The 72,089-nt window shown below is 31.6% G+C and overlaps 7 protein-coding genes across 7 annotated transcripts in view; 6 read left to right on the top strand and 1 right to left on the bottom strand.

The window, feature by feature from the left end:
- Positions 1–5,582: 5,582 nt before the first annotated feature.
- Positions 5,583–6,392, top strand: TRIADDRAFT_8076 (uncharacterized protein; the record flags this gene model as incomplete). Its single annotated transcript, XM_002108090.1, has 4 exons — positions 5,583–5,635; positions 5,759–5,846; positions 6,102–6,159; positions 6,334–6,392. Coding segments are annotated over 4 exons (258 nt in total), but the record flags the coding sequence as incomplete, so codon positions are not given.
- Positions 6,393–8,563: 2,171 nt separating this feature from the next.
- Positions 8,564–16,505, bottom strand: TRIADDRAFT_52286 (uncharacterized protein; the record flags this gene model as incomplete). Its single annotated transcript, XM_002108828.1, has 30 exons — positions 8,564–8,636; positions 10,417–10,475; positions 10,587–10,629; positions 10,709–10,779; positions 10,854–10,943; positions 11,014–11,064; positions 11,217–11,276; positions 11,362–11,470; positions 11,555–11,595; positions 11,728–11,786; positions 11,837–11,957; positions 12,040–12,095; positions 12,315–12,347; positions 12,434–12,468; positions 12,603–12,664; positions 12,760–12,813; positions 12,923–12,988; positions 13,064–13,143; positions 13,231–13,333; positions 13,444–13,565; positions 13,643–13,755; positions 13,848–13,954; positions 14,041–14,101; positions 14,239–14,345; positions 14,481–14,617; positions 14,726–14,831; positions 15,082–15,159; positions 15,904–15,996; positions 16,217–16,268; positions 16,495–16,505. The coding sequence occupies 30 exons, from the start codon at positions 16,503–16,505 to the stop codon at positions 8,564–8,566; spliced, it is 2,253 nt and encodes a 750-aa protein (XP_002108864.1).
- Positions 16,506–19,149: 2,644 nt separating this feature from the next.
- TRIADDRAFT_52287 (uncharacterized protein) lies at positions 19,150–26,621 on the top strand (the record flags this gene model as incomplete). The annotated part of the gene is made up of 32 exons (XM_002108091.1): positions 19,150–19,160; positions 20,453–20,501; positions 20,677–20,769; positions 21,034–21,069; positions 21,161–21,266; positions 21,356–21,492; positions 21,567–21,679; positions 21,763–21,814; positions 21,925–22,025; positions 22,129–22,241; positions 22,332–22,453; positions 22,540–22,642; positions 22,716–22,795; positions 22,888–22,953; positions 23,028–23,081; positions 23,309–23,370; positions 23,533–23,567; positions 23,697–23,741; positions 23,816–23,874; positions 23,953–24,055; positions 24,376–24,397; positions 24,480–24,588; positions 24,704–24,763; positions 24,855–24,905; positions 25,000–25,089; positions 25,173–25,358; positions 25,432–25,520; positions 25,611–25,701; positions 25,777–25,952; positions 26,062–26,116; positions 26,244–26,305; positions 26,564–26,621. The coding sequence occupies 32 exons, from the start codon at positions 19,150–19,152 to the stop codon at positions 26,619–26,621; spliced, it is 2,589 nt and encodes an 862-aa protein (XP_002108127.1).
- A 2,114-nt stretch (positions 26,622–28,735) lies between these two features.
- Positions 28,736–32,759, top strand: TRIADDRAFT_52288 (uncharacterized protein; the record flags this gene model as incomplete). Its single annotated transcript, XM_002108092.1, has 15 exons — positions 28,736–28,851; positions 29,278–29,317; positions 29,785–29,838; positions 30,012–30,059; positions 30,529–30,606; positions 30,755–30,857; positions 30,935–31,009; positions 31,124–31,150; positions 31,583–31,661; positions 31,757–31,844; positions 31,950–32,008; positions 32,125–32,194; positions 32,302–32,421; positions 32,527–32,545; positions 32,656–32,759. 15 exons carry the CDS (start codon positions 28,736–28,738, stop codon positions 32,757–32,759), a joined length of 1,080 nt encoding a protein of 359 aa, XP_002108128.1.
- A 7,746-nt stretch (positions 32,760–40,505) lies between these two features.
- On the top strand, positions 40,506–42,509 carry TRIADDRAFT_18823 (uncharacterized protein; the record flags this gene model as incomplete). Its single annotated transcript, XM_002108093.1, has 4 exons — positions 40,506–40,712; positions 40,911–41,165; positions 41,235–41,457; positions 42,130–42,509. Coding segments are annotated over 4 exons (1,065 nt in total), but the record flags the coding sequence as incomplete, so codon positions are not given.
- Positions 42,510–57,997: 15,488 nt separating this feature from the next.
- On the top strand, positions 57,998–59,406 carry TRIADDRAFT_18262 (uncharacterized protein; the record flags this gene model as incomplete). The annotated part of the gene is made up of 4 exons (XM_002108094.1): positions 57,998–58,201; positions 58,344–58,590; positions 58,666–58,893; positions 59,021–59,406. Coding segments are annotated over 4 exons (1,065 nt in total), but the record flags the coding sequence as incomplete, so codon positions are not given.
- Positions 59,407–71,723: 12,317 nt separating this feature from the next.
- TRIADDRAFT_18943 (uncharacterized protein) overlaps positions 71,724–72,089 on the top strand; it is a gene marked incomplete at both ends in the record, with an annotated part of 4,315 nt that continues 3,949 nt past the window's right edge. The window contains one exon of the mRNA XM_002108095.1: positions 71,724–71,972. Coding sequence (XP_002108131.1) covers positions 71,724–71,972 — 249 coding nt within the window. The remainder of the gene's footprint in view (positions 71,973–72,089) is intronic.

Consider the following 72,089-nt stretch of genomic DNA (forward strand, 5'->3'; position numbering starts at 1 on the left):
TGAATTAACTGATGTCTCTTGGGGATAAGAATGGCTATTGTTGCATTTAATTATGCATTAGCTAGCTAATTGATGTCCCTTGGGACTAGAAGAAATTGCAATTACCCTTATTTACGCAATAGCTAAGTACTGTAGCTGATATATATCAGAAGTGATTGAGATAGATAGTGGAGTTGATAGATTATGGTTTCTACTAGCTTAATAATTTTATTTTGAAGCTAATGGCTTTTATTTAACCTTAAATTGATACTTAGTGATAGGTCGTTTGCTGTCATGCTCTTGACCTATTGAGGAAAGTGTAGTAATTGTTTATTAAAAACTATGCTAATAATATCTAAATAATTATACATCTTGTCAATCAATCATTCGAAATAGAGAGGAATAGTACTTGTAGCTACAACTTGCATGTATAATGTCATTTATAAATAGTAAATTGCTATAATTAAATCTTAAATTGTTACCAAACGAGGGAGATCTTTATTTGACAGTAAATTAATATTTTAGAATGATTTGCAGCGGTCAGTATCTTCCAACTGATTTGTTATACTCCTATTCTATTAAGTGCTGCACTCTCTTTGTTGAGATTATACTCACTAACGCACTGCATACTGTCACGTTATTGAAATGTCTATCTATATATACAAGCTAGGGAAAAGTATGGGTTCCTTATCAACACTGCCAGTTAGATAATACACTCATCATGAATGGATGTCCCTTGGGAATAACAGCAACCATAAAACAAATTGCTGTTACTCCCTAGGGAATTACCTTTATTATCAAGAATTATTAACCAAGATGATGAAGTCCCTTGAGAATTGAATCGAGTTTTATCAGTAAAATGAATAAATTATTATAGCCACAACAACCAAAGCACCAGTTATGACAGATCCGAAGTAGGCCAATGCGATTTACCTTTTGAGACTAACTTTTAATCTTTATCGCTATATAACTTCGTGTTAAGCTATTGCCGAGCAGAGAACTTAAATTAGCTGCTTTTCATTAGTGTTGACATAATTACTGTCCCTTGGGAATAAAACTATTCTTTTGGAGGTCCCTTGGGAATAACCAATTCATCTTCCGGTTTCTATAACTACCAGTTTCGTCGTCCAGCTGTCCAGTGTCCACCTGAGTATACCCTTATGATATTATGCATACTAGTCAATTTGTAACAGTATCTATTAAGTAGCAGGAAAATAGATGAGAATAAATGTTACAGCAGTTTTCGGTGTATTAGAGTTGTACGAAGTTCTATAAATGATCGATTATGGTTCTTTTTGAATCATACTGGATGAAGACAAACTTCACAACGTCGAGCTACTTCTACTTTATTCCGACTAATACGATCAACGCTATGTTCTCGTGAAAGCTATAAAATCAATTATTAACGAGCTGCATTCGCAATAACGAGTCAATCGCAAAAGCTTAGTCGACCTAACCTATATAAGCAGAAATATACTGCGACACAAATACTTAATCTATATTACTGTTCAAGGTGCATTTGCACCCTGACAAATTCTTATAGTCCGTGTATGTGTCCAATTGTATAGTGCATGCTTATGTGTGTGCGTGTGATATATACAGGTTGTGATATCGCTCGAATCATAGTATTGCCTACGAATTATTTAGTATCTGTGGTGATTTTTATACGGGTTATTTTGTTTCAGTTAAGTCGCACTTTCTAGTGGGACTGAGTTTGTAAATGTAATTTGGTGCCAGAAATAATAATGCATCAAAGTGGATTATACGGTGCATAACAACTTATTATTGGGACCCTTTCCATGTAATCAGTTAAACTAGGTAGTTTTATGTGCTGGAGCTGAAGTAAATAATGCTTTAAATATCTAAAATTATGTAGAAGTTATTTTTATACTGCTGATATCGAAAATTTTCAATCTCCGATAAATTAGCGAAAGGTTTCACTACATTTTGAACGCTTTCAGAGTACTTTCTACTTTATGATCTATGACTTGCCCGCATGAATTAGCAATAAGTAACTAATATTAGCGATAGTTGCGTTTAATTTTAAAAAGTTGCTAAATTTCGTAAGGGATAGTCTGTTTCTATATCAAATGCAGTTGATATATATTTGCAATTTTGATTATTGTGAAACTGATAATTTTCTAAGCCTTTTGACCTATAATCGTCATCCAGTCTTAGTTTATGTATCTACTATAATCCAGGGACTATGAGTTGGAATTAAAATCATTCCAAAGTTATTATACCGTACAATATATTTTATACTGGCTGTTAATTTAAGCATTTCTAGCCAATTTTATATATATGAGTATGTTCCAGCGCTAATCCAGTATAGCTATAAGTACAGTTCTCTGAACTTTTAGCTAGTCTAACGTAATTTTTTCCCAACTTACGAAAGAAGTAAACTCAACAGCAGATATCCCACTATATCTTAAAGTTAGATATTACTTTTTGATAATTCAATTTATTTTAAAATCAACTTGTAATGGCTGTGGTATGGACTACGCTCATACCTGTATATTTTAGAAATTGTTATTGTCCGTAATACTTGGGCATTTTTTCTTTTAGAGGAGTTAATTTTGCAGTCCCATTTATTATTATAAATACTGATCTCAATCACCATGATCACCCACCATTCAATTTTATGATAAAATAATTATGAGTTATTCTCTATTCTAAAATTCTCGAAAGAGTTAAACTCACTAATTATTAAGTAATTGTATGTGATTTTTTTAAACTGCGAAACCTCACTTTATGTGTATTACTTAATTATTTAACTCGATTATTCACAGGCTTAATCTGATTTAATATGTACGTTTCTTATATCTCCTTCACCGTTAAATTATTCAATACGATAATAATGGATTCTTACACTCTTAATGAATTTAATTGATACAATTGATACCATTGATCTCTTTGTTAATGAAAAATATTTTTAAATTTAATAAAGTTAGTATTATCGCTTTTTTTAAATAATTTAACAAAGTTTTTAAGATATTGCCTGCATATTTGACTTACTAGTAAGGTGTATTGATAGATAATTACAATTATTTGTAGGGTCATATTGATTTATTATTCTTTTTCAATAGGCCATACAGGTAAAGGTAAAGACATTTACTCAATCTATGGAGTTGAGAATCAGGTAGAATTGTTCGGCCTTAAATTTTTATTATGTAATTGTATAACTTATTAACGATTGCTTTCCGTTGCTATATTAGATTGGTAGCATACCTCCATACAATCATCAACCAGTTGTTGATGTTAACCTTCATCAGAGTATACCAGCAGCAGCTAATCCAGAGAATGAAATCAACGTCTCTGAGGATTCCCAAATGTCTATGACTACATCAGCATTAAGTGCGGAGAGAGCAAGAAAAACTAAACGCAAAATGGCCGAACCAATAACTCCGCAGCAGGTACCTTGATAACAAAGATAAATTTGATAATACTCAAGTTAATGCATCTGTTTAGCAGATTATTTACGAATGATTTTGATAACTTGAGTCAAAATTGTTAATCCAATTTTATTACTTATAGATTTATCCAGATTCAGCAAATGATTCTATACCTCGTGTTGTGCCTAATCATGGTAGTAATTCATGTCCTGATCAATTCTTTCCTCGTAAGTTAATGGGATTAATTTGTCAACTAAAAATTAAATACCTTAGCTCTAATCATATACGTGCTTTGTTGGTCATACGTTTCATCTTTCTTTTAGACTCTGACAGTAGTAGCGAACTATGGCAAGCAAATCACGTACAACATCATAACCAGAATAATTTCCCTCCAACTGTTCCTACAAATCAGGACTCTATAACGCCTAGTCCGGTATATTGACATCAACAATCATGAAATAGTATAGTTAATCTTAAATTATATGTTGTGGTTATAAGAGCATTAAGCAATCTATTTTTTTAGCGGCTGTTTAGCTCTTATGCAGAAATTATTATATTATTATTTAATAAAGTTTATAAATTCTTTTACATTGAAATTGCGTAGCATTACAGCAACTTACCTTTGGACCACAACTCGATAACGTCAGAACAGATTAATTCAAATTACTCTGGAATTTCTAATTATCAACATCTTAATCAACATCAGCCTATGATAGTAAATAATACAGCCTTTGGATCTACACCTGGTCATGTTAATAGTCCAAGTGGGTATTTACTACAAACATATTTCTGATGCTTTAAATTTAGACGCTACAATTTTATTTTTCGGCTTTCTTTAGAAGCCCGAAGGTTAAGAAGTAATTATACATAGATTATTTGTAAAATTTTTTAATAAAATGCGCTGTTTTTTCTTAAAATTGCAAATTATTCAAAATTCAAGATTTACCCCATGCAGGCGCTAGCGGGGTATGTTTACTATTTAGACTTATTACATAATCACACTTAAATTGAAGTCATTCCATCAAATTTGAATATTGATTACTTTGACAATTTAAATACTATATTTCAGGTATATCAATCAGATAATGCCACTTCTACTTATTCTTCGACTCCATCAACTCCATTAACTACAGAAGCACCTATCACAGTTGACAGACAAATGTCAGGTATGGGATAATCAAGTAAATCAATTTACATTTAATTTTGGTTAGCATTACTTCGAAATTTGAATGATTAACGTAACATGATTATGATCAAATAAGGAACGCCTAATACTACAATGTCATCATGGCATCGTCCTCAAATCAATGGAACAACAAATCAATTTAACAATGTTATGACTGGAGTAAGATTTGTTTCTAAAATCAAAATCCTTGTTAATTATAATATTTCAGTCATTTGAGTCTACTGTCTTACAATAATAATATGTAAGTAGAGTACAATTTTATACACTTGCTAAGTTTGACATTGATGCAACGGAATTAGAAGTATTATGAAACAGTGATGACGTTATCGCTTGTTAGATATAATATAATAATTTCTACATTATAGCAACCGGTGAGAGTTAACGATCGCTTGGATGATGCCATCACGGTTTTAAGAAATCACGCAGAATTTAATGCTCCTAACTATCAAAGTCAACATAGCAGTGTTGTTTACAACTCTAATGCTTTCACTAGTATGCCCATAACTGTTAGTGAAACAAATACGATGGATACAATGGTAAACAAAATAGGGTAGATTCTAATGTAACATTCAATACATATTTTATTTATTACTGTCAATATGAATTCGTTCGTTCTTAGGTAACTCATGCGGTTGACGTTGGTGAATCATCAAGTAATCCAATTGATCGAAGTACTAGCTCGAGTACTCCACATACTTCAGGCAGCAGTAGTAAGTCTATTATTTGCTTTTTACACTTAAGATTATTTTAAGCATTGTCCATAATTTTACTTATCTGTATAATCTTAAGGAAGTTTGGTGATTCTTTTTTTTTATATTATTATTCTATTTAGCATCGACTTTGAGTATTGCAGTTGCATGCAATGAATTTGATGATCCATGTCTATTTAAATGCGTATGTAGCGTGCTAAATGTATGTTGTGTTTACAATATATTTGTGTAATAGGAAATTTAAAATTAAATAAGCGTGATAGGCAACAACGTCATAAGACTGAAGATGTAAAAGATGAAGGTGATGAATCTACAGAACGAATACAACGCGAACACGATAGAAGACACGCAAATAATGCTCGAGAGAGGTATGGTCTACATAAAATTAATTAATGCCGGAAATAAAGATGATCGATGGATTGATGTCGAATTGCTAACACTTATGGTTTCAATAGTTATTTAAATACTTCTCGAATTCATTTCTAATGTAGAATTCGTGTCAGAGATATTAACGAGGCATTTAAGGAGTTAGGGCGAATGTGTGTTATTCATGCACCATCAGAGAAGGCCCAAACTAAGGTAACAGACATATCCTACACGTTTTATGTTAGGTTAAATAATTAAATATTCGCAGTGACATGCTTAAGTTGATTTTAATACAAGCAATGTAAAATCTGAGATTCTAATGAAATAAATATTAAATATACGTATATATTTAAAAGAACCATAAAATAGATGGTATTACTATATCACCGTTAACCGTAACATCGTAATTGTCAGAATATTTCAAAATTGAAATCGTAACCTTACTTGAGTTTTTTATGACAATATTAGTTATCTATTTTACATCAATCGGTTCAAGTAATAACGCAGTTGGAAGCCCAAGTTCGAGGTAAATAGCATTATATTGCTGTGGTAGTGATACTAATAATTCTATATATGCGGTACCATTTGATTACGGATGAAGAAACAAATTACTATTATTTCAACTTCTGTTATTCAAAATCGGATTGATAATTTGTTTGTAAAGTGATATACTAATCATTGATTTTGGTATATATTTTAGAACGGAATCTCAACCCTAAAGCAGCTTGCTTAAAACATCGTGAAGAAGAGAAAGTGTCTAGCGATAGTTACAGTCCATCATTTAAGAACTGTAACGATGACGATAATGAACTAGATGATAAATTCTTTCTTAATCTAAATAAAGTAGGACATCGTGGTAGTACTGATGATGATGATGATGCTATTGATAGTATCAATGCAAGTTGTGGTGGCAATAATAGACACCATGTTAATCAATTATTTGGATCCAATTCAAATTGTCTAGCTAGTAACGATAATAACGATATTCCAAACGGAGATTTTAGCGAAATAACTAAGCGATCTGACAGTGGTACCAATATGTAAGATTTTGTATCGGTGATAGTATTAGCGAAATATTATCTGTTGTAGATTGATAATGAATATTAATGAGTAGATGTAATGTGCTTAGATAGGATGTTTAAGTAGCCCATTGGTGAATGAAGTAATGCTATCCAAAAAAATTAGCAGAAAGCAGTTATTTTCTCCAATTTAAATTTTAGATGTAGTGATTCTAAATGATCCTGATTAACTTCTATATAGCTACTATTTTAAAATGCTTAATGTTACATTTTTTAATAATGTTTGGCACTTCTACATTGATGTTGATCATGAATTGAGAATGTTTATAGAATTTTTCCCTTTTATTACTGCTGTGGTTCATGATTTGATATAATATACACACAATTTCAATGTCCATGTGTCGTATTTCAGTAGTGAAATCAGTTTTCAACATTATTGTTGTCTCGATTATCAAATTTTTAATTATTCGTTTATTAAAATTTGTATTAATAATAGATCATTGTTTTAACGATATCATTAACTAATCGTAGTTTCGGTATGAGAAATTGATTATTTTAGTTAGCGCTATTTGGTCTTTGGCGATATTCATAACAAGTAAATATGTTGTATGTGTTGAGAGAGGAATGGACGAATAGATAAATTACTAGATTTCTTTCATTGATTTACTTTGATTAACTGACTGTATATTTAGCTTTCATTTTATGATTGCGCTTGATCTCCTTTCTGCTAACAATAGCTGTTGTAATTAACTTATAGCTTGATATGCACTCTGACCAATACAGTGCCGTGGCAATGACCAATGCATATGCATGATATAAATAATAACGGTACTTTCGTTATAATAAATTTTGTTAGTAATTTATTGACATTGTATGTTCAAAGTAAATTTTCATCTACCTCTTATCTTATAGCTCGTTATTGTCTTGCTTAAATTAGGTTGTCAATGATTATAATCCGTGATTTATAATAACGGAAATTATTAATTATTGATGCCAAATTCATGAGTACTTACTATTATAAACTATCATCCTTAAATCCGCCTAGCATATTGCATACTAATCTCGATTTTATCAATTGATGGTAACTGAATAGCTTGACCTACTGCCAGTACGTAGATCATTTTCCATGGAAGAATTGACTATAGTTCACTAAAAAAGTCTTACGATACAGTTAGAATATTGCTCAAGATATACGACGTATTAATGTACTTAAGCAGTAAGTGAGTATTCAGTTTTGTCGGTACAGTACGATTCGGGTAATACTTATAGTAGATAAATACCTGTAAGTACTGACAAGATTGGAGTAATTCAAGTACATGCACTGATCATAGCAACAATTTTCTACTGATTCCATGATATCAATTGGATGAAATAGAACATAAAAGATTTTACAGACCACCATGACCTCATAGATTGAAAGAAGAAATTTAGAAATAGTTTTATTTTCGATCATGTGTTTATGTTACTTGGAATTTGAAAATTTATATGTGTACGTCAATACTACCTGTAAAGACTTGATTTATGTAAAATCGTATTCTTATTTACATCTTGACATGTTAGTTATAAGCCTTCCACGTAGTCTACAAAAGGTGTTGTTTATACAAATTGATTATTCTAACTCTTTCAATAGAAACTATTTTATAGCTAGCCTTTACTGATTACTTATGACTATGACTAGATTTTTGTCTTTTCTGCGCTTATTTGTTTTATTGGCAATACAGATAAATTATTCTCTCAATCGATACTATTTTAATCGAAAATCTTAGCGATAAGATTAGTATTTTTATTGGTAGACTTCATAAATTTCATCATCTGGTTTTTGTCTTATAAGTGCACTATCCAATTTCCCTATTAATTGCTTAGGATAGATTGTAGTAATTATAATGATTATGATACGACTCTAAGTTGATCTTAGATTACACTACATTCATAAAATTTTAATTCATGCCTTGGTCTACTAAGCATCTTATGGTATACATTAGACCTAATTAAAGAGGTATAATATTTATTAATAGAAAATTAATAGTTTTAGGCTATACATCTTACAATTAAGATAATTTTATAAAGCGATGCGTACAATAACTGTAATATCGACAATTTTTACTCTGTTTCTGTATAATTGGAATACAGTAAGAAATTAACTAGCAAGTTTTATTAACTAAGACAATGTGATGACATATACTAAATCGATATAAAATTAATGTTCAGTTACGTATGACAATGAATGATTTTGCCAAGCTTTGATATATGCATGACTTATAATGTAATAATGATTGTATCTGATGCCATGTGGTTATACTTTATGCTTATCAATATGGTCCATTAATCGTATAAATTAATATACTGCTGTAAATTTCTCATCTGAAATTAGACAGGATACAAAAATTACAAATCATCTGGCCGATCTATCCAGTTAATTCTTACCCTTATTCCGAGCATAGATATCCAATCTTGATAGGAAAAAATTCGGAATTGAGTAATTCATTTTAACATTATGAGAAATCTCTATTGATTATTACTTATCAATACTGATGATCAGTTTAGCCAAAAACAAAAGCTAATGCGTAGCTATTTTATGATTAGCTAAAGATCGTGTTTTGAGATTGAGAACGAATAAGGTCAATCGGTTATTGTGAGGACTTAAAAAAATCTAAATAATTTTAACGCATAGTCTTATGTTCATGGCGGCAATACGAGTATTATGAATTAAAACTGAGAAGGAACACAAATAATAGGATTAACGATGAGAATTATTTAGATATCCTTATATTACTATCACTACAGAATTTGATGGAACAAGCTGTAAGTCACATAAAATATAAATACTTCCTTTGCGAATTTCGAATAAATACCAAATTTTATTAATGTATAGTTCCGTAAATAACCAAGATTAATTAATCTTTTACATAGATCGTATTACTTGCAATTCAAACATTTAAATTAGATTGCCAGAGATAATTTTTCAGCTAAATATTATGCATCGTTAATGATTAATTTATAATTATAATTGAGCTACGTTCAAGAATATTGATTCGTATTATTTATGCAGTGCAAGTAGTCATGAGGTAAGAATAAAATAAAAGTATCCCGATAGTGATGCATTCAGTTTGTTGTGTTTCTAAAGGATTAAAATGACTCAAAATTTCATTACTGAAATGTTTCTTATTACATAATCACAAATGCTCGCGCTTTATTCTTAATTTTACAGCATTTATCAAAATTATCTGCAAAAGGAACATTATTTAATTGACAAATCGTGCATTGCTTTCGTTAAGCTATTTTCAGTGGCAACATTATTTACATATTTAAAATTAGTGACTGAAATTTTATCCCGAAAAAATTAAATGCAAGAAACTATTAGTACTAATGTGTCATTTTATAAATATGTTCATTGACTTATCATATGTCTTGATTTTATCAACCTGATATATACCATTGGCATACATATACTCTTATTCCATAATTTGCTCTATTAGTTATGCTCTATTCGATCGTCTAGAAATGAATTAAAATTCAATTATTTCAGCCAATAATACATAATAGAGTTTGATTAATGGAGATATCATAATGCATGAGATTTATCTTATGGTGACTGCGTAGCTATCTTTTGCATCAATTTCTAATTAATGTAGATCAGAATAGCTAAATTGCAGCTAGTATTTTTTTAAAGCAAGTGTTGCATAGTCATAACAAATAGCTATACATAGATACCTGTCTGTAAGTTTTAATTGCATTACTACATCTACAAAGCAATGGCTGCTTACTTCATTACTGGGGTTCTTCCGGCTAATCGTACACTTTTTCTCGTTATACTAATTGAATTCTATAATCCCATTAATATCACAAAGATGGTTCAATATAATCATTTATTACTGCAAATACGGTTTTGCAGTAAGCGATAATAGGTATTGCAATCTGTAAGTATGATTCATACCTCGTCTACATCTGCAGAACTTTCACTGCTTTTTCTCTTTCGTCTTCATAATATTAAAGCAAAAAAACGCTATTAACTTTGTAAGCTCGAAAGAGTAAGTTAATATATACTTCGGTACTAACTCTTTTTCTTCAAGTTTATCAATTGATGAAAGAACATTGACACCAACAGATTTTCTTTTTGTGGGTGTGGACTATTATGAATTTACATACAAAATAGGTTATTTGCCTCTAACGGTAAAAGTATCAGAAATTATTGAATATTTACCTCAACTATTTCTTTCAGTAATCGAAGTTTTTCATCGGTTTCCCATAGTTTTGATTTCATTTGCAATTGGCTAGCTTTAACTCTTTTATCCTATGGCAGAATATATATGTAACAACGGGGAATTGATCAACTAAAAAATATTACCATTACCATTACTTACACATTCTCGCTCCCATTTATCCCTCTCTTGGAAGACAGCTCCTCTAATAGCCTTCAATATTGAAAGAAAATAGTCAATATGAGCTAGCTTCGACCATGCAGCCATCGACAATTTTTAGTATACTTAAATAATAATGCATTTTATATCCTAGTTGATTTCATATAACTTCAGTTCCATACTATAACATTACTATATATGTTTACCTCCTTTAACTTAGTTCTTTCTTGTTTTTCATCTTCAACCATTCGTCTATGCTCAATTAACTAAAATGGCAGTACATAATAATTTTAAGTATCTTTGTAATCAAATGAAGCCCTCAAGTTTTATTGTATTGTGCAGTAAATCAACCTGCAATTCGAGTTCCCTATTGCTTGTTTCAAAACCTTCGATATTCTTCTGCAATAGCTCGATCTTTTCTGAAGCATTTTTAAGCTTACGCTCCAAACTTTGTACCTCTCTATTTAAGATGTTGATCATTTAATTAATTTAACCTTGCCAGTAAACAGCATATTTAATATTGTTAGAGTTTCTTTATACTGACCTATCCTTGTTGGAAACTTCAGCTTTGAACTCATTTAAATTCTATTGTAAATTAACAATATGTCACACATTAAAATGATCGTCTGTTGCTGCATGATTATATTGGTTAAGAATTAGGTATTGTTCAACCATCATAAAACATAGTTTTTTCTTATTATTTGTATTTATTTATACCTTTGACATGGCGTTATATTCACCTTCTACCCGAATGAGCTCATTTCGAAATAATTGCTCTGATAAAAAAGTTATAATGTAAGCTATAAATTACATTCATTTTGCATACGCCTTAATTTAACATTACGTTTTCTTTTGCGTTCATTATTTAACAGTTGGCGATTAGTAAATCGATCCTTAAGGAATTTCATCAGAATGGATAAAATCTTTTCATCATCGGCTGATGATAGCTGTAAGGATTGAGAGAAATACGAACAAATACCAGATATGTAAGCTACATTTCGTAGAAATTAAAAGCTAATCACGAATTACCAAGTAATTAGGAAAAGGAGGTCCAAGAGTTAGTGCAATTTCATCGCCACTCTCGTCTGAAGTTATAAATGATTAAATTTGGAAATGATTACAATAGATTCAGCTGAATGCTAATAATAATAATTATAAATTAGATTCTGTTATTGTGCTAATAAGCAATAAAAATGATTATTAACATCAGCTATGCTTATATGTCATAGTTTTAGCTGCATTTTTACCAATCGCGGCTACAATTAACAAAGACTACTCAAGAAAAATCTTCTGAAATTTCTAACCTGTAAAGCCTCTTTCTGCTACGGCATCGGCAACTATTAATTTATTGAACGGTGGTGATAATAGAGATTATTTTTATTCACTATCAGCACATTAATGTTATATGAAAGTCACAAATCACCTTTTCTCCTTCCCGGCATTAAACCTTCTGCAATACTACACAGGTGATTTAAATAGCAAATGATGAATCAAATAGTTAATCAATCTTTTCATACATGATTCATATGTAGTAGCAACTGCAAAGATTATATAGATATAGTATTTTTATACTAGAAGCACAAAGTACGTACTCTATTTCCTTTGCGCGAGTCACAACTACTTCTTTTGTTACTTCAGCAAATTTCATCACATGCTAAAATTTTCAGATTATTGATAATATGAAAATTACTATATAAAAATTAAGCACAGACTTTGTTATTGATGCAATATAAAAGGGCTAGAGCTTACAATACTCTCATCATAGTCATCCGCCAATGGATTAAGGCAAACAATTAAGCGAGCCTATACAGATATAAAATAAAACGCTAGCAGTTAAACGAATGGTAAACCAGGCAGTATATTACAAAATGTCAAGGATGTAGCTACGTTAACCAAATTTGTATTAACTGACTTTGCCTTCGCCTTCAAAAAAGCTTTTAAATAAGTGTGTCAGCTTAGAATCACGATATGGAACCATCTAAAATTGCAATTAATATTATTATATGCACTGTATAGAAGTTAATACTGCGCCGTGTAGTATGATTGTAATTACTGTATATGATCCTTTTGCTTGATTATCTCGGAGGATTTCCATACATTTACGTAAAACCATTAAAGAAGAATTTATATTTCCTACAAGTCAAATTTTTATTGTCATAATGTTTCCCAGCGACAAGTTACTACCGTTCAATGGCAAGAGTAATCATTCTTTATAGTTACCTGCTTCTCTTAGTCTATCTCCGTCACTGTTGGTCCGTATTGTTCTTTCTGAACCCGCTAGGTCGACTAATGATAATTGGCTAACGGCCATCCTATTCTTGTCCTTTGTATTAAGAAAAGTTTTATATATACGATATTGATTTGCACTAAATGTAACAAAATAATGGATAATAAATTCGTAATGGATTGTTAACAAGAATTGCATTTTCATACACGAATTAAATCTAATCCTGTAACATCCAGTGGGGCTTGAACCAGGCGAATATTAAATATGCTATGACTTCGGCTTGATTCATGGTTCAAACGGGTATAAGCTACACGTCTCCTTTGCTGCCCTAAAAGATTATAAAGTATTCTTTTTATAAAGCTTTTAGACGTTAGTAATATACGATTTGTAGCACCACATATTAACCTTTCAGAAGTAAAGCGTAGGCTTCATCTGCTGATCTGACTTCCACTTCAGTGCAGTTGCTAACAAACATGTTGTGATTCAGATCTTCCCGTAATATTTTGGAATTAGGTAGCCTTAAATAAAATTTGATACATGAATATTAACAATGCCATGATTAAAATTTATATATCGTATCGATCTTAAGCCAACAACATGAATAACATACTTGGATTTGTTTATATCATTTGATGGCTCTTCTAGTAAATCGTATACGTAGTTGTTATAGATTTCAACCAATGAAACAAATACCGAGTATACATTATCTTCGTCGGCCTATTGAATGGTAAGTAGTAAATTAAATTAGGAACTAAAACAAAAAACATAGACTCTTAACTAGTTATCGTAATTATGCTTTTTACATTGGTAATTTTGGTGTCGTCATATATTCTCTTAATATCACGTCCAAAATCCGCCTGATTCCTAAACAATTAATAGGATGTCTTTTGTTAGTTATACACGTATATGTTAACAAATTGCAAGCATTAAGTATTTAAAAATGGTGTTCTATTCAGTTATCAACATGATATTCAATAGAAACAGCTTAGGCTAAAGCCAACTTTAATGTGTTGACACGTATAGATGATGGCTTCTTTTCATTAGCACTTTTACGGTCTTGTTTTATATTGCATATTTCAAAGCTGTTCACTTTATCCGGTATGAATGTCTAAGTATGTAATGATGAATTCAATAAAGATTTTATATGATTTTTCATTATGTATAGGTTGGCTGTTCGTATTAGAGCTATCAATGATATATTAGCTATATTGTACTATGCGATTGTGATAATATTGATGCTAACACTTTGGGGAGCCATGAAACTTCCAATAGAGTTGAAGATAACGTCCAAACATCGCGGTAAAATCCCAATATCAGATGATGTTCCATTCATTGTGAACGTCTTGCCGGAGCATGTTATTCCATATGCAAATATTAATCCTAGACCCCATTATAAATACAATTCTCGATAATTAATTCGTCATTCAATTTATCAATTCAGCAAGTAATGTACTGTATACTCAAAGCTTCCAAAGCAGTCAATATTACCATTCTTTCCATGAATAAAGTTTTCAACCAAGGGTAAAGCGATGCGATTGAAAACATCTGGTTGATTTGCGCCTCGATCGAATACATGCTCAAAAAAATGCGATGTCTATTCAGTAGAAAACATGTGGTCTTAGGTCACATAAAATATACCATGTTATCATATATGGTTACGAGATAATTACAAATCATAAAGGATGCGGTTGTAATCGTTATATTTTCTATTTTATGCGAGAATTATCATGGAAGAAGTATTACCTGACCAAGCAATAGTATAAAAACGCTGTACGTTACGTACTGAAAATATACTATACGTAATTACAATCATTCAACGTAACTTATCAATATTACGCACTGACCTCTGTTGCGTGATTCATTTTGGCAGCATTACAACCCTGCGGAAGGATATCATAAAAGTATTTGTTACCACAATGATACTAATTATAGCGATGACAATTAAATAAAGAGAGAAGATTGTACACACGACTACAGCTAAAGCAATTGCGGACGTTACGATGATATATCTATTTCAACTAGCTATAGGTACAGAAATTGAATCATTGTCCGCTAAATGAAATAGAATCATGACATAGTCTAAATATGATCAAGAGCTACGTAACGTTACATTCACAGGGTCGGTGTCATTAACGCTTCATGATGATTTCGTACAATATGGCTAAATACCTGAACCTTGCTAATATATCTACAACATCAAGGGCTTTGAGCAGAATGACCACTACCGCAGTTGTAATTTATCATGCAATACTTAAACGATTACACAGATTTCCTCTCACATGTCAGGTACTTTATTTCTAGATTAAGTACTGGGGAAATGCAAGACTACGAAGACTATACGCAGTTTACTAATAAAATACTAAAGCAATGATGAAAGAGAAATTAACTTTGCGCGTAGATTGAATTCATTAGAAAGTCAGTGATACTACGATAAAGTTATCTAATTTAGTGAATGATATTGAAATGATGTTACTCTTCGATTTCAATTTTATGGCAACTTTTTACTTTACATGCGTAGATGAGCCAATAAATATTTTCGTGCTTTGGATAGCACAGTATAAGATACACATCAATTTTGTATTATGTATCACATCGTGCTGATACGACAAGAACAAATTAATTGATCCATACCATAATTAATACAAACAATATATTTGCGGTCTTACTTGTGTAGGAATAAGTCGTACTTCTGTTTGGCTAACTGCTTGAGCGCATGATTGTGTGCGATCTTTGGGCAATGGCCTAATCCTACAGTAAACCTACAAAGTATAGAAAGATAGAACATTCGATGTATTCATGAATTAAACAATAATAGTTAGCCATTGATTTCCATAGTAAACTACGATAAAATCAATCCATTTCCTCCATTTTGGTGAAAGCAAGCAATAGCTATCATTATAAGAATGAAGATTGTAATTATTGCATACTAGCTATTTTATCAGGAGTACTGTATTATTTATTTCAAATACACTAACTAACCTCTATGGGATCTTGTTCATTTCTAGCCTTCTTGGGCGTCTTACCGTTAGCTCTGGTAAATAAAAGTGTAACATTATCCATCATAGGAAATAAATTGTGCAATATTCTTCAATACATGCTCATAATTGCCCTTTTCATTTGGATTGCAGTCCATAATATATTATCAAAATACATATTGAAATGATCAACGGTAACTATTTAAAATAGATACGTTATGAAAGTAACTCATATTCACAAATAGAGTATCGTGGATAAATGATTCCATTCGGACAGCTTACCTTAATGACATTTTTCTCCTCTTTCTTATTGCAATGGATAATGTAAATTGCAATCGTGATTGACCTGCTTGTAAAATAGATATAAAAATACTTAGTCATACAGTATACGAATATAGATTTAGAATACAATCCATTAAATTATTTTAATTCAACTAGTTTCAAGCTCACTTGAATAACGAACTCCCTGGATGCAAGTGATAGCGATGGCAATAATCTTGGGTAATCTTCTGCAGACGATGACTCACTTCTAGTTTCTCTTCAATAGAAAACTATCCCCTATCGTACAAGTTGTGCTTGCAATCTTGCGTAATCTCTTGTAGACGATGGCTCGTTTCTAGTTTTACTTCAACGGATAACTATCCACTGTCTTACCAGTTGTGCCTGCAATCTTGGGTATTGTCCTGCCGACGATGGCTGGTATCTAGTTTCACTTCAAATGGAGAACTTCTCCTCTCTCTCTCTCTCTCTCTTACAAGTAGTACCGACAATCTTGGGTAATCTCCTCTAGACGACAGCTCGTTTCTAGTTTCACTTCCAAAGGATTGCTATCCTCTGTCATACAGTACAAGTTAGGTCTTGCGATCTTGGATTAATGGCTACAACGAGCTAATGGATGCCAGTGCAATGGTTAGCTTGAGGAAAGATTTTGTAGGATGTGGCTATTTCTTCATCCACAAAGGCATGTTTACTTTTCGTCAATGGCGGTTGAACTCTAGGTGATCGATGGCATGTACCAAACCCTATAGTGCAGTTACTATGCCAAGGGTCAGATAGGAAAGAAAGAAAAACCGCTTGAAGCGCACTTCAAACGATCCAATCATTTGAATTGATCATCACATGACCGCCAGCGAGACCACACACCGAACCACAATGGAGTCAGCTATCCCTGCGCATGTGTAAAACCAGCCACTTCTTGTAAAAATAGGCCACAGTAACAGTATGGACATAGTGTACACTGTACTGTACAGTACACTATTAGAGAGTGGGTGGTCCAGGCCTGTGTGGTAGCAGATGGTACTGTGTACTGTAGGAAATCCATGAGCTTATGTGAATATAATGATTCAAGTATTATTGAAAATTTACTAACTAAGATAGAATCTTCAGCTCATCAGCTACATGCTGGTATAAAAATCGATACAGTTTTGATATTGATAATAGCATTTCAATAGAATTCCTATATTCTGAAGCGAATGTAAACATGCTGTATGGACGACTGTACACAGTGTACAGTGTACAGTACAGTACAGTACAGTGTACAGTATAGTGTAGAAGAAGACCACAGACGGAACGTTGTCGGTAGAGCAATGGCCAGCAAAAACGATATTACTACTGGCCCATCAAAGTCTGTTAAACTTGTACTCAAAATAAAATTAAATGAAGCTAATTACAACATGCTCATGGCAAGACAGAAAGGCCTTGGCCATAGTAGTTCTGAAATATACAATTTTATTTCTAATTATCGTGCTAAACTTTGTTTATCGAACTTTATAAGCCTTTAGAAAGCAGCTGACGATGGGATAGTATATAATTTACAGTACACTACAGTACTGTACAGTGTACAGTACTGTAGTTATTCTTGAAATTTGGGATGTCAAAGTATACTGTATAAGTGTACTTGGAAATGATTAGAAATTAGTGCTATGTGCTTTGACAATTCTTGCATGGACACTTAGGGTAAAGTAGCTAGATATTAGGACTACAGTAAAGTACAGTACGTATGGTATTTGTACGTTAGTTTAAGTCATTTTTTACCCTTTTTCCATTTCTGAAGAGAAAATAAACGCACATTACACTGTACTGTACAGTCGTCCATACAGTACAATGCCTTATCATGAACTACTGCCAGGGGCCTGCTTCTGGTAGTCGTTGACAGCTACAGTACACTGAGACCACGATCTACTGACATAAATAAATAAATTGGGCAAAATAGGATGGGAAAGTGTGAATTTTTTCACCATATTCAAAGTTAACTTGATCAAAACAGACCGTTAGTAGTATAATATTATTCATCATTAATGAATTGATTCATTAGCATCCCCATTCAGTATACAGCAGTACTGCTTCGTTCGTTGGCGCACAGTACCGTACAGTATGCATTAACCGTTAAGCCTTCACTACTACGGTACATCAAATCGTGCAGATTTTATCCTTCGACATGGGTTACCATAGAGTAGTTTTCAATTGCATTTCCAATGGATATTTTTGCATGTTAGTGCAGTTCAATATGGCTGGCAATTCCTGAGCGTGAACAGGTATGAACAGGTATAGTATAGCGGTGAGCGAGTACTGTAGAAAGGCAAAATTTTCAACGGTTTACGATCCGATATATCACGTGACATGACACTTGTCACTGATTGGGTAGTTTAAATATTCCGCAGTTGATCTTCATTCATCTCCTATACAGCTCCTCTGACGATACTCCAGGCGACTATGATGACTATGGTCTAATGCTTGCGACCTCGAAAGCAGCCTGATCGATGCTGCCTTATATAAAAGTAGAAGTTCGTTGCAATTAACACCCAAAAAAAAACAGCATTAATTAATATTATTCGTTTTGGATGGGATCACTGCTGCGATTGAAGTTTTGATTTAAGCAATAATTGTTGATATTATTACAAACAGAACAGCTTGACTTGAAAGCCTTGTACATCAAAAATGTCCAAAGGGTAAGTAAATTATGATAGATTGATTAAGGTTAAACTGAAGGCATGATGGCGGTCTGTCGACTGCTGCCATGCAATAATAATAATAAATAATTCCCACCAGAGTTTCAAACATCTTTTTTGCTTAAGCTATCATCGATTGACTAGTTTGAAACACACAGCATGATTGCAGTCTGTAGACTACGTATTATAGATTATAATAAATAACTCCGTTGAAATAAGTAATATCTTTCATAGGCCAACCTCGATTGACTTCAATTATGCAGCATAGTTACATTCTTAAAAGGAGTAGAAGAAATGAGTCTAGCGAATGAGTATAATTATTTCTAGGCTATCAATCATATTATTTGTAATACAGCTAGAGATAGAGAATTTGCAGTTGATCATATAATCTTTGTCTATGCCAGAAGTCTATCGAGAAATTTTCGAATTTTTATATCTTTCATCTGCTATCATAGCATCTTTCATGGCCTGCCAAGTAGAAATGGACGCTTCAAGATATCAATGTCATATCTTAATCCAAGAATATCATTGCATGTACAGTACAGTAGTCCATTGCAAGCTTAAGACAATAAACAGACTACGCAGTACTAAGATTGGTGTGGACTACATCAGTACATATTCTTACTTGGGTTGGATCAAGTAGGATACTGATTCGAACTACATAATTCATTTCCTGTTGACTATCTCATGTAAAGTATCTTTCATATCAAGTCTAGTGACATTTATAGTTTAGTAACTTTCGTAGTCTATCCACCAATGGATAATTGGCATGGATCATCAGTCATAAAATGTATATTGACTATCTTATTCTGAATGCACGACAGCATTAATTGATCTTTAGTATACTCGTATCACTTTAAGTCTAGTGAATTTCATTCTACTGTATCTTTCCAAGCCACGTAGGTTGCCACGTTAACTTGAAAAGCCTGCATGTAATCGCAGTCTTTTGCATTGTAATAAATTGGTAGGCTATCATATTATAGATGGACTTGCTAATGCAATACGGTATCAGTAAACGTACTATCTTGAATTACTTGATTCGACGCACTATCATGAAATAGGCATCGTCAATAAGTATCGTGCTAAAAACTCGAATTAACAGACGAAATTATTGTGATCATAGGTATATGAGAATCACTGTTATGCATGGTATTTGTTTTCCATATATAACTTGCATATCTTTACTTGCCAGCTACATTAAAGCTTATGATGTAAATATCCGAGGCCTTATATCTTACTGTATACTTCCTAATGTAATAAGGTTGCTAATATTAAATTACAAATTTTTGTAGAAATTTCAGAACGCCAAAAAAAGCGAATGCGTATAAAGATCCGGTGAAGGTAGAAGCAAAATCTGTCTTAATATATTAATACCCAATAACTCAAGGCTCTTCATTATACTGACTATTCTGCTATTACTGCTGCAAAGTTACTACACATGTACTTGCTGTTGAGCCATGTAAAGTAGATATAAATCTGGCACTGCAATGGAATCATGTTGAACTTATTATTTCAGGTTTACTGCAGAATTCGACCTTTACCATTGGGGTCTACCGAATCGTGTATTTCATCTGTTAATGATACTGAAGTTCGACTATCCCCTCCGCAGGTAAACACTAGCAGTAATTAATGATACGTAAATTCCTCATTAGAAGTATTGACCTGTAATAGGAAAATAAATATTTTTATCAGTGTCATTATGCGGTCTATTTCTATGGTTACTGGATAGCTTAGTTACCAATAATTGGAGTACTTGAAAATTTTAGTAAACCACAACTGCGAATCGAAACATCATCCACTTTATACTATGTCTACTTTAGATTTTTAGGTGTTGCTAGATATACTAAATGTTTGTTGATTTATGTTCAACTAGGAAAGTCATGCCGCTCGAGTGAATAACTGTGATGAAGTAAGTATTAATTAGTAACGCTAACGATTTGGTAGCGTTCTTTACATGGTTAATATGGACTGATTAATTTTCTTCTTGATCCATCCAACAGACATCCCACCACTTCGAGCGTGTATTCAAGGAAGATGTTTCTCAGAAAGAATTGTTTGATACCTTTGCATTGCCTTTAGTCGAGGACGTTGTTCGCGGCAAGAATGGTTAGGATTAACATATATAGTCTTTATGATATAAGAAAGTAATCACAGTACCAAAATTCTTACAAAGGATTACCTCATTTATTGACTAGGCCTATTATTTGCCTATGGAAATACCTGCTCTGGTAAAACCTATACAATGACCGGATCTTCGTCAGAAATCGGAGTATTACCTAGATGCCTAGATGTGCTTTTCAATACCATCAAACCTTATCAGGCTAAGAAATGCGTAAGTACAGTATGTAATTGAATGAAAATTCATCCTAAGATTGAGTTAGTTCATATATTAATTTGCCTCATTAGATTTTCACACCGAATAAATTAAATTCGTTCGATATCCGAACGGAAGCTGAAGCGTCATTTGAAAGACAATACAAAGCTACCAATCAAGCACAAGGCACACCTTCGCGATCAAAGTAAGGGAACTCAAAATTATGAATTGAGCTGTTATTATATTGATAAACTTTAGAATGGTAATGAACTGTTATAAATTTTATAGAAGAAAAGTGGACTATTCAAAACGATACCATGAAGGCATGACAGTCCAGGGTGTAAGTTGGGTCCCTCCTTTAGTCAATAACCACTTTAGATTTTTCTTCATATTAAGCACGTGATCATTGGTAATTTTTACGGACAATTGCAAATTAATGCCATTTAATAGATTGATGAAGACAATGCATATACTGTATTTGTTTCCTTCGTGGAGATTTACAACAACTATATTTATGATCTCCTTGATGATAGCTCTTTCGAGATTGCCCGGTAAAACTCAATATTTACACTTTGCAATAATACTGATGCTGTATAAACTTGCCTAAGGAAGAATTACATATAATAAAGTTATCCTACAATTGACTTACATTAGAACTCTAAGTTCTAAGGCGTTACGCGAAGACAGCACTCGTGGCATGTACATTAGTAATGTTACAGAAGTTGAAGTAGCCGATGCCGATGCGGCGTACGCCCAGCTCATCAAGGGTATTCTATTATTACATGAGCATTGGAATAGAAATTTTTAATATTGAATATACAATAGTATTATTTTAAATTTCTCCTCCATTATTTTAGGACAACAGCGAAGACGAGTTGCTTATACAAAATTAAACCATGAATCAAGTCGCAGCCACAGTATTTTCAATATTCGGCTAATTCAAGCACCGCTCGATGATGATGGAGAAACTGTTTTAAGAGTAAGTCTAGTCGTTCAATTAATTATTGTAACTATGAACTGTAATCATATTAACCAAATTTCATTTTTTAACTTAATTATCTACAGGACAGTAGCAGAATAGCAACTAGCCAGCTATCATTAGTAGATCTGGCAGGGTCTGAAAGAACAGCCAGAACGAACAACGAAGGAGTTAGATTAAAGGAAGCAGGTTAATTAATATTTGACCTTAAGATGATATTATCTTTAAATCCTAATTACGAATTTTTATTGGTAACACGCAGGGAATATTAATTCCTCCTTAATGGTTCTGAGAACTTGCATGGAGTGCCTACGCGATAACCAAGCAAATCAAGTCAAAAAGGTCTGTTAGCAATAGTAATTTACTACTGTGAGCAGATATCTAAATATCATATTGCATCTAAGCAATTTTTATTCTGCTCTACTTGATTTTAGATTGTTCCGTATAGAGATTCTAAATTAACCTACCTGTTTAAGAGTTATTTCGAAGGGGAAGGAAAGGTTAGTTTAAGCAAATGATGTGCTGTATAAGATTCTTTAAAAAAATAGGATTTAATTAGAGTCGTATCCTATAGGTTCGTCTGGTTATATGCCTTAATCCTCAAGCCGCGGATTACGATGAAAATCTAGTAAGTTATTTTATTCTACTTGAAGAAGTTTTTAATTAATTAATTCAGAAACGTATACTTAACTTGTGATAAAAGTAACATTGACAATCTCTATCGAAAGGCGATAAGAATAAATAACATTTGAATTGCTTGTGTCGTAGATTTTCGTTATGTTTAACTACATGTATTTTTAGTATTGATGAATTTAATTGCAAAAATCTAAGAGATCATATTTTATATTTCTCTAGCATGTCATGAAATTTGCGTCCATAACGCAAGATGTAACAGTTACAAGAGCTAAGGATATTAAGTTAGTGGATACTTTAATCATCTTAATGAACATAATTTTTACTTGCATTATACTAATTATTATACTAAATGCTGTGCAATTGTCGATTGCTATATACCGTATTGAAACAACCTTGTCCTCTGTTGTATCTAATACTCGACTACTGTATAATGATATTTATAGTATCAACCAAGGTCTGACGCCTGGACGTCGAAGAGGTAAACGAAAGTATACTGTTGAAAATTCTCATTTTTCTCATCATGTTAAAAGGCATATAATATTCCCCAATACTAATTTTTTTAATGAAGTTTTCGTCTTTGTAATTGTAATAATTGCAATTTTTTCAGCCAATATTATTTATAAAGAGGTCGTAAAAAGTATGCGTTTCGAAGGTAATAATTTCAGCTTATGTTTTATTGCGAATTTCTTTCAAATAATTAACGCTGATTTTGCAACATCAATGCAGACGATGGTGAACACTCCGAGACACCATTCAGTCTTGGTCGTCTATTTCCAAACTATTTGGTTCGTACCTAAGATCTGCTACTTACGAGTATATGCGACCATCCTTGATTACACACTAATCTATTTATGTTATCTTAGATGACTGCGCCAGATGATAAAGATATATTGCCAGCTCTCATGGAATTTTTAAGAGAACGTTCCGCTCACCGGGCTGCTTTGCAAATTGAGCTAAAACATAGAGGTAAATAGTCGATGTCACTAAAAAACAGTACCTTTATTATATGTTTATTAAAGTATACTGAATCATTTTAAAATTATTCTACGTAGAGGAGGCATTTAGGAAAGAATTAATGCGTTTCGATACGGAATATCTTTCCATGTCTAAGGCAAGCACAAGATCTTACAATAAAAGTTAAACGCTGTATTTCTAACCTCCGAAATCATTTCTAATTACATGTATTTAATGAGAACATCACCTCACTCTTGTGCAAGCGAAAAATTTTTATTTTGACCATATTTCCTATATTAATTAATTATTATAGAATTTAAATGAATGCAAAGCCGAAATCACTAGCAAAGACAGGTATATTAAGAGGGCTGTTGGCATTTTTCTGAGAGCTTTCAGTAGATAGGTATTAACGTGCATATTCTTGATTCATCTTTAGAGAAGTACAATCATTGGAACGAAAATTAAAAAATTCGACAGAAAAGATGGCATTATTGCAACAAAATCTGAATTCGCTTGAAACGGAAAATAAGACACTTGAACATCAGGTAAGAAAATTTTCAGAAATTTGCGCATTAGCCGAAAATTCTTGGAATACAGCCTATTTCTGATTATATAATTATAATCTGTTTGCTCACTGAAGATTGATATAAATTTTACTAGATCGTAGCCGAACGGCGAGCTGCTGATGAAGAAAGACGAGAAAGAGGTCGACTTAAAGAAGTACGTTTACCAATTTTGTTTGATTGTCTTAATTTGGAATTGTATCGTAAGTGTCAAAGAGTTATAATAAATTATTAATATCATTAATAAGGCGGTACGGGGAGCAGTCTTTCAAGAGAGAGAAAAGTGGGAGAAGGAATGCGTAAGCAACAAATGATTCTAGCGTAGTAACCACTTGTACGTATTATAAACTTATTACTTTTATAATGAATAACGATTATCATTTCTCCATATAGGATAAACGTGTTAAAGCGACACAATTTAATATGAAGTCTAAATTATGGGAAACAGATGAAAAATTACGACTTTTGAGAGAAATTGTCGAAGTAAATTATATGCGTCTTTCTAATATTAGTAAGCATAAAAAAGGTGTTAATGTGCATTTCTCGGTTATGACATAATTTTCTAGAATACACCGACCAAAGCATCAAAACCTTCAGAAGGTATGGTCACAAGGCCTCGGGCTCATGAAAAACCTGAAGGTGCTGTTACAAGGTCTCGGGCTCAAGAACAAAGGATGTCTTCAGCTAAAAATATGTCAGATGTAACGAATATGAACCAAGAAACGCCAAAATCTTCCGTAAAATCTGTTAAGGTAATATCTTTAATGAATGTTGAATCAATTTTAGATTATATTCATCAGTAGTGTTATTAATATCTTTATGTAGGGCCGTGAAGTAAAGAAATACCTACGAAGATCGCAACCTTCGGATATTTGGCTAGAACATAAACCCGATGAAAATGTTGATGAAGGCATGTATTAGCTATATCTATATATACAGTACAGTATATATAATGCATAAATCATTTACCTAAGGTGTCGATTAACGTACAAATACTAAGATAGTATATTCCAAATAGATACTTTATTGCAGCTTAATTTGAGAAAGAAGAAAACTGTAGAAACACCGAAAGTAAACGATTTCGCTAAAGCTCAGGTGCGATTTTTTTATTATATATACATTGCATAGCCAATAGCTCTACTTTAGATAACATCGATTTTTAACCAAAAGGCTAATCATTACGTTCTGGAGCATCAAGAGGAAGATTCACAAGGCGAAATTGAAACACAACTTATTAAAGGTGACGTTTTCGAAACTGAGACTGGTGGCCACAGCGTACATTTCACTGACGTTGAAGTGCTGCAAAAGAGAAAGTCTATTGAAATTAATGCGTGCGTAGTAATTAGGTTTTTTAATTTTGATATGCCGTCTATTACTGATATGGCTTAATACGTCAATGCAGTGATAATATTAATGTTTTTTGTGAATTATTAAATTTTTATTTGTTATTGGTAGGCGTAAAAGACGAAGCAGTGAAGGATCCGCTGATTGGACTGACGTTGAGACGAGGGTAAGACGTGCGATAGTTTAGCAAGTCTAGTCTGTAAGCTATTGGCAGCTAAATACTAGTAGTAAATAATTTGTAACTGAAAGCAGCTATCAAGAAAATAATGAACATCTATATTTACTTTATTTAGTGTTCTATAGCAATTGAAGGCAGGCCAAATATGAGTCCAGCAATTTCCCATAAGCCACTCAAGTACGTATATAACCAATTCGATATATTTAGCTAGATTTTAAATCAGCCCAAGAATTACTAAATTCTTTAAGAATTTTATAATCCATGCTTAGCCCTATATTAACAAGGATAACTTGATGGAAAAAATTTTCTTTGCATATTCCTTTTAGAAAATCTAGGAAATAATTACGGAAGGTCATCATGATAGAAAAATACTTCATATTTTTTGGCCAATAACGAATTATTATTTTTAATTGATTTACCTGTAATGTACTGTAGATCAGAGAATGTTTGTAGTGAATCGATGCAGAAATCATTCAACAAAATTAAATTGTAAAACGATATACTGTACGTGTAATTTATATATATATAGATATCGCTGTAATATAAAACACTTGTAATTCATAATAAAATCGTAATTAATATCATTATCAATAATAGATTAATTGTATTATTGAATGTAGTCGAGTATTTACGGAGGTTTATTATTCTTAGTATTGTGGTAGTGTCCTTCGATCGACTATGATAAACTCCTTAGCACTGCAGTTGTGCTATCGTCACTTAATGCTTGTATCCATGATGAGAGACTCTCAAGGTCTCTACTCTCTATCCATCATAGCTACATTGTGCATATAAAATGCCATTTTACAAAACCTGGCAAATATAATTATGATTCTGGACCGCTAATAAAGTAAACAAGTATGAGTCCATGACCGATCAGAGCCAAAAAAAACAGCGTTTTAATGAAATCATCGCTAGAAAGCGCCTATAGTGCCAGGCTACCAAACCTGGCAAATATGATTTTGATTCTGTACCGCTACTATAGGAAACGAGTCCATGACCGATCAGAGCAAAAAAAACAGAGGTTTAATTCAATCATCGCTAGAAAGCGCCTATAGTACCAGGCTGCCAATACTGTAATCCTTGATTCTACCCGATTCTACTATACTCATCAGCGCCAAAAACAGCGTTTTAATGAAATCATCGCTAGAAAGCGCCTATAGTATACCAGGCTACCAAACCTGGCAAATATGATTTTGATTCTGGACCGCTACTATAGTAAACAAGTATGAGTCCATGACCGATCAGAGCAAAAAACAGCGGTTTAATTCAATCATTGCTAGAAAGCGCCTATAGTACCAGGCTACCAATACTGTAATCCTTGATTCTTCCCGATTCTACTATGCCCATCAGAGCCAAAAAACAACGTTTTAATGAAATCATCGCTAGAAAGCGCCTATAGAACCAGGCTACCAAACCTGGCAAATATGATTTTGATTCTGGACTGCTACTATAGTAAACAAGTATGAGTCCATGACCGATCAGAGCAAAAAAACAGAGGTTTAATTCAATCATCGCTAGAAAGCGCCTATAGTACCAGGCTACCAATACAGTACTGTAATCCTTGATTCTACTATACTCATCAGAGCCAAAAACAGTGTTTTAATGAAATCATCGCTAGAAAGCGCCTATAGAACCAGGCTACCAAACCTGGCAAATATGATTTTGATTCTGGACTGCTACCATAGTAAACAAGTCCATGGCCGATCTAGCGTAAGTAGACTTGTACAGTGTACAGTATGATTCACTGTTTCAATGGTTTTGCCATACCCGATCAGGGACTACAGTACACACACACAGTACAGTACTAAAAAGTATTTGAGCCACCGTAAGAAAGAGAGAAGAACGCTACCCCTGAAAGCGTACTAGGCTGTACCAAGACGTCGACGATAGTACAGTGTACACAAGAAGCTACAGTACTATAGACACTTCGTACCGTACAACACATACTGTACACTGTGGAATGCGGTTGAAAGGTAATTCATTTCAAGCGCGGAGTAGACAAAGAGGAAATTAACAACTTCTAGCAAAGGAAAGGCTGACTTTCCAAGTAGATTCCAATTTTAAAATTGCTACAATGAGGTTAGTAATTCCCTAATTATATTCTAACGTAATTGAATACGTAAGAAATGGAGTGATACTGATGTAGAAAATGATAATAATCTATAGGACATATGGAAATAAATAATAATTAACTAGTGTAGAATTGAGTATTACTATTCAACATCACTGACTCCGTGTCAGTATTCTTGTTGGAGACTTTGAATTACTTCACCACTTAAACTGATACAGTAATCGCAAAGTATTCAAAGCATAAGAAGTGAATAAGCCACGATATGATTTAGAAGTGCAATTATAATAAACTTCAATGAAGGAAAGAGAAAAGTTAAAACAAGATACTGGCATGACTACTCTACGCGTACACACACATTAGTGTACTCATTGTACTCTACTGTAGCATTGCGTTATTCTCCTACAAGCTGATCTCTTCGGTAGTATCATACTGTATAGGCGATTAAATTGATTCACGTCAACATTATACAATCAATATATCGCTTATGTACTTGTACCTAACTGGTAATAGCGATAATCTCAGTTCACTTTGATGGTATGGCAATTTTAAACACCAATGTATTTACATTCAGTAGGCCACTTCAACACCCAAGGCCTAATACACAAAATCAACCTCGAAGAGATGCTCGATTCTCGCCCTATCACAGGCCAGAGTAAGTACTAAATCGTTTCTATCAAGATAGAACTGGACCTGATCGCATAAAATCAAAAATAATTTATTGTAACCTACTGTGTAAATGGACTGCATGAGGCAATACAATCATTATTCGCGACTAGAAATGTCACGATAGTAATTAGTAATCATTTTGTTGACATTCTACATTTACAAAATATTATGTTACTTGAACTACGGTAGGTCTATAACTGACTAAGACCTTACTGTACAAATTACTTTCATTTCGCTGATGGATACGATAGTAATTTCTGTAGGTATCTATTGAAAAATAATATAGTAAAATAGTGCTCTGTGAAGGTTTTGTCGTTAGCAGAAGTTACCGTGAAGATCTGAATGATTTGATTAATTAAACAGTTTATTTTGCAGCCAAAAATGACATTTTTGAAATTGTAATCATTTATAGCACTGGTCCTGTCCCTTACGAAATATTCGATTTTACAAAGGTGAGATATTATGATTCGTTGCAAATATCGTCTGATTATGTAATAAGCGCCACGGTGCTTTACAAATTGTAGTCCTGTGGTCATAATGAATTATAAGTGTATAACATAGGCAAAAATTAGCACTTTGCCTAAGGATTTGTACAGTACCAGACATTTTATGCGAGTATTTCGATATTCGACTGTATTAAATGCTGAAAGTCTGATTACCAACTCTAGCGAAAAGGGATGTAATAATTGTACAATGTACATAAGTCTAATCAATAAAAATGTAATGTGACCCACTAGTCTCCTAGTGGAAGTCCTGCACTTAGTTACTATGAACCAAATTATATAACCACTACCAACGTACGAATATTGTGCCGTATAGTAATGTCGAAGAATTAATCTGAAAATTTTATCTGTGATAACACTGTCGTGAACTACCATAATAATAGAATTATATATAAATGCATATTTTTATATTGTAGGCTGCAGATAGTTTCCCGAATGTCAACAATGGGGTTAATGACGAATTTTCAAAGGTTAGGATCTAATCATGATCTTAAATTACATTATCCTTTGTTTTATTGATCATTGCAGTTCTTCGAGTACGTTAATTAATATCGAGGCAATAATAGAACTATATAGTTCTAATATATTGACATTTATTCGATCAATGTTGGGATTTGGTTGATTGCAATTATGTTCAATTTAGTTAATATTGAAAAGAAATCGAGAGCTTTCCCCTTCTGCGGAAGACCAAGTGAGTGACATACAGTATTACAGGTCACTATGAATTGTATACAATTATGTAATATGGTTATTAGATAAGCTATTTTCCGAGTTATTTATTATTTTAATACATTCAGTATGTGCTACTATTATCGCAGATAATCTGTACAAAATTTAGATTTCGAAATTGTAGAGCTAATTCGCATATAAAATAGTGAATAACTCTACGGTCCTGTGTACTTGTACAGTTCATAACCCTTCATGTAGATTTTAGATGTAACAGCTCGTAGCTTGTGATACTGTTACAATTCAAACTTGTTTTATTATACTCGTACACAGCGACAATAATTTAAGTTGTATCAATCACGATACATTCGGTTGGTCTAGGATACTATGGATACGAGTATATTCCGTCATGATATGATGCAAATGCTATATCGGCCCCTGTAGTATATAATAAACTTCAAGTAATTTGTCTATTCTGACTTCTATTTTGCTAGGCTGCTCTTGCAAGCTTATCTCGTCGTGTATCCTTTGCTCTAGATAATCTGTCTATAGCCTCATCACAAGAATTACCTGTAAGCAATAACTTCCTAACAATCCAAGCAAATATATAGTTTGTGCATAATAGCCGTAAATAAATTACCTATACTAAAATTTTAAATATTTTACAATTTTTGGAAATATTGCAAATTTCTTATAATCCACGAAAATCTAATTCTTTAGTTACTTGAAGATAAAAGAGTAGTTGGATCATATAAAAATGGAACGATAATCAAAGGTCATAACATTGTAGATATTGCCGTCATCTTTAAGGATCATCCAAATCGTAAGGCATATCAATAACGCTTTTCGTCTTATAGTATCCTTTAGTAATAGCTGAAACATATTTTACTACGGCTTTAGTTATAGATGTAGAACGTTTGGGTAAAAGAGTGGTAGAAATTTTAATTGAAAATGCTATTGATGAAAATGAAAGAGGTTAACTGATTCATAAGCTGATATTTCTATTTGCTTTCACAATTTGTATCTACTCGCTCTGCTGCTGTCTATAGCATAAAAAATTACTTATCTGGCTTTATCCTCTTTCTTTAGATGTAGAAATGGAGATGAATGAACTAGGTTAGGCATTTGATTCTAATCTTATTGTATAGAAAATCATGATCTGACACCATAGGTTGCCGTGTCATTCTTCATATTGTATTTTATTTACTGGTAGCCCTGTTAATGGAAACTTATCGTATGACTTTAGACCTCTTCAGTGACCATGTTAACGCGTAACATTATTACGATGCTATACACAGACAACACAGTGTATAGGATTAATATAATTTACTATGTTGCATTAAATTTAATGTTATCACCTAGGCATATTCGTTGATATAATAACAAAGTCGTACCGAGCCAGGCTATTAACCTCTACAGGATTTCACTCTATCAAAAAGACATGTGATTCTAATGACGGTATAATTATAATACATCATTAAACGCATTTTACCCACAAGGGTCTTCTATTCAATAGTAAACACTAAAATGAATGTATTTCTGAAACAGTTGATAGCAAGAGTATCCTTCAAGTTTTGACTGCTGTTCAACACGCAAGATGGTTTGACGAAACTGCAAACTATACAAAGTAACAAATTAACAATTATTTTGTTTCTATTTTACACTCACTAATCTGTATTCGGGCTGTCGGTTGCTGATTAAGACCATTCTCCTTTCGGTTAGCATTCGAATTGCAGTGATTATTTTTAAGGATTTAAGACGCAGAATGCCTCCGTTAGAACAGCTATCAATTTGGATGATCGAATTATTGGTTTATATGATTTCTAGAGCGCATATCAAAATTGCTTTACGCTTCAATGTCGATAAACAGTAAAAGTATAAAATACCTTTTATCTTATGCTTTGATTTACTGTAGGCTCATTACGCTGCATTTGATAAAAATCAACATTTGTTGGAAGTCGGTGCTGTGATACGGTAAGCAATATTAGGCAGGACATTTGTATCCATAACATTCAACTCTAGCAGTGGCATAAATCTTTGTTAACTGTTGTCACATGAAAATTCACTTTGGCTTTATGTTCTTGAAATAGGAGAATGTTTAGATTATTGGCGTCTGGCATATTTTTACCAGGTTCAGCGAGTATTATGGATCCATGTCAGGTACGTAAATGCGTGAACATGAATTAATTGCCAATATTTGTTACATAACTTTAATTTCAAACAATAAATGTTAACGTCGATTATTTGTTATATATTTTGTAACGTAGAATAAGAATTCTAGAGTGAACAGTAAAATGTCATTCGAAGACATGGACAAAGTGGCATGCTTAGCCCAAACTCTACTTAGGCTCATAAGTCATGGCTACTACCAAAAGCTTTTATCTGAGGTTCATAAACTTAAAACACCCGCTTAAATATAATTCAATATTAATATGTTAAAAGTTTTGTCGATAAATTTCTGCTGACCGTTTAAATCTTTTCTCAACTTTCAGAATGACGAAGTAATATTAGGTAAAAATATATAGCAGCCTTTTTATGTGCGATATATTTCTTGAATTAGCTATTAACGTATTCGTAAGTTAAAGAGAGCAATCCAACCATTTTTTATCACATTTTGGTAGATTCACCCATAACATTTGGAGATGTAACTATTACTCCCAGTACTGCGGTTTACAGCAACAAAAAGGAAGAACCTGCAAATTCAGAAGGCCATACTGAAACTTAAAATTATCAAATAGTGTATAGTGTAATAGTGTATGAAGCATGTTAACACCACCAAATCGAAATAAAATGGGGAACACTGCTATATCATGAAACAACGACTAATTCCGATAACGTTTCTTCAGTGTTGAACCGTTATACCGGTCGGACTAAAGAACGTTCTTGGTGATAACTTTATTAAGTTATCTGAAGCAGAAAATGACCTTACTCATACTTGATGTAACTATTGAAAAACCTTTATTCGATATATTGTATATTATATATGCATAATATTAATTGCATAGCTTATAATTTTCTAATTCTTAAACAACAAATACAAATTGCATTTAGATTGCAATTGCAAAAATTAGATGATATTAGACTATTACTGCTGAACCCTTGTCCAGTGTGTCTAAATGATTTATAAAATTAGTGATGTAATAAGCAAATGAACAGCAAAGATATCGTTAGATCATATTATAAAGCTTTGTCTTAAGAACGCTAACAGGTGCAAAATACTATTTCGGTTGAAATAAATTCTTATCGCAATTTTGCTATTATTTCTTGCTTTATTGGCGAATGAGGCAATTACAAAAGTGTCTGTATTAAGGTAGCACTGTCTGTAAATCAAATTGGTTTATTATAGCTGTATTAAATATTCGAGTTTCCTTTGCTTCATTAAATTTCTAGTATGAGGCTATTACAAATTAATTTCGCAACAAGGGTCACGTAAAACACATCTCTGAGTTTCTGAAGTTTCTGGAACCCACTATCTATTAACTCTTCACAGGAGCTTAGCTGCCTTCGCTTGTACGTTACAAGACTAAAAGCTTGATTTTATTCGACAATCTGCCGAGCTTACGCTTAGCTAAATTTTACCCAATAGCCAATTGATCACCATATAAAAATATCACTAAATTTGCGATCTACTCGTATTCTTCACTGTAACAGAGGTAGGTTGCCACATATTGCAGTTGCTGACTTTGCTGGCAATTTAAGATAAGGTATCGTAAGTTTTATGTTAACGATTGTACCGATTAACATTCTGTTAGATGTACTGTGGTAAAGTTACAAATACGTAACCGATTGGATAGTATTGTTATTGAGCTTGAGAACGTTTCAGTAATCACTATAATCATTACTTACAATTCAAGAAGTAATGTAATACACGATTTCATGAATAGGCCCACCGTATTCTCATTGAAGTCAAACTTCAGTGACATAAAATTATATTGAAAAGTTTGCTTTATTACCAATTTATGGACTCAAGGATGATAATTGAATAACTAGAAAAATTCGTATGATAGTCCAAGCTGATACTATGAGTGAATCAATTTTAGTTAAGTATTTATGTGGATTAAACTCTAATTATCACATGATTATTTTAAAATTTAGCTACGGCCATTGATAGAAATTCTAATGTTAACCGTAAAGGTTATGCTGACCATTCTTGTGAACGGGAATCGTAATTAAGATTGACGCGAGAATAGTGATAACATATTTTTCATATTTGGGCATGTTCTATTAGGCGTTACAAAAGTCGAACTGAAAGCAAATTTCGGTAAAGCCATATCGGGTAAAGAATCATTATGAGCATTAATTGTTTTGTGCACATGTGGACAGCGGATGTATTAGTATCCTGAATTTAATAAAATTAAAAGAATTTATAAAATGTCATTTATTATTAGCATCAAAATTCATTTATAGAAACACCCGAATGTAAAACTGTCATCATAAATCATCTTTAAAACAGATTTCTACCATTTATCATATTTTGAATGACATTAATTCCTTTGTTAATTACGGTGTTCGATTCCATATAACTAAAATATTTGATAGATTATAGGAAAGCAGATGAAATATTGATGACTTGGCTTATTGTATTATCCGCCTACAGCCGTCTCATTGTGATAAATAGAAGCATAATATCCTGTATTTGTTTTTATAATTTGTAATTTAAGGCCTTTATTTTAATCAATGAGGAATCTAATTGACGACTTCAGACACATAGAATGTTATCATTCAATATAAACTCAAATATATTGGAAGCAATGATATTCACGCAATAATTATATAACAATAAGGCATAACGTTGTACCCGGACATTTTCTATCGAAATAATGTGCAGCTTTCGTAATTTTTAATTGCATTTAGCTTAAGAATAAGACGATGACGCATTTAACATATTGTAATTTATGAAAATTAAAACTCTATTCAAGGTGCAATATGTTTTGCAAGAAAGAGCTACTATCAACGATATCTTTAATAACTAATTTATAATTATCAGTTTAAGTTAAACTATTTGATAGGATAATTTTGCAGTCATAGTTTCAATTGCAGTAGTGCTTGCATTATATTTACTAATATTTTGCATACAAGTATATGTGTGCAATATTGTTTCATTAAATAAGGATTAATTCTTAACGTAATTGCTTCTTATCAAAAATCGCTATACAGGTTGAAAATTTCTTTACCGAATATAGCAATTTTACAGGATCGAGCAACGCTACATTTCCGGATATAATTTTAAATTTAACAGTTTGCAGCTTTCATTTAATCAAGTTGAATCTCTTCCATCATTCGTCTGAATCTTTACTTATATCACCATCATCGATGAAATTGACTGTTCTCCTCACCTACGTTTGCTTACTACTAAGCGAATTTTTTGCTTCAAGTGTTATTATACAAGCTAAGACTACCATCACTATCGGTATGCTGAGCTCTAGCCTATTCTACTATGCTATTTCAAAGATACAAAAAATTGTTCAGTGAAACGATTATTAAATTGTACCTTAAATGATTTATGTACTAAGATGCATTTTACAATACACAGGCAAAACATAAAAATAGAAAGAACGCTATTATTTTCATTCCGTTTCCGGATTTATAATCATGTATAGCTTGTAGTCAATATGTAGCTGATTTTACTTTCATTCTATCTAGACATAAAGTTGATAGCCTAGCAAAATTATGTATTAATTATCATTAATAGGCCGTAAAGTTTGCATAATCATACTGTATAATCACAGCACATAATTTCTCCTTCATTTAGTTTGCTTCTTATAAAATGGAACTTAATCGCCTTATGTCTTAATAATATTAACGAGATAACACTTTAAATTCCACAAGTATCTACCATATACGTATTAGTTGTTAAAATATTACCGGAGTTTATCTAGCTGCATATAGTAAACGATTTAATATCTAAAATATATTTACAAGATTTTTTCAGCCTAGCTATTATTGATATCAATAATTAGGAGCGTTAGTAGAAGATGGAAGACCTGAATTACGCGATTTACTCCAACTTGCAGTAGATCAAGTCAATCAGGATCAGAAACTTTTGCCCAATGTCGAACTACGGATAAATTACTATAACATCAATACCAGTCAGCCTTACCAAAACCAGCAGGAAGGTAGTATCATTCCGTGTCAAATTTTGTTCAAGTAAATGTTCATTCAATAGCTGGGCGGTAATGTACCGGTAGTTTGTTATAGTTAGTTCGTCAAAAATACTTGATGTAAGTCTATATTGCTTTTCTTCAGTTATTACTGTACCATTAAATCTTGGCGTTTATTTTTTTCCTGGATCGGTTACTATTCTAAGATCTGAGGGAACAGAAACTATAACGTACAATATCACTGCTCCATCCTGATATAAGCTAATTTAATTCGCTATCGAATATGGAAATTTTAACCAATGCCAATTTACCTTTGTAGAGTATGATATTTGTTATAGTGAGAACTACAATCATTCATTATGCTCAGCTATTTCTGTATTGATATATTGTACTAAGGTCTATCGAATGACTTATCACAATTAATGCTCAAATATGTAAATAATTAAGACAATATTGATGATACTAGTACTAATACCAGCTTATTATATTAAGTTTGTACAGCAATGCGCGATAGAATCTGGGCTATTATAGGCCCTATGGCATCAACTGATGTTGAAGCCGTCCAAATTACTGCAAGAGCTTTGTCCATTCCGCATATTTCACCAGTAGCAACTTATATCGGCTTAAGTAACCGACCCAGCTTTCATTATTTGCTACGTAGTTCTCCCTCTGATCATTGGCAAAGCCTCGCCTTAGCAGGTGTTTTCGAACATTTCACTTGGCAATATGCTGCCATCATACTCTCTAATACAGATTATGGTAAGTACTGTAGGCTGATAGTTTCAAAGCCTAAACACTTGTGTAAGGTAAAATTGCATCTAAAATTAGATTACAACAAGATTTTCATAATTGCGATAGAAGATTTGAAAAGGTACTTAATTAAATTTAGTAGCGATTATCAGATTCACAAAAGATATTATTGTTAAGATAATAAGCTTGTAAATACCCTCTTAGCCCTAATGATCTAGATGAGTGACATTAAAACATTGCAATTTGGTAAATTAGGGGACTATAAGTACTATAAGTACTATAAATAATTAATTAAACATGACATTTAGGCTACGTATACAAATACGCTATACAGTAAAGTATGTCTACAAGTATTCAAATAATGAAATGATCACTTAAACTCAAAATTATTGATACTGCCATTATCATTATCGCTTAAGATTACGCTTAAAAATTGATTAAACTGTTCTCTTATATAAATGATAGTAAAATATATCTAATCAATGTTTATTTATATAACTATCATTAGTAACGATGGCCTAGTATACTGCTTAAATAGCGAGCATATGAACTTAACAACACTAATAATATCAGTACATTATCGCTTAACATCATGCTTAAAGTGGAAAACCTATAGCCCCTTTGAAAATGAAAAAATGAAATATATATGGAAGTTGTTATATTGTATATAACATGCATAAATACAATATTATGGTATCTGTGCCTTAGAATAATTCTATCAAACATAATATAGAATAGTAAGATACAATGTCATTACTTCAATAATTTATATACGAGTAATATTAAGATATTATCCAGATGATAATTAATATATTAAAACTATAGAAAAAGTTTCTCAGATCTATACTTTTAGATTGCATCTCTTTTAAATCGCTCGAGTAAAATGCTTTCTAGCAGTTTTAGGTGTTAGTGCTCTACACCTATCATTGTACTCGTCTAAGTATACTACACTATCTATCTCTCTAGCAACTCATAAGCTTACCCATTTATTTATCCAGCTAACCATCTATCTACCTACATTACCAATTAAAACTATAGAAAGTATTGTATTAAAGGTTCAATTTTTTATTTCAGGTATTAATTCAATAAGTACCTTTCAGTCTATTGCTGCTGTAAAAAGCTGGAAAATTTTGGCTACGGAAAGAATTAATATGGAAGACATTTCCAATTCTCAAAAAATAGACAATCAGTTAAAAAGGATTAAGGCTTCAGGTTAGAATAGGCCAAATGCGATGTCGCAATGAGCCAGTTTTATTTCAACTTTCCGCATTAAAATCGTATACGTGTATAGATAAAAAGTAAATATATCTCAATTTCAGTACAATTAAAGCTTGTTTCAGTAACTATAATTCTAAATAATATTTATATGTAAATGATTAATCATTGGTGATATATAGGACGAAATAACCTATTAAAAATGATATTAAATATTAAGTCTGCTTTAAATATGTAGTAGTAGTAATTTAGTTAGGGAACAGATTAACTAATCACTTAAGTAAACGATTTCTTTATATGCTACAGTATTACTATTGCCAATTTTTTTTAAAGAATAGCATCAATGGGAAAATAGTACTTAAATGAATAGCGCTAATTTCGATGTCAAAACTATAATGATCATCATACATGATAACTATTTAATAATCCTTTTCTATTGTGAATGCAGGAGCAAGGGTTATTGTTTTAAGTTGTTCACCACCGGAAGCAAAAGTTATCATAACTCGAGCTCACTACATCGGACTACTACCGAATAAATATCAATGGATCTTATTTAATGACGTCTTTGCTAGTGTAATTATTTGTGTTTAATCCATATAAAGAGATACAGTTTGATTACTTAGATGCAATCAAATCATTACCAAGTCATTACCACTCCCTCTGACTTACATCTAATTTGTTACATGATCTATACCTTTATTATAATAATTTTGTCTGCCTTAATCGACAAGTAATACGCCATTTTTATAAATCATAATTTTGGCAATGTTCTAGCTGAGTAATTTATTGCGCTAATAGTAAAATATTATTTTTATACAGGGAACAATTGGTAACAATCCACCAAAATACTTAGATGGAGTTTTAGGAATAAGTAATTCCCATAATCAAGGTCCATTATATTATCCGGTCGTAACAGCTTGGAAAAATAAATATAATAAGGAATTGCAGGTTATTATCATAATATTTATTAGAAATTTGATTTAATTTTAAATTGAACTCTAGTCTAGTACCGACGCAATAAGAACATTTTCATCTTCTTATTTATCTTTCCTTCTTGCCATGGTTTTAAATGATATTTTTAACGTCATATTGATCTTTTGCTGTTTAACTATGTTAAGCCTTCCAATTTGATATAATTAAAAAAATGGTACTATAACTACCTTTACTTTGCTATACGCCTTTGCAAATCATTCTAGCCGGGATTTCTCAGGTATTACGATGCTGTCATGGCTATCGTTTATGGCATTGATAATATAACAGATCAATTGGACAGTATCCAACCAACAAATACAGCGTGTAGTCCAATCACTCCTTGGAGAAACGGGAAGATTGTTATGAACAGTATAGCAAAGGTGATTAAACGTATATTTTGAATATATATATAGCCATTAACTTAAAAAAGTAGATTTAAATCCTTCCCTCAATTAATTGCTTAAAGATGAACATATAAAAAATTGTTATGGTACATATTTATGAATATCATACCAGTATTTTTACTAATTAGAAATTAAACACCCCCATTTTAGGCTACAGGTCCAGGAGTTGTAAGCAGAATTCAATTTAATGAAGATTTTGGGCCTTTAAATCCCGTCTATCAGATTGTCAATCTTGTTAATCAAACATGGAGAACGGTAAGGCTAAAAGAATTGATTAAGCTTGAAATGCGACATAGATTCTGACGTATATGTCTACGACAGACTATTATGGCTTTATACTGATGAAATTTTCCTTAATGTAGTAAACGATATTAATTATTTAATATAATATGACTGACTGCATACTTATGTTACCAAGATAAATCAATATATGCGAGACTGCAGTATGTGAATAGACAGTATTAGTAAAAAAGACTTGTTCAAATTGATATTAGAATAGACTTCTCTATCGCTGACGTAAATTGATAAACGGTCAAGATCTAAGTGCAATCATGAATAATGCTGGAGTAGAATTAAGACCTTCACATATTTTTCTGCAATTTACAAATATTTACTCATGTACAGCTTCCTTGCTCTTCGAATTATCTATTAAATCAAACAGGTAGGATACTGGTCCCAAAACAATGGCAGTGTAATAGATCAAGACAGTATTAAATTTATGGGCAATGTCCCTAGTCCTACTCTTTTTAAAACAGGTTTAGAAGGCAAACACATGAAGATTACTACTAAAATTGTAAGTTTAAATATATTGCTATCAGCATATATTTTATTGGGTATCCCCATCAAGTTTAAATATGGTATACTTTAACATATCTTCTATACATAAATAGCTTTATTTCATTTAAAACACGCAAACATAAGTTTAAGACATCTTAGTCAATAATTAATCAGTCCAACAAAAACATTAGAACTTGATTTCTATCCGGATAATATTTCATGTGCCATCTTCTCTTTTAACACGTAATATAGGAATCACCTTTCGTAAACTGGAAGATGTCAGCAGATAATTTAGAAGGAAATTCAAGATTTGAGGGTTTCATTGTTGATTTATTAAACGAATTAAGTAAATCATTGAAATTTCAGTTCACTTTAGAAGTCGTCAAAGATAATAGCTATGGTGGGTTTAGTCTTATTTCTCAAGAATGGAACGGAATGGTAAAGGATATAATTGACGAGGTTAGAAAACATGTCTTAACGTTATAAGATAGTGATAGTTCAAATTATGCTAGGAATTTAATTTAACTCTACAAATAAATTACTGTATCACATGTTACGTGCTCACCTTTTAATGCAAAAACTGTCTAGTAATAGCTGCTTTTATTGTCGTAATTTATCTGTATCTATTTATAAATCCGACGGCGATTGAAATTGTAGAAGGCCGACATTGCTGCAGGGGCATTTTCTATCACAGTTAAACGATCTGAAGTTATTGATTTTACAATTCCTTTCATGGATCAAGGAGTAACTATTTTAATGACCAAACCAAAGACTCCTCCAGTATCCATTTTTAGATGCTTTGCACCATTCAATCTTTCCTTATGGATTGTTATTGGAGTATTTTTAATCGTTATAGCGATCTTATTTTTTGTAGTCGGTATTCTTAGCCCCTATGACTCATTCATTGACGCGGTTCAACACTTACCAATTTGCAAACGCTTAAAAGCTGAAGGAAAAAATAATGATCTGAAAAATGCACAGCAAAAATGGAAAGATGATTATGGAGAGGTTGTTGCATCCATGAATTTGGGCAATTCATTATGGAATTCTGTGTCGACTTTTCTACAACAAGGACATGATAGGCCTCCTACTGCTATATCAGGAAGAATTATGCTAGGTTCTGCATGGCTTGCTTCATGTATTATAATTGCTACCTATACTGCAAATTTGGCAGCCTTCTTGACCGTTGAAAATTTAAATTCTGGTAACAATTTCTAATTGCAGTTCTTATAGCTTCTTATTTAAAAATAAATTTGATAACTAAGTATCGAATAATTTTGCTTTGATGCAGCAATATGGATATTATTCATACTAACTACAATTGATTTATTCACCATTAATCCAATTTTATCATAAAGCAAAACTTGTGTAGGAATACTTTCAAATCATGTAATGTCAATCTCTATACTGTACTACTAAAGATCAATGATCGTTTGCTTGTCTGCATGTTTGCAATTGAGTATAGTAACAACGGCATATTGTAGTAGAACTTTTGCAGCATTAGAAAATACAGAATGATAGTTGGGCTTATCACTACGGTATCTAGAACCTTAAATTGCCGTAATGTTTAATGGAAATTATATGGTTAACATCACGCTACAATATAATTATGAAAACTCCAATTTAACATACAATTGAAGCTGATGGTAAAGAGAAAAGCCTTCTTACATTAAACTTATCGGTTAACGGTTATAATAATGTTATCAATCCTAAATCCCAGTAAATACCATATACTTGCAGTACGCCGATAATAGAGCAAAATATCTTCGACATGTATAAGCAACTATAGCATAGTTTCCTCTTACTGAACTAATATATGCTTTATTGTACCTAATTATATGTTGATTTATTTTCATTGACGGTGTACTTTCAATAGAAATTAATTCTTTGCAACAGCTGGCTTCCCAAAGTAAAGTTAAATATGGAACTGTACAAGGCAGTAGCGTCTATAACTTTTTTGAACGAGCGACAATGGCCCCATACAATGAAATGGCACAGCGTCTAATCAATGTTCCAAATACAGAAGCTGGTATTAATAAGACTAAGAATGAAGATTATGCATTTTTATGGGATGCAGCTATAATCGACTATTACAAAAACAAATATTGCACGCTGAATACAGTTGGAGGACAATTTCGAAAAGATGGATATGCTTTAGGGTTAAGAAAAGGGTCACCATTTACCCAAGAAATCAGTATTGCCATCTTAAAATTACGACAAAGTGGTTATATCGAGCATACTCTTAAAAAATGGTAAGTTAGAAAAGCATTTTTTTTATCCAGAAAGGTACCATAGATATTACCTAAAAGGAAACGAATGAATTTACCTTTCTTTTAATAGTTCCGATAATTAAATTTGTTGATCAGCTTAGGTTGTTAAGATATATTAAATAAAGTAAGATATATTTAAATAATTTTTCGATACATACAGATGTATAAATATTATGCAAGACATCTATTAATTTTACCTCTCCAGTTACTATTAACCTATTTTATATAGTATATCTTATAACACCGAAAACGCACGTAGTAATGTTAAATATCGAATTGCGGGATCTAAATATGCATAACGTAGCCATACAGAATTATACTTTAACAAGTTGATAATGTGCACAAAATTTTTGTTCTTGAGGTACTTGCGTTAAAGTTACATTTAAATCTCAGCATAGACAGGAATTTCAATTCAGTGGGTGATCCAATACATGAATATTGTGAGATAAAATTAATAAATTGTTATATGCACAAAATACACATAAATTTTGATACTACATAAATAAAATAGGTTACAGCAGCAATCTCACTTTGCTGATAGCTATTTCATTGGATAAATATTGCATATTGATTTTAACAGCTTCATCAGTTTGGTAATATCTTATTAACGGATTATAGGTATCAGAAAGCCGGTCAATGTGCAACCAGTAAGACAACCACCAGCTACAAACAGATCGATATCAATCACTTATATGGTGTATTTGTTTTAACATTATGTGCTGCAGGTGTTAGTTGCTTAGTTTTGTGTATAGAATGGATTATAACTCTGCAACGAGATGTCGATAAGTCTGATCCTGAGGCAAGTAAAATATGCCGATTAAAAGTGAAATTAGATACTAATTCTCATTTATATTCTATGTTACATATTTAGTGTTGAGAAAGTACCCGTATGTATATAGTACATTAGTAGAATAAAATTTAAGTGTGCGATATTAGCTAGTTCTAAAGAGAACCAATGTTGTGTAGTTATTTATACTCATGGCAAGTAGGTAAAGCAGTTCAACTATGATTGATTGACATATTAAGAACAATTCTAAATGTGTTTCTATAACACTGTAATTATTTATTAACTTTATTATACAACATTGCTTATACTATGGTAGCGCGAGCAATGTTTGCTATGCATCTATATTAATATTTTATACGAGAGTTGCTCGGAAAATAGATTATACATTAAATTTTTTTATTACCGGATTAGTATCGATATACTTCCGCTGATTTCACAGCATGACATCATAATGCACAAATTTCACTAGTTCTATCTAGGACTATGATTTAAGCTATACTATTTCATACAGTAAATTCTTACACACTCACATTAAGAGTTAAAGAATGATTACATATTAATATTATGTATTATATACTCATCTAATTTTACCTAACATTTCTATTTCCTTATTTTAGGCATTACTGTACATGTTAATGCTAATAGATCAGTATACTACAAATTGGATTAAAGTTCTAATTGCACCTTTAAATTTTTATTTCTTTGTACTAGAAACCACAATCAATTTGGCAAGCAGTAAAAATAAGATTTACTCAATTTAAAACGGCCAATCGACTGGTAAAATCAAAGTTTATTCTTCCTTTGCAGTTTAGTATCTCCAATAACGACTTCAGAAGACATAGTATGTTACAGATACATGGAGAGAAAATATCATCTCCAATAGCTTGCTGAATTTCTCCCAGCATAACTTAGTGATTGATGTTAATAAAATTTCGAACACCATTTGCTATGAGTTTTTACACTATAGCGTAATGTTTGGTGATTATGTGCCTAAGTATGCCGCATAATTTAAACCTGGTATAAAGTTACCTTAACATTTTATGTAATTACAATTTATTCTTGCGATGTTCTCGAAATTTTGAAGGAAATTGTGATTTAATACCGTACTCTGTTAATGAAATTACTCTTTACTTTACATCTCATATGTAAAAGTAAGACAACACTAAATTGAAAAATTGCATATTCATCCTTTACGCGCATTTCCTAAATTTTCGATGTAAACATCATATTGATTAGCTTACAAAAATATTACCTAAGATTAGGCTTCTGTAACCACATTCACTTGTATTTCATTCACATTTGAAATCAATCAATTTCTATAGAGTAATTGATATTGTATACTATGATTCTGTAACTACATATATTTAATATTTCATAAATTTAATTCGGTAGCTACAATATAAAAATAAATAAAGTCGACGAAAATGTAACAATTGCTTACACTACTTAGTATAATAATTTGCTTTAATTTTATAATATCGAAAGTGAATGCAATGAAAGTTAATTTTTAGAATTTTCCTTCAAGTTCTTATATCGTAATTATTCTTGCCTAGTTTTTTTTTATTGTGATAAGTATTCTAGCTTTAAAATTATGACTTACTTGGTTGATTATAATAGTAGATTTTACTTAATATTTTCTTATATTGTAAACCCAACTGCTTTATTCGGGTTAGAAGTTAGGATAATCCGTAGCATAGGTTTTGTTAAGAATCGGATATTATGATTTTGTAATTCAAGCGATGTATTTAGTAATAGGATATATGTGTTCTAATTTTGATCATTAATTATAGTAGAAGTTAATGTTTCTTTGTAATTTCATACAGTATGAATCCCAAACATTTGATCTGGAATTGTTGATTTGTCTTATTGTTTACTATAGAAAGGTACAGTTTCAAGCTATACTATACTTAGTATCAATTAGTTGTTTTCTTGAGTCTAGGGTATAATTTATCTCATCGAGTGTGTTTGATTGCTAGTTTAATTTGGAGTACTTTAGAATGATAGTTGGATAGTCTAATGCTACCAACTGCTATGTGTAGTATATAAAAGGCAGCGTAGTTCGGTAATTTACTGCAGTTAAATTAGAGAAGACAAGAGAAGAAAAGAGAAATCTAGGATAATCGTGAGTTATCTCATTAATTGATAGTTTGGTTGATTGGGGGCAGTAGTTCTGTCCGTATTTTGTTACTCATTTAAGAAGTTTTGCTAAGATAGTTATTAAAGTTATAATAAACCGGTGTTTTTTCCCTAATTCATTTTGTTTGGACTTCAATTGTTGGTAGTGTAATTTAATTTAGTAAAATTTTTTTTTTTGACATACGATACTATTTTAACATTAAATTCCCTTACTGATTATTGGCGAATAGAGAAAAAGTCTATTGTAAGTCCTGAGAATTAATATTATGACTAAGTTGAAGACCATAAATCGTAATTGCTAGGTCATTTAGTTTATAAAAGGAAAAAATCTATTGTTAACCTTGAGAATTAGTGTTATAACTAAGTTAAACACTATAAATCATAATTTTTGGAAGGTTTAGTTGAAGAATAGTAAACAACTAATTTAAATTTACGGAGGTTATGATATTGCTAAATTTAAATTATCTGTTAAAAGGTTCCACTCAGCTATGTGATTATTTAGTAAGGTATATAAAAAATTAATTGTAAAGCATGTGAATTATGATATTACTAATCTTAATGCTATTAGAATATTGCTGGTATTGTACCACAGCAATATTTCATTATAGAGGAGTTTTCAAGTTTAGTAGCATAGCTTTGTTTAGATTACGAGATAGTTCACACTTTACACGCCTTGTACTGTAATATGTGATATGTCATTAATTCACATTAGGTCGTATATCAATACTTGATGATCCTGTAAATAGGCATAATGTAATCTTATGATCTTATATTATTCATCAGATATCTATGCTCTAAATATTGCCGTATTAATTAGACATTTAGGTATAAATTTACCCGATTACATAAGCGCTGTTGAAATTATTATAACTTCTGGCTCCAAGGAAAGGTATATAAAAAATAAAATTATTTCTTCAATTTAGTGTTTAACGTTAAGTTACAGTCGTACAAATCACTAAATATCTGATTGTGTAATAACCGAGTAATAGTCCTCTGCTATTACTGTAGATTTACTTACCTAACCCCAAATTTGAATTAACAAAATGGAGTAATTCCTTAACGTGATACACGAATATATTTTGCTATCATATACTGCCTTCACTGGAGAATCCCAGTCATCTACTAGAAACAGCACAAGTACACCATCTCATCCTATTAGCTACCTGCTGTACTACTACAATTAACTAAAATCAATACAGAGGAATTAGGGATAAATATTCCTAAGTATTACTTTAGATGGATTTTAGTGCCTTGATACGTATTTCAAGGCGACAATTTGTAGATCTAGCTTTTTCGTTATTTTGGTCATAGAACTGGTTTATGACATACTGGTATAGGGCATTAATAAAATTGATGTTAATTTAAAATTCCATATTGAATAGAAAATACTATTTGCGGTAAAAGCGTTTTAACTAAGCCCTTGATCAGTTTGTTAATAGGCATAGATGGTATAACTTAGCCCAAATACAAATCACTATAGTAATGGACGATAAAGCTGATATTTTTACTTTGTTGCTGTAGTAATTACTTGAATTGTCTCCTATAATTACAAAAAACAATGGAATCATTACAAAATTTTTAACTACAAGTGCCTTTTTATTCCCATTTCATGCTCGATCATACTATAAAATTGGAATTTCAACTTTATCGCTTTAGAACTTACTGGAAATGTCTTCACATGGTTACAAAAAGCCATAGAATAATTACTAAAGTTATTAACTATGAGCACCTTTTTCTTTCCATTTCATGTTCAAGTATAGACTGTAACATAACTCTAAATATGCTTAACTTATGTTTAACAATTTACACTGTAGAAATCTGTTAGACTCTAGCTAGATTATACCGTAGCATTATCCTTATATAGAAGTAACATATTATTATGAATCATTCGTGTCTATAAGTAATTTCCTCCTGCTGTGTCTTAACATTATAAAAGCTATCTTCTTCGCCTATCTCATTAGTTAGTTCTGGTAGTTACACGGTAAGTTTGCACACTTTACCTATTCTACACTACTATAGTTATTCGACTAGTCACGTCGTTACTCGCGCGATAATCTTATACGATTATTCTCTTACACTAGCTCAATAAAGATTACTCTTCCATTAACTATTCTATTGTACTTTATTGCGACTAATGCCGAACTCTCAACTTTCCGAAACATCACAGCTATATTAGTTACTTAAATTATCTTCATATAATTACAAATCTAATATAATCATTGTGAAAGTTTCAACTATAAGTGCCTTTTTATCTCCAAAAATTTTATGCTCTATTGCTGAAATAGCAATACTGCACCAATTTTTAAATACCGTATACGAAATTAAAAATAAATAGGGTATTTTTAGCAAATAGACAAATAATTTAGTTTAGCACTTTAATCCTGGTACTACCATGTAAATTAAATAATCAATTAAGAAAATAGCTTCAGTTAGAAAATATATCGCCGGAGTAATCATAATTATCATAATAACAACATTTATTTACGAGGTAGTTTTGCATTAAAGTAGTGTGTGATGTGATTAGTGTGCATTGGCAAGCAAAGTCTACCTTAGTGTAGCATAAAAATTGAAGAGGTGATAGGTTAGCTATAAACATATGTTTTATATTGTAAGGTCAAATAAGTAAGACACGACCTTGTTGATCAGAAAATAACTGCACCATTCAAAGATGGTCCTCAAATATGCTATTTTTATTTACATCGATCGCATATTTATAAAATAGGTATCAAAACTCCGTCTTCTTATTTACAGTCTAATTAATACGATGTAACTTTATCATTAATAGTAATGCATGTATATATCATACGTATACGCGTATGCTTTTGGATAATTATGCAAATTCTCAATTCTAATTTTTGAGTAAAAGTTCCAAATACTTTGTGAGGATGCCCTGATATTACTAGCACAGCAATTATAGAACAATTATTTTGTATAAACTTGATTTTCGCCAGTAGGATGTCCATACCTACTTGCTAAGACCATCTTTGTTGATAGCTAAGATTCAAAAGCAATATAGCAACTATTGCCAATTGCAACGGCGTGTGATCTGTATCTGAAAAGAGCACATATTTCTTTTGTACAGTGAATGCCGTACGCAACATTTTGGGGTTGAACTATCTTAGGCTCACAAATCACTTATTGCGAAATTCGAAATATTAAACTGAGAAAATCTCCAATATGACACAAAAATAGTTAACACCTCTTTTAACCTTAATTAATGTTTATTTTGAGCCCATATGTTGGAGGAGAACCCGCTTTTTCCCTTCATGGGAACAGCTGAAAGCAGTAAATATATATATTCTAATGATAATAAATAAGTATATCGTATGATAAAGTATGTGTTAAAATCATTACCATATATAGATAGATATACGTGTATACAGTACGGATATGCTACATATCATATCTAAAGTACCAAATACAAATTCTTAGCATGTACCGAAACTATACTGCATTAATTAGTATCTATCGTACCGATTATATTCATTCGTCCGTTTTGTCTTTGAGCAGTACCACTAGGGCACCCATAAATAAATGCATATACGAGTAATATGTACGCTCGTACATCGGGCAAGAATCGGATTGTTATGGCGCTAAGGTTTCATAATGCTGCAGTTAATAATTATGTCGTACTATGGCTATTGCTTGCCACATCAATTAGATAACAATTCTAAATTACTAAGTGCTATCTAGTTTATTTACATTTGTGGTTACAAGAAGTATAGAGAATGAGATAGTCATTTTTATAGTCCTATCTTTCATCTCGTGCCAAGACTCAGAGCTCAAATTAGTTACTAATTAGTTTTTTGGCAACTGGTGCTATTTACGCTATATTTCATAATAAAATTTACAGATAGGCTGCAAAAGTATATTACTTTATGCACACTTAACTTTATTTTCTACGAAGGAGCATGATAGCCTGTATTCATCTCGTCCCTGTAGTTATTATTATTCTTGCTATACGTTTAATTCTGCGCGTTTAGTTACCCAATGAGCGTAATTTTATATGAATTCTGCTTGTTAAGAATGTAACTAAATTTAAATAATCAAGCAGCATTTTTTTCTGAGCCTACTAGAGTCTGTCCATAAACCGCTGTGAGCAATCTGTTTACTCTCAAAAGTACCGTACTTTAGAGCCGCTTAAGATACGTTGATTGCAAGTATTTAGATTTTAAAAATTCTTGCAAGCTGATTATAACACGGATATTAAAAACACGTAAAAATGTGTACACAATGAATATTCAGGGTATAAAAGAGCATGTTGAGTTAGTACCGTGTAGAACATGCTAAAGTATCACAAAGATACGGCACTTTATACTGAAAATACTTACATTGTTGTAAAGGTTGAATATTTGATCAATTTTTTCATATGTTATGTCATGTTTGAAAGTATCATGACGCAAATAAGCTAAAATGTTGTGTTTACAACGTCTCCCGTATTGCTATTCAATGTAGCTGATATCATCTTTTATTTGTTTTCTTCTTTTAGAAAAATATTATTATAGCCAATATTTATAATTGACGAATTCTTGATTGTTAACTTGAGGTCATTTTCTGACTGGGTTCGATTTAATAAATAATAAATATGGTACAAAATCTGTTCTGTAAAGAAGAAAAGGCTGATATTTACTTATCAATTAGCATAATGTTCATTTAAAACCCTCTGACGCTATCATAATATCAATAATTAATTAATCGATTCAACCATGGGCGTAGAAATTTAAAATGCGCCGTATTACCATGCAGTAAAGCCCCTTCGAATAATGTAGTTTAGGTTACAGTTTTCAATTTTGATTTTTCAACTGAGCATACCACACAAGTAGTTCTGTTACGGCTACCAGTTCTGACAGTACTATATGCAGAGCAACACTTACCGAATTCTAGATAGTGCAAACACGACTTGCATTAGAAAATTTCATTTTTTAGTATCCTAGTTTAATTATTAAAGTTGGAGTTCTTGAAATATTGCTATTTTAAAATTTCGGATATTAAATTAGCAATTCATTATGATGAAACCCTTAAATTCAAGTTTTCTAGTAATTTACGTTTTCGTAACATTACTTGGTTTTGGAATACGAGCGCCTGTAATAGCGGTACAAGCCAATAGAATGGAAATACCGATAGGTTTGTTAACAGAATCAAGCGAAAAATTAAAATGATGGGGTGTAATGTTCAAATACTATAGGAAAGAGAATGCAGTAGATTTTATCTTTGCTTTCTTTGGTATGATATTTATATATATATATATATATATATATATATAAAGTAAAAAATATTTGATGTAAATGAGAGCAAAGAGTTTTCCGGCAAGAAATTATCTTAAATTATTAATTTCATTGCTAAACAATTTACCTTACATTTTTGTTTATTGCCATCCAATTGACAGCTAGTAACGGCCGGCATAGGTGGTTATCCAAATTAGCACTTCTATTGTAATGTTAGCACGCAGATACTAAAAGTCTAACGCCGATGCTTTAATATTTGCTCATCATAAATTGAACGTTCTTTTACGCTACTTAAAGAGCAAACCCATTCTTTAGTTTAGTCTTGATAATCTATGGCTTTACTAAGCTTAGTTCCATAACCACTGGCAGAAACAAGATCTTCAAGTTACAGTTCCAGCGCAAATTTTATTTTAAGCATAAGGAACTGAAACTATTATTCGATATTATTAAAGATATACAGCATCTCTCTGGTAACGAAACAAGAGTTAAATTTTTTCTTTGGAGTTTTTAATTATGAGGATCCTTTAATATTTATCAAGAGGATAGAAATGGTTAATCTTGATGCAACTACGACATACATTAATATTGAATTATTTAAATTAGTTTATAGCTAGTAAATGTACTGCATTTTTGTGAGATTAAAACCTTGGGAATCGTTTAAAATATATAAATAGGATCAAATTTATTAAACCGAGCGGCTATCTTGCTAGATTATTTAAATTATCGATCAAACAGGGAAACAGTTGTTTGGCAGAAGAGTGTATCAAGGCATTAAAGTCAAGTTAGTGTAATAAATAAGTTCAAACCATTACTTCTACCACAGCGATTAGGCCAATTTATTGTAGTATTTAAAATGATCGATCCAACAATGAAAATGCGTAATTTTAAGTAAATCAACAACCATTACCGACAGCGAAACAGCCACAGTGCTGTTTTTCTTATGTTTATTTCGATCTGCAAGAATCATCCAATATTAAAAGAAGATCCATGATATTAATTCTGATACGATTACTAGGCTAGCCTTATGTCATTAGACAATTGATCTGCCCATCTAACAGACCCTATAGTCTCATTTTTGCGAGCTGTAGCAATCATTTTAAAATGGTTAAATCAAATAGCAATTTTACTGTAGTTACTAATTAAAATGTAATGTAGTTAACAGGAGTGCCCCGAAAGTAAGCATGGAGATTCCAGAATTTGTTCTTTTTTGTAATTAATATGTTTTATAGGATTTGCATAATTATTTATTCCTGTTCATATAAGAGCATTAAAAATAGCTCAATCTTAGTTTAAATTATGCTGTCTGATTTCGAAAATGTCAACGGCTATTTTAGATCAGTAGAGCCAATATTTGAAATTATTTCACCGTTACTTCTCTTTATAACTAATAGTCGTCATAGTATCGTACATGAGATTGCACTTGTAATACAATCACGTCTATTTAGTAATATTATGTATTGGAAAACATAAGAATTGACCTTAACAGTTATTTTAATATAATTTCTCATCATAGCTGTCCTAGCAGATGGACGAGAACAGAAATTTCACGATATCATCCAGCTAGCTGCGGATCACATTAATGGAGATCCAGCATTTGCGTTTAATATAATGATAAAGTTGAAAATCTATAATGTGACAAATTATCAACCTTTCCTGTGTCAACAAGAAGGTAATATAATTTATGCTACTATAGTATTGCTAACTCAGTTACACAGTAAATGTTTCTACTCATTTTAAAGCAATTTGTTTAAAAGCGCTATCTATACTTAGCATCATAGTCGTATACAGTAATAATACTTAGATCGCAGTATTGGGAACAAACCCGACTTGAATTTTTGGATAAATTAAAAAATGAGCAAAACTGATGTTATACGACGATATCAGACAAGTTCAATTTTTGAACGGCTTTCATAATGACATTCAATTATGTGTACCAGATTTAAGATGTAAATTATACTCCTGTTTTAATCTCCAGCACGATAGCAAACTGCAAGTATAGAATATATGGATATTTATATAATAAAGCGACTCTCGTAATAAAAATGAATTTTCGTCTATCCTAGATGGATGCAATGTATTTCCGTTATCGTGCTTATTATACTTATGTAACATGTGACATTCATATAACTGTATATGTAAATGAACAAATTTATCCGAAATATTTTTAAGGTTGTCGTGCTGTCGATGACAAAGTTTGGGCAATTATTGGGCCTTTAACATCGAGTGATGTCGAAGCTGTTCAGTACATGGCAACATCGCTAAGGGTACCACAAGTAGCACCGATTGCAACTTATCCAGGTTTTGATGACCGACCAAGCATGGGCTATTTAGTTCGCATGTCACCTAGCGATAAGTGGCAAAGTCGAGTATTAGCAGATATATTCCAACGATTTCATTGGTCTTATGCCGCTATCATCGTTTCCAACACGGATTATGGTATGTACGTAACAACATTTATTCGTTATACATAGTACTACAGTACATCCCGTAAAGAAATTACATAAGTACAAAACTTAAGGCTATAGATTTAACAGATGAATAAGATGAAGAGCGTTCCTTAATTTTCAGGCTCTGCACCTTTCATTGCGTTAATACCAGTGACTAATTTAGTCATACAGTAATATTTATTCTATAACAGAAATTTTTAAAGATTTAAGAAAAATAATGCTATATTAGAATTATCTATTTTCATAAATTAATGAGTTGAAATGCGTAGCTTTCAATAATTATAATAATTGACTCTATGATAACTATACTAGTTTTAGCCGAATCTGTAATAAGATCCACATGTCACAAAACAGTTTTGCGACAAGTTTACGTAAAAAAATCTCCAAATTTCTAAAGTTGGTGGGTTTTATTGTCTCTTAACTACTCACAAGAACTTAGACGCCTTTGTTTCTAGGTTGCAAAACTATAGAATTGATTTTATTCAATGGTCTACCTAGCTTCAATACCTATCGGCAGTGGCCAACATTGATAAATCATTCTACAATAATATTTATCGATATGGACATTTACTGACTGATTTTGCCTAATCGGACTACAATATGTATTCGCAGAGTCATGTCAATACACCTACATACTAGCATTAATCTCAATTACATTTACAAGAGCTTGTAATGTATGCAAGTATTATATAGAATTGTATTACAATACAACATATAATTTACTAACATATTATAACTTCAGTGATTCCTACTGTAAGCAATTAATTGTAATCACCATATATAAATGTTAATTCTTTAAATTTTATCATTTAATTCTTCACAGTAATTCGTATCGTGACACCATAACGTACGGAGATTATAATAATTTTATAGAAAAATTCTATGAATGAGAATGCGACATATTATAACGGATTAATAAGTTGAAGCCTGTTTTTACATTTTCTTGCAATATTAAATCATCCTTTAAAGTTATGCACAAATGACCGTTTTATCAGATGTAATTTCGCATTTTATCACGAAATCATACTTATACTCGTTTAAATGAAATATTCCTATATGTGAGAATGGATAATGTAAGTTACTATAAGGAATATTTCGTAAGGAATAAGGCCAGCCGTACTGACACATCCTACGTCATTAGTAGCTAAAATACAGTATGAATAAATAAGCAATTAACTCAGCGTTTAACTATTAAGTCTATACCGCAAATTGTAAATAAAATTGGGATCTTTCACGTATGATTACTCTTAATATTAGCTTTTTAAAGATATTTCTGTTCGTCTTCAATATTGTAACCTTTACATATGCTCAGGTATTAATTCGGTATCCGAGTTTCGAAATGTTGCAGCGGGACGAGATTGGAAAATTTTAGCGTTTGAAACTTTTAATACAGAAGAAACTAATAATTTTCCGATTATCGATGATCATTTAATGAAGGTTAAAAATTCAGGTAAACATAATCTGAGATAATAAACAATGATTGTATCTTTTTTCCCTGAATTGATAGAGATATTAAATTATTAAAGGGGCTAAAGTCATCATTCTAAGCTGTCTCTCCGATCAGGCTGCCATTGTTATAAAACGAGCTCATAGATTGGGATTAACTGGCAATGGGTTTCAGTGGGTTCTCTTCGATAATACTATTACTGAGGTATTGCAACGTTTGGACATACTTTGGTTACTATGTTAAGTATTATGATACCACCAGAAGAGTTCATACTTTGGTTTCGAACCTACCTTATCGTTACAAAAATTACTTTTTAAATTGTTTACTTTAGTTATTGCTATAACGGTATAAAATCTTGTATTTTATCACGTAATCTTGAAAGCTTTGAAATATTTGCACCATGAATAGAATTTTCAAAGATTTTTTAAATTTAAAAGTAGCTTGAGGATTGTAAAATGTCTTGAGTTCGTTTAGCAGTAGTATTTGGAATAGTTTTAATTATAATTATTTGAAGTATGAAGGATTATGAATGATAAATTAGCGATTCAAATCAATCTGTTGTCTTGAATATAAAATTATTTATATATCAGTATCCATTGAGTAGAAATTTGTTGCTATCTTAAACCTAAATTAAAATGCAGCTTATACTAATTGTAGATCCATTCATTCATACCTTTTCTTTTACTAATTTCAAACATTTTTCAGAGTTATTTTATGCTATTTAACACAAATTTACTAATGCTCACTTTTAGGGTTGGTTGAACCTTGATCCTCCTGGTTACTTGACTGGTGCTATAGGAATCATGAGCTCCAACGATAAAGGTGAACTATATGGACAAGTTGAAACTGCTTGGAAAAGGAAATATAAAACAAGTTTAGAGGTAAATTTAACCTATGCTTAATATTGCAAAGATTTCAGATGAGTAGTTCACTTGAAAAGTAAAAACAGCAAAATTAGATTTCTAATGGCAGCATAATAATGCATGCAATTGTCTTTATAATTTCTGCTATATTCTAGCAAGAGATCGCATAGCCGTCTCTTAAAGTATTGAAAAAAAGCTTAACGACAGTTGATCAAACTTAATTCTTATCAGATTGATATTATACAAAAATAATTTTCAATTCGTCATAGCTATTAACTTAATATTTAACAAAGACCAAAAGCAATTTAGACCTTAACCCTAATTAAATTTTACATATGAAACTACTATCACATTTTCATCCTCTAAAATGTTAAGTTATACAAATTTATCTAATTTAAACTCATCATTGATAAGAAATATCATTATTATTGTTTCTAGCAGACGTGGCTACTAACTTTTTGCTGACTTCGAGTGAATAAAATAAACAGTAGCAATCTTTTATTTTTATAACGTAAAGTCTTATAATTGTTATTAGTTGTAAGTAACTGTTAGGATTAATGACACCTTTCGCTTCCAGATGATATTTAACGTATCATCACCTATAATAACGAGTTCGCAATTTTAATTTACAATATCATCCATGCATTCATGGATCAACAGGTAGCATACAGTAAGTTTGAGCATGTTTTAATATAACAAAATTGCAATTATCATAAACCAAAGTTTTCTAAAATGAATATGGGCAAAAAATTGAAATATAATACAAGTGTGTTACTTCATTATTTTATTTTCTTACATTATAATGATAAATTCCACAATTTAACAGGATTATTAATTATTCTAGCATCGCATAACATTATTCTGTACTACCAATAACATTTTTGTAACTACTCTTGGTGCTATTCAAACTTCCATAAGATGATAGAAATTCACAGATGTGTAATGAATATCATTTGATACAGACTAGATGTACGAATTTGAAATTATCAGCTTTAATTGTAATTTAACACAGTTCCAAGTTAACGTTGTGATTATTATTTATATCTTCAGCCGGTGTTTCTACGATATTATGACGCCGTCATAGCAATCGCCTACGGCTTAAGAGAATCATTCTCGCAATTACAAAGTATTGCTCCAATAAAATTATCATGCCTAAATTTGTCAAAGTGGGAAAATGGTCAAATATTGCTGCAAAATATTGTGAAGGTATGTCTAGATAAAATTTACTTCGAACTTACAAGGAATACGTACTCTACGGAGGGTAATTTCCTAGTAAAACTAGGATTAATCTAGTCATTCGTCAGCGTCTAGTTAGTAATTGTTCTAGTTTTTCAAACCATATGAAGTTCAAAGCTATTTTTGGGCAATAAATACATTAATTTTGTTATATCTTGAGATTATGAAAAGAAAATATTGTTATAACTAAGCAATTGCTAACAAAAGTATTTCTGTAAAATACTATAAATATGTTGATTTAGATATGTATATTCCTAAATAAGTAAATTTAATCATAAAGACGTTCATTATGAAAACTAGGCTACATTAAGACGTAATAGAATTCTTGACAGCATTGTATATTTTAAAATAAAGTAATCCATCAATTTGTTAAACAAATTTAATTAATAGTCGAAAGGCCCTGGCTCTTCTGGACCAATCCGTTTCGACGCTAGACATGCACCATACAATCCGAACTATGAAGTAGTTAATCTAGTTAATAAGACCTGGAAGAGTGTAAGTATAGTATATATGTGCTAGTCTAGATTCCAACGTAATTTGGGTGTTAAAAATAATCCAATGTAAGCTATCACCTTTATTTCATTTATCAAATGCAGATTGGGAGCTGGAACAAAGTATCAGGTGCTACAATAAATGGGGTTGCAGTTAAATTTATGGATAATATTCATGATTCGCGTAAATTTGATACTGGCCTGCAAGGAAAGCATTTCAATGTAACAACGAAAATTGTAAGCTATGTCAGCAAATTTAAACTGTATAACAGCTAAAATATTAAAGGGAAAATATTATGTCACAGTCATGAAAATAACTTAAGTGCGGATATATAGTTTGCGATAACATTTTGTATTGAACTCCTTAGAAATATAAAGCACTGCTTTAGAAAGCGTTATTGTTAGTGATAAAGTAAATCCTTATGATATTATGATGGAATAGTAAATGTTTCCAGTAGGTATTAAAAAAAAAAGAAATTTAATGGAGCTTGTAATTGAGAAAAACTTATGTATGAAATTGTTTATTACTTTAAATACCCGTATATGATAACTACTTAATCGTAATAACATTATTGTTATTAGAAATAGGCTGATAGCGTAGTAAATATGTTTGCTACGATTGATAGAGTATATATAATCGGAATAGTAATCAATAAAAGGTGAAGAAGAAGAGAACTACGTTATATTGTATTATGCGTTAGTGTGTGTACTTCGTAATGATTCCAGTTACCATACTGTAAGCTAGGGAAGTAATCTTACGGATTAAAGTAAAATTTACTACAAGTGTTGAGTCGTTTCTTGAGTCGCAATTAATACGTCTGACGTTTCATTTGATTTAGGATCCACCGTTCTTGAATTATAAAGCTGATTGGGCAAAATTGAATGGGAATGATAGATATGAAGGTTTTATCACAGATCTCTTGAACAGATTGGCTACATCATTAAAATTTACGTATACATTGCAATTAGTCAAAGATGACAGCTATGGTGGATATAATACAGAGACGAATAAATGGAGTGGAATGGTCGGCGAATTAACGGATCAGGTTAGATGCATGCAGATCTGGCGCATCATGATCTGGTAATTTTATATTTTTCTGGTATGAAATTAACGAAGATGCCTCAAACACACTTTTTGGACGACATTGTTTTTTTCTGATCAAATTTGACGCGATTTAATATCGATAGGACGCTGATATTGCTGCTGGAGCATTTTCCATATCTGTCAGTCGAGCGGGAGAGATCGATTTTACCATACCTTTCCTCGATCAAGGGGCTACCATTCTAATCAAAAAGCCTGAAGTTCGCCCACCTTCAATTTTTCAATGTTTTGCACCTTTTACTGGATATTTATGGTTGTGTATTTTAGGACTTATAATTATTCTAGCAGTTGCCTTCTTTACAAATGGTTTACTTAATCCTTTTGATACGTACGGTTTGGCTACAGAAAGTTTGCCTATATCTAAATTAACACAAAATATGGACGGTAGTCAACTGGTAAAAGTTCGAGAAATTCGAGAATGGAAAAATGGCAATGAGGAAACTATTTCTTCTCTAACCGTGGGTAATGCGATTTGGAATTCCCTGGCAACCTTTCTACAACAAGGAAATGATAGAGTTCCTATTGCATTATCCGGTCGAATAACGCTAGTCGCTGCCTGGATAATGGCATGCATTGTCATTGCTACCTATACAGCTAATCTGGCTGCGTTTTTAACGGTTGATAGCCTAAGTTCAGGTATCGACAACTTTAATAATAGTAGACAACATCATATATATTAAAATCGTTTTTATTTATCCTTTCATTTTTTCATGACTTATGTTTAAGTATTTTTTGACGTTGTTCTTTTTATATGCTTTCATAGATATCAATTCAATCCAGAAGTTAGCTTCTCAAAGCAAAGTCAAATATGGAACAGTATCTGGTAGTAGTGTACACAACTTTTTTCGGCAGACTAGAATAAGCCCATACTATGAAATGGCAAGCCATCTAGTCAATGTTCCAAGTACGGAAGTGGGCGTTAATAAAACTCGACAAGGAAATTACGCATTTTTATGGGATGCAGCTTTACTGAGTTACTACAAGAGTAAATACTGCAATCTAATAACCGTAGGCCAAGAATTTCGTAAAGATGGCTACGCACTCGGGCTCCGGAAAGGATCTCCATTCACTAATGAAATTAGCATTGAAATTTTAAAATTAAGACAAAGTGGTTATGTGGCGAGTAGGCTTAATGCATGGTTCGTCTAAATATAGTAAATTGATAATGAAAGATAATGCAAAAATTGTTGCTTATCAGAAAAATTACCATACACTATAGTTTATTAGTAAAATTTTTATCTAATAAGTTACTTGCCTTCATTAAAATCTTTATAGGCATGTATAATTTACGACAAATTACCACTACGCAGTAGACTGCTATTAAAATACGGTATAGACACTACCGCCTATCAGTAAAAGTATTTTTAGCTAGTTATTCATCTTTCTTATCCTTTTAAACATGCTTAATTTATTTTGAATTATCATCTTACTGTAGGCTGCTATGTTAAACTGAAAATAATTTTACTGTACCGTCATGAATTCTCTAGTTGTAATCTCACTAACATGTGTCCTTTACAACGACGTGTTAACTTGCGTTAAATAGTCAAACTTATTTTGTGTCGTACATTATAAACAGGTACAAAAAGTCAAGTACTTGCACTACCGAAACAGCAACTTCAAATAGCGGCTACAAAGAAATTGATATCAATCACATGTATGGAGTGTTTGTTTTAGTTCTTTGTGCGATTGGAATAAGTCTTATAGTCCTGTGCATCGAATGGATAATAGCCTTAAAGGGGGATATCGATCCATCAGATCCAACGGTACATGATTTTAAGCTGTTTTGCTAACTTTTAAGTTCTTTTACTTAATTCAATAAAACAAAGTCATAATTAATGTATAGTATATATATAATACAGCATTGTATCAAAAAAGAAAACGAATTTATTTGGAATTTCGTAACTTAAACCAATAGATTTTCAAATAATTCATATTTTTATAGTCTGCTGCTATAGATAGCAATATACGGTTTACTCATTATATGTATACGTATACATACCTACGGAGGTCCAGTCTCATAATTTATAATTTAAGGAAAAATTAGACGATATCAGTAACTTTATAACAGAGAGCTACTTTTGATAGAGGAAATACTGGAACATATTGTAACCGATGTTATATATTTATTAAATTTTTTAGAAACCTCAAACATTTTCTGACGCCATGCGTCTACGATTTCGAAAATACAAAATGGTATCTAAAATATATGGTGATATTGATGAAGTTACAGCAAATCCGGAAAAAATAAATGAGATTATTGCCTTAAGAAAAAGAGCTTCTTCTCAAATACAGTGCTAAATGATGGTTAATATATATAAAACACCGATTCCCGTCGAAGCCTTGTTGTACTAGTATTCAGGCAGTCTCGGTATATGTATGTTCACTATGCTTGTAGCCGCATCATAATATATTTTAAAGTAGTATCTCTAATGATGCCCTTCGTAATTTTAATTAATAATATTTTAAGCAAGTAAAACAACTAGTAATGGCTTAGGTGTTACTGTTAGCTACGGATATATTTCTACTGCTGGTGCAGTTTCCGCATAATAGTTATCACTGCGCCATTTGTGGGTAAGTTTCTATAAACAGCATATAAATAGAAGTAGATTAATTTCTTTTCCCGAGTATATTATAACGAGCATTATGTTGCTCTGTATCTAGAGTGTTATTTAATTTCGTGTTCTGAGCTTATAGAATTGCATAAAGCTATGTTCGCTAACGAACCATAGCCAATTTAGATACATTTAAGTAAATCCTTAAAAGCCAAATTTAACTAATTTCTGATTTACGATCCTATCAAAGATCCTTAGATGGCATGATTGAAAATATTAATACATGTAAACAATAATTAATTTACAATTTGAGGAACTGATTTTGCTTTACAGTAAATTGTTTGGAACTAACGGATGACAAGATTTTTCTCTTAGTAATGTGCTAATTGTAAATGTGATAAAATAAAATACCAAGCTACTAGTAAGTGCTTAAAGTCCAAGACATAAGACTATCAGAACTGCTATTTTTCCAGCTAGAAAGTTCTTTATAACATTTAAGACATAAACTAGAAAATGCTTTCACCTTATAACATAATTTAGGTGGACGCTTGAAGTTACTCATGTAGCCAGGCTTATGCCATGTTCCGTATTCAAGCGTATTGTCACAAACTCCCGTGTGACAAGATAACGTTGTGATCGAATCTACGATCTCGCAATAATTCGTACGCCTTCGATTTCCGTTATACTTTTAACCTTAGGAACTACGAGCTAACTTCATATGAGTACATAATAGTAAATAGTTAGTAGTTGTTACGGAGCTATGCTCCGAAATATTAATTGCTATGTAAATTAAAATATCTCATTTAAATTGTTGTTTGCTCCGGTAGCTTATTCGATAGTAATTCCACCCAATCGTTTAAATAGATTTTATCTACAAGCTTTTACACGCCTCTTAGAATACTACTAATCCAACTATAGATATAAATGACCTTTAACATATCACAATTTAAATCGTACCGTCCACAATCTATATCTGGTTACATAATCTCCTCGGCTGACAATATCATTGTAGCCGCAAAGCATGCACTATTTTGGTACGGTGAGTTAGCATCGTGACACGTATTAACTAATTTTGCTTCGTCTGCGATCAAATAAATAGCTCATTTTTGAAAAATTTCAATGTCATATCATTGTCTACCTTCGAGTACTCAGAAAGAATCCATGCCTAATGGTAGAAATTTAAAGTAGTCATAATCTACTGTATATTTTAAGTATGGGATTTAGGATGGGTACGAGTAAGCGACAGTTTCTTGGCGCGTATGTCCATATTTTCATTAAAATTGCAATTTACAATGTTTATTGCGCTTGTCATCTAAGCTAATCATAACTTTACTTATACTTATACAAGATAATGCAATGTATCTAATAAGTTGTTACAAAACAGCTTTGCAACAAGATAACGTAATGTGCGATCAACTAGTTATCAGGGAGCAATATCTACTCTTTCAGGATTACTTTTCCTAGACCAGTAGACCACAAAAAGACTTAGACGCTTCGTATCTTACCTTAAACACTAATCTTAAGAACTCCTTTTATTACACGATATATCGCATTTATATACTCTTTTACAATAGCAAAGACATCCTAGTTAGTAATATTAACGTTAGAATCTGCTGATGAATGAAAAGCTAATTTTATCTACTGCTACCTAATGAAGGCAACAGTATTTACGAACATATACATCGAATGACTAATACAAAATTGTTGGATTACAGTATGTCCTATCACAGAACATTTCTACGATAATCAACAATTTACCACAAGTAAATTACAATCACAGTGACTTGAATTATAAGAAGATTATTCTCGATTCCCTAATCAAACTACTAATTTCAGTAGGCTGTATTTATGTATAAATTACAATAAAAGCTAGTACTATATTTAAATTTCACATATCTAAATAAGAAACTCTTCAAATAAGGGTAAATCAATAAAATTATCCTAACATAGATATTTCTACTATAATCTAGATATTATAGTGTATAACACCGTGATATAAGTTTTAGAAAAAAACTAGTACAAACTCACGTCGCTTTTCTGACGGTTTACGATAACGTACCCATTTGTTAATAATTAACAGATAGTATTACCATTCGACATTATACATATCCCGGTAATAGCCAGGCACTACTATATTCACAGCTATGCTTGTAGAATACTACTTTTAAATAATGCACTCACGGATGAAATACTATGAAATGCTATATTAAGATTAGTTAATGGTCCAAAGCACATTATGATAACTAATGTACGGTGATGGACATACCAAGTTAAGATTAGCAGGTACTGTAAGATATTGACAGTGCGGTAGAATGTCCTTAGTACTGTGGTCAATTCTATACCAATCATCATAATGTGTCTAAGGGTCGCTGTCGTATGCAAGCAAAGCTTGCTCTGTCGATAACAACCGTTATAAGAAAATGTAACAATCAAAATGGCTGTGTAGAAAACTCTATAAAGATTCTATGTTTATTCAATTTTCATCAGAGTATTACATGAAATCAAAATTTAAAGGCCCAGTGGCCATCCTGAGCGATATAACGAATACTATTTTAAAATCAGTACTCTGCAGAAATGACTACCTTAAAGCTATTCGTTTTACATGAAGAAATCTTGAGGTTAAAAGTACTAAGAATCTTATACTGACCTATTGAAATGAACCCATAATCACAGTCATCTAACAGTAGTATAAAAATCCCCGCGCTGCTCGTTTAAAGGCTAGGTGAGTGGGATTTGTAGTAGAAGTTAAACTTTAACTTCAGAGTGTATTTTAGATAGGATGGTCAATCTATCTGTGTATTGCTGCCCAACATTGGCTTAAGATTAAAATAATGAGATTGCACGAAAATAATTCTTAAGTTATGCATTTGATTGTAAGATTTTGCTAGCTTCTATCACATCATTAGAGGATTATATAGCACATATCGTAGCTTTTTACAATGATAAATATATAAGAACTTTTAGATATTAATACTGTAAACTGCGCTAATTAATTTAATACACTGAATTGAGCGTAACGCTTAGAATCAAAAGGAATGGTTTACGGTAGATCAAGCGAATTTAGTTTGATCTTGTGATTAGTTGGCGAGATGTGATTGCATATGCTAAAATAATCGTGTAACAAATTGTACAATAATGTCCATAAAGCTGTGGATAATTGAGTATCGATAGTTGCTAATATAGTTAGGCGCATCAAATTTTATGCAATAAAGTGAATTTTGCAAGAAACAATTATAATGGTTCTTGCGTTAACATTTCGAAAACACAAAAATGGATGGAAGTTGTAGCTGTATATCCTATATCCTTATTGATCCTTTGTGAAAATTAGGCGTTGATATACAATGTGAAATACGATATAATCTCGTATAAGTGATCGAAGGCTACTCCAATCTTAAAATACAAACCTGAACGTAATAGCAGTCAGACTGTTACAATTCGGTACACTGAATAGTTTATCTAAGGTACAAATCCATCTAATTTGGATCTTACGCCTACTAAAACTGGTGCTAAAGTCTTATTTCGAAAGTAATTCTTTGAATATTATTGATATCTGAGATGTGTTGAGTTTAAACCTAAAGTTGATGGCTCCCGATTCATTGAGTGACGTGATATTTGGATAACGGACATTGGCTGTAGCATATACACTGCTTTACTCAAGCCGAATGCAACGACTAAATGCTTCTAGAAAGAGCTACTAGAATAATCTAAGTTATCATCCTATATACTGTGCTTTTCGCAGCTTTCCCAGCTACAATCAGCATAGCAATATTCTACCATATTTTACACAAATTCAGATTATCATTAGTAACAACTATTTACAGCCGACCATTATTAATCCAATATGGAAGCTACTACTGCTTTTACGTAGACATTATTTCTATCAATTATAGTACGATAAACTAACCATATCCTAAAATATAATTACCCTACTATTTTTATTTCTAACATTAACGATAACTCAACACCCTACTGTATATAGTTATTTGTACTCTATAGAATCTTTCATTACAGTCTATGGTTATGAGCCGCTAAATATGTCTTAAGATAAATGTAGAAAGTCACGCTACCGTATATCATACTAAACGTGACTAATAGTTTATAATCCCAATAATAAGTTACGTGACAAGTGAATAACTGCAATTTGAAAGAACTAAACGGAGACAACGCTTTATTTTACTGGTTATACAAATATATATATATACCGCCAATACAGGTATCTTCGATACGCAATACTATTGCATGATCATGAATTTGAAATTATTGATTACTTTATTTCAGTTCATTTGCATACTTTGTTAGTAACATTCTATTTCTATTATCCCTGGATCATTCTTTGTGATACAGTGATTTTCTTTATACAACAAGATTGAAAGGATATATAAAAATATTTGGAAAACTTTTATGATGATAATTATCATAAATCTACTGTGGACACAAGAAATTAAAATAATTATTTATTAAAATTTGTTTGTCTGCTATTTCAGCCTTCTTTTATCCCGCCAACTGATTTTCAATAATTCTCTTTTTAATTTGTCACTTCATAACTCTAAATAATTTTATGACCTTACCTCTTATTGTTAGACAATATCATTCATCAAAACTATTTCTTGTACTCTAAATTAATGAATCAAAATCACGGCCGAAATCTAATTAAGATCACACATAATTTACGGTGATTTTTGCAATTTTTCTTATGCAATTATATCATTTTAATTATTCATAAGCAATTGTAGTACTGTACAGCATATTGGGAGCTAAGACATTCATGATACAGCAGACGTTAATTGTTTATTTTCATTAAGAATTAATTGCTCGTGATGTACTTTGGATATATGCCAACTTAAGAATCGTTCCACTTAGTTAGTTCGTTAATATCACACAGAAAATATCATGTATTACTGCCATTGAAGTATAATAATTACCATCTACTTTTACTTTATCATCATCGATTAATTTGATCGATATATTTCTTGGCCTCGTAACAAGGAAAAGAAGATAAAATGGTCAATACTCTAGTCCACCGTTTTATTATTTTCGTAATCTTGTCTAATCTTTACCATTCTCCTACCGTTCAAGCAGACATTCACATTCCATTAGGTAAGACAACAAGCTTGTTCTTGTTACAACTGATTCTTTCATCAGCGAAAATTTTGACCCTTTGTCGTTTGAAAATGATCCATGTTTGATTTATAAATGATATTACGATGGTAATAGATATAAAAAGCGATAATCGTACTAAAAGACTGAAATTGGAAGTTCATTTCCGATCAAGCATTATTAGTTTATGGATAGATTTAATAATGTCGTGAAAGTATGCACTAGTTCTTTATAGTAAATCGATCAATCAATTAATAGCTCAATTCAGTTTAAAACTGCCACTTCTATGATAAGCGCTATTCCGATTAATAGTAATTATACAGTTATATTTTCGCTCTCATTTCAATCTTCCAACTTATTACGCTTTCTGAATCTTTATGAGTCCATTAACCACGATAAATGAGACAATTAATAGTACGGAGTAGGCGATTCGTATGAAGCCTTACAAGCCCATAAAATGATGAAAATATTGGTAAAAATGAACGATCCTTTCAAAGTTCTGCTATTTACAGTTGTTAAAGAAAGAAAGTTTTGTAAATATGCATGAGTAAGCCACAACTACCCCTTCATTTTATAGTACAAGATTACCGTAGGGTTACAAATTGGTTAAAATTCTTTACCAACTGGGTTAAAAACTACTTTCAGTTCTACGTGAAATTTTATTAACCAGCAAAAGTTTTGGAAATATGGCTATTGGGAGTGAAATCGTTGTAATATCGAAGGCTTTGCTTTTTCTTGAATTTCTCGCATTTAAATCTAAATTTTATCATTATCATATGGCCATCATCAATCGTTTAATTGCCTCAATTTGTAGTACTTACTATCGAGGGAAGGAACTCTTGAAGTTTAGCTGTTCAATCGTACCACCTACCATCTGCATATATTTATCACCAGTTCCTCATACGTAGTTTTTCCTTTCCATTTATTGTATAGCAGTATACTGCAAACTAGATTTTTATTTCTTCCACTTTCTCAGAGCAGCTTTATCACATATACTATGGAAATATTAATGCTGCTTATTACAATCATTTAATCAGTGATCTAGTTAATTTGTCAATCATTCTATCGATATATTTCTCCAACATTCTAGCAGTCGTATTTAAACAGAAAATTGTAGAAACTTAATATGAACATTTGGATTATGATACTCATTAAAAACTGATTTTATCCGTTTTTTCTCGATTAAAATTATAAAGTATAGACTTAAATTTTAAGATAATTTTATTTATTGAGTTGCTGATTTCAGTAATTCTTCTGTATTAAATGTTTCAATTTGGTTGTAGTAACTATTCTTTAAAACCTGTATAAATTAGGGTAGCTCTTCAGTCATTTCATTTTTTTGGTAGACTTTTCATTTTATCGGTCTTGATCGAGTAAATTATCTAAACTTTAAATAGCAATGGCTGATCGACAATTATACAAGTTTTAACTTTATTTCCTATTCATTCTGATCTCTGACTCTCAGCTTGTTGATAATTCCGTCCGCTGGAGCGGTGTATCTCGATCTTTTATTTCATAGATAAAGTTATCATTCACCTAATCTACATCATCTACTACTTCCCATTACCTGTTTGCACATAATGCGTTAAATTTTACGAATAGATAAGTTTTATATCTTCTGATTAATTACCTTGATTTTTTAAGTTCTACTAACGGTAAAATTTTACTTTCCCCGGTCTAATATTGACATTAGATGATATCTTAAGTTTTCCGCTATTTTTAATATAGTTACGCTACTTTAACATAAATTAGAGTAGCTCCGACTGACAGAAGTAATAGCTTCTAATTTAATTCTATATTTATTTTATCACCTATTTCTCAATCTTGCTCACCGTTTGGTTGCACTTTCAATAACAAATTCTTGTAAATTATTGCTGTTCAAATTCAGATTCGTTTACACATAAAAATGATGATTTTCCAGCATTATTATATGCTTAGCTTCATTTTTCTAGAGCTTATTTTTAGTGACCATTTGGTAATTTAATCTCTGCAAAAATTCCGTGTTAGAATGTGTAAATAATATGTATTACCATATTAACGCAGCATGTCTCTAAAGACATTATATTGTTTTACTATATTTAAATATCATATCATAACATATATCAATTTATTAATACTATTTTAATCGTTTGCATAGATTAAAGTAAGTTAGTGGGCAGTGGCTGATGATGAAACAGTGAAGTACGGTATTCGCTCTTTCACCAAGTACTAGAACCAGAGCGGACAGCTTATATAATATAGACTATGCCCAAATGTGCCTAAGATCATTAAACTACGAACCTAACGTAATAGTAGTGAGGTTATTACAATTATACGCCTATATACTATCTCACAATAATTTAGACGCCTTTGCTTCTACGTTAAACAACTAGAGAAATCCAATTTTATTCTGCTATCTGCCGAGCTTAAACACTCTTTAGTAGCTAGCATGAATGAGTCACCATAAGATTATGAAAGTTAATTTATATTGGATAAATAAATTAATACAGAGATATTTATAATCGTAGATGTCCATCGAATGATTCTAGATAACTAGACTATGGTATGTCTATTTACAGAATTATTTATGGTATGGCCTAAAATTGAGTATCTTCAGGGTATTAATCATAAGCGTCAAAAGACATAACAATATAATCAATTAATATCAATTGCCATATAAGAACTCTTACTACAGTGCGACATAATTTACTGTAACAAATAATATCGTGGTTCTAACTGTAAGCCATTAATTGTTATCACCATACATAAATGCTAATTCACTACATTTAGTCATTTAATTCTACACGATACTTCGTACCGTGACAATATCTAATATTAATAATAATTAATGCTTACATGTTCGTGTTTGTTTTGTTTAAGGCGCTATTATCGAAGAAGGAAATACAAAAGTTCGTCAAATACTCGAATTGGCTGTTGATCAGATCAATCGAAATCAAACTCTTTTACCTAATGTTAACTTAACTATGCAATTTTATCACGCAAATATTTATCAACAGTACCGAAATTTGAAAAAAGGTAATATTCAAAAGAGTATCACTAAGAGGTCGTATATAGAGAGACATCTAGCCAGTAGAATAACTTTAGATGATATACTGTGCATTAGAAAGAGAGCTCAATTAATCGAAGCGGCGCAAAATTACGCAAGCTTTGCGCTATTTCTTATTATGAAAGAAATATATTTTATATTTATTCACGAGATACAATTACTAAAATTTTACATATAATAATGTTCAGGTTGTCTAGCAGCTAACGATCAAGTTTGGACAATAATTGGACCGACAACATCGAGCGATGTCGAATGCGTGCAATATATGGCCACATCGGTATCCTTACCTCAAATTGCGCCGGTTGCTTCTTACCCTGGTTTCGATAATCGACCTAGCCTGAAATATTTACTGCGTATGTCACCAAGTGATTATTGGCAAAGCAAAGTGCTGGCATCTATCTTTCAAAGTCTTAATTGGCCATATGCGGCACTACTAGCATCAAATACGGATTATGGTAAGCAACAGCTACTTGAAATATCGTAATTGCGTTTTGCAATATATTTGCTTGTGGCTAGATTGCTATATCAGCTATGGAAATTATATAATTAGTAATGCAGGATTTCATTATAGAAATATTCTTTCTTTCGTCAATCCGGCTCTATAGCATTTCAAATAGATTTAAAAAAATAGATAAAAAAATTCCTGGCTTTATAATTTACAAAATAGTTACAATTATGATTAGAGAGAGGGGAACAGATATCTAAAACAACCAATAAAAAATCTTAAATACTAGCAGATCATCCCACGCTTTGTTGAGTAAACTACCGTAATGTCATCAGCGATAACCGACACATATATCACATGCACATAAGAAAATTATCTTATCTAACATAGCATCTATCATTACTTTTAGGAATTAATTCTGTAGCCGAATTTCAAGTTATTGCTGCTCAGCGCGGGTGGAAAATTTTAGCATATGAAATTTTCAATGTACAGGAAACCAACGATGTAAACTTGATTCGAAAGCGCTTAAAAAAGATTCAAGACTCAGGTGAGACAAATGAATTTATTTACAAAGATTAACTCTTTACGCCGAGAATACATATAGAACGGGGAATTATTTCCAGTTTTAAATTTTACTATCCTCAATTTAAAGATAGAATCGCACAAATAATATTTGAATGAACAAATAGGATGGCAGTAGGAAATTTTGTTGACTGCAAGCTGTATTGTATAATACAGATTGCATTGGACATGATTTCGATCACAACTTTAATAGATGTGCCTGTCGCTAATCTTAATCACGGTTCATATCTAACTTCTGTCGACTTGGCATAGGAGTGCATATTATCATCTTGATATGCTTATCATCTCAAGCTGATATTATAGTATCTCAAGCTCATAGAATGGGTCTAACATCTAAAGGATATCAGTGGCTATTCTACGATAATACTATTACGGAGGTACAGATCAAAAATTATAATTTACCATCACAAGTGGAGTAATATTTTCTAATTAAACTAAATATAAAATCGATTGCTAGGGACGATTGCATAGTAATCCGCCTCGTTATTTGGAAGGAGCCATTGGCATGATAAGTAATCCAAACCGCGATAATCCGGTATATCGAAAAATTGAATCTATTTGGAAGAAGGACCATACTAGTGACTTAGATGTTAGTTTCACCTAAGATCATTGCCTGGCAATTTTCATTCTTTACTGTTAACATTTTCCTATCTCTTGATCATAACTGAATGTATTATTGATTACTCCTCCTTTTCTATAATCAGCCATTTTCATTAAGATACTATGATGCCGTCCTAGCCTTTGCCTACGGACTACAAAAGCTACTACCTAACATAAGCAGTATAGCGCCAACAATGATGTCATGCGACAAAATAATTCCTTGGGCAAATGGAAATCTATTAATGCATAGTATCAAAACGGTATTGAAGCAAATGTTCATCATTGATCGATGATGTAGTATTAAGTTCAACAGTGATATCACAGGCTAATAGTTTTGACACAAATGGTTGTGATATAAATCGTAAATATTACAAGATACAGTTCTGTACATACAAAGAATTAGAATGTGAATTATTAACCAATAAAAAATATTGCAATTTATAAAAGTATTCTATTACAGTGACTTAACCGTTGATATAGATATATACGATATGATAAATTTTTAATGAAAACTTATAGGTGGTAACTTTCTTGCATATATACGCAAATATCTTGTTACACAGTCTGTAGGAGCGGGAGTAACGGGTCCGATACAATTTGGTATAAATGGTTCTCCAATCAATCCATCATTTCAAATTGTCAATTTAATCAATCAAACCTGGAAAACTGTATATGAGAATGAATGATTAATTTATTATATGAATAATATTTAAACATGAACACCGCGATTTACTAATTTAGCGATCAATTGCAGATTGGTAAATGGTCAAAAGATTCTGGTGCAAGTATCGATATCAATAAAATTGTGTATATGGGTCACAATTTAGATCCGACGATTCTCAGTACAGGGTTAAAAGGAGTCAATTTATCCATAGTTACTACTATTGTAAGTAATAACTTTTCAATATCAATGGAAATGATGCGATATAATGAAAATATAGAATCTCCACAATATCTCTATAGCACCTTTTACTAGCATATTCAGAAGTTAATGCTACTTTATAGGCATAGCCATAGACTACTAGAAAAAAATTTTTTAGTAGTCCATGGTAGAACGATACGGGCAGAGCCAACTGATTTTTGCTTTGATCTATATCATAATTTCAAAAAAATCATTTAAGTTGTCATCAATCCAATGGTATAAACCTTAACTTACACTTCTTTTCGCGTCATTAAAATACTTAAACAGGATCCTCCTTTTATGAACTTGATAAATTCGTCCGAGTTATATGGAAACAATAGATTTGAAGGAATAGTAAAAGATTTATTGGTAGAATTAAGTAAAATGCTGCAGTTTACATATAAATTGTCTCTTACTGAAGACAGAAATTATGGTAGTGTCAATGAAACTACAAATCAATGGACTGGAATGGTTAAAAAGATAATTGACCAGGTCTGTATTTCAGATAATCTAATATTAAGATATTGAAGTAGCTTAAAGATGATTACAAGCCTAGGTTATATGAATCTCACTTAAATTCACATGTATTAACTCTACAAAATCGTTCTC

The sequence above is a fragment of the Trichoplax adhaerens genome, genomic scaffold, assembly GCF_000150275.1.
Source record: "Trichoplax adhaerens TRIADscaffold_1 genomic scaffold, whole genome shotgun sequence".
In the NCBI taxonomy this organism is placed as follows: Eukaryota; Metazoa; Placozoa; class Uniplacotomia; order Trichoplacea; family Trichoplacidae; genus Trichoplax; species Trichoplax adhaerens.